This window comes from Triticum urartu, chromosome 1A, assembly GCF_056163025.1.
Source record: "Triticum urartu cultivar PI428250 chromosome 1A, HENAU_Tu73, whole genome shotgun sequence".
Lineage (NCBI taxonomy): Eukaryota > Viridiplantae > Streptophyta > Magnoliopsida > Poales > Poaceae > Triticum > Triticum urartu.
The window spans coordinates 271,278,224-271,350,312 of record NC_141873.1 but is presented as its reverse complement, the minus strand read 5'-3'; positions in this window follow the sequence as shown (position 1 = coordinate 271,350,312).

Here is a 72,089-nt window from a genome sequence, read left to right as displayed (position 1 = left end):
CATCTATTACAATAACAACGGAAGGCTTGGAAGATAAAGTGAGTCCATCAACTCCAACGGCATAGCTGAGCTGCACGGCAACGACCTAACGAACCTTACTCCTCGTTTGAAAAGTCTGCAACATAATACTTTGCAGCTCGAAAATGGGTCAGCACATGGAATATGCTGGCAATATAACACAGTAGAGCAAGAACAGAATAATGCTATCACTACATGCCTATTTGGCTGGTGGAAAGCTCTATGGTTATAGTTTTTGCGAAAAGCCAATTTTTCCCTACAACAAAGGAATATATTTTATTTTAACTATCATGGTGGTTGAAACATCATTGAGAAGGTTCCTCCAACTCAATCCCAATTAAAGTAATTATCAGCCCAACAATATTAATTTAGAGTGATGAGATACTTAGGATACTCCAAGTACTAGATACTCAAGATTTGTCCATAACCGGGGACACGACTAACCATGATTAGTTTGTACACTCTGCAGAGGTTTGCGCACTTTTCCCCACAAGACTCGATCGCCTCCTTTGGATTTCTCGCACTACATGGTGTTTGAGAAATGGATGACCAAGACACGGTCTTTCAGAAACATTAACTCTTTACTCCGGGTAGACCATACCAAACCTACATCCCTCTACCTGCGGATCCGCTTCTTCAAGAGCTCATGTAACTTACTCAACTATGCTAGATCCCATAATAGCTTGTGGCTGCACATGGAAGTTTCTAGCATGAAAATATCTCAGTTCCCTTTGAGCCTGGGTGGCGGACCTTAGGATGATCACACGGGTACTCCGGGATATCCTAGGGCAACAGTGGATTCTCCAAGTGCCCGAAAAGCAATCCACCCAGATGTGTATTTAAGTTGCCACCTTAAGTTGAACCATTAATTAACAATCTCACATCTGTCATGGATACACTCAAACCCAATCCACGTCTACGAGCATAGCATAGCAATATAAGCAATACGTAGAAGTAACTCCCAGGGTTTGAATATAACAGGGCAATAGGTTCTACCTCATCAACTACTTCCCAACCCACATGTTAATCACATCCTAATCATGCAATGTTTGAGGATTGAACTAATGCATAAAATTGGGTATGAAAAGAGTATGATCAATGTGTTACTTGCCGTGCTGATGATCCGTGAAACCTAGAGACTCGATGTAGCACGCTTCGCACTCGGGGTACTCTATCGCAATCAAACAATCATACAATAAGCAATCAAACAAAGAAACACGGGTAAATCTCAAGTAAGAAGATCTAACCAGAAAGTTCAACTTAAGAACGCCGGTTTGCAAAAAGAATCAAATCAAACGGAGCAACGAAACTCAAACTGCAAAAGAAACAAGATCCGTTTACTAATCTGGACTAAAGTCAAATTTTACAGTACCAAAATCATGTTCAAGTTGGTTAAACATAAAGAAGGTTTCGAGACGACGATCTAGGCGCTTGAATCGCCTGATTCTGATAAACGAGCGAAAAGATAAACTGAAACGAAAATCGGATCAGAAATCGCGATCGAAAATAATCGCGGAAAATCTGAGAAAAAGAAAAGTGATGAACAGGCTAACGAACGAACGTTCGTTGTCTGTAACTAATGAGTGAAAACCGTTCGTTAAAACGAACGTATGGACGAACATCCGCTAAATAAACTAAACCAAGAAAACCGGCGAACCGATCTAAAAAATGAACTAGGGTTTCTAAAAAAACCGAATCAGTTTTAAAAAACCGAACGACGGCGAGGCGTATACCTCCGGCGAGGCTCCGGCGAGGCAGGGCGGCTCCGGCGAGGTGGGGATGCGGCGGCGGGGTGCGCGTGGCGGTGGCGGCGGCGCTGCAGAGGCGGCGGCGCGGTAAAGGCGGCAGCGGCGCTGCGGTCGGGGCGGGGCAGGCGGCGGGGTTGGTGGCGGTGGGGTTCCGGTGGCGGGGTATTTAAGGAGGGGGCAGCTTGGGGGAAGGGGGCAAGCGGTGCGGGGAGGCGGAGTCCCGGCCGGACTCGGGGTCAGGCGGCGGCGGCCACCCGGTCTCCTGGAGGGAGACGGCGGCGCGGGGCTAGCGGGCCGGCTCGGCTGGGCTTCGGCCCAGTCGGGCGCTGAGATAATTTTTTTTTTAAAATAATTTCGCCAGAACTTAAATAAATCCTATAAAATAAAATAAAAATCTAAAAATGCCAAAACAAATGTTCACCATCTAAATAAAATATTTAGAACGAGATGAACATTTTCTTGGCCCTAAAATGCAATTTTGAAAAACGTGCAATTTTTTCTAATGCAAATAACATAGCAATAAAATCCGAATAAAATCAAATATTTGATTTTAATATTTTCCTTCAATATTTCAATTATTTTGAAGAATTCATATTATCTCCTCTCATATATTTTAATATGAAATATTTTCGGAGAGAAAAATAAATAAAAACAATAATCCTTGTTTCAATATTTCATAAAATTCAAATATGAAAATAATGAAATCCCCAACTCTCTCTGAGGGTCCTTGAGTTGCTTAGAATTTCAAGGATCGCGCAACGAAATGCAATAAAATATGATATGCATGAATGATCTATGTATAACTTTCCAAATTGAAAATTTGGGATGTTACAGACTATTACATGATCGATCGCATCCGGCATAATTCTCTATCACCGATCCATTGCCTACGAGCTTTTCATATATTGTTCTTCGCTTATTTACTTTTCCGTTGCTATTGCCATCATCACTATAAAACACCAAAAATATTACTTTTGCTACCGTTACCTTTTACTACCGTTACCACTACTATCATATTACTTTGCTACTAAACACCTTGCTACAGATATTAAGTTTCCAAGTGTGGTTGAATTGACAACTCAACTGCTAATACTTGAGAATATTCTTTGGCTCCCCTTGTGTCGAATCAATAAATTTGGGTTGAATACTCTACCCTCGAAAACTGTTGCGATCCCCTATACTTGTGGGTTATCAGCGGGTTATTCTCAAGAGGAGTGGACTCCGCTCCTCACTCACGAGAAAATGGCTGGTCACCGGGATGCCCAGTCCCATGCTCAAATCAAATCAAAATAATTGCAAACAAAACTCCCCCAAGATTGTTGTTAGTTAGAGGCACCCGTTGTTTCGGGCAAGCCATGGATTGATGCTTGTTGGTGGTGGGGGAGTATAAACTTTACCATTCTTCTTGGGAACCGCCTATAATATGTGTAGCATGGAAGATATCGAGATCTCTCGGTTGTTATGTTGACAATGAAAGTATACCTCTCAAAATATTATTCACCTCTATTTCAAAACCGAGCTCTGGCACCTCTAAAAATCCCTGCTTCCCTCTGCGAAGGGCCTATCTATTTACTTTTATGTTGTGTCATCATCCTCTTTTTAAAAAGCACCAGTTGGAGAGCACCGCTATCATTTGCATGAATTATTATTAGTTTACATTGAGTATGACTTGACTGGATCTCTTTTACCATGAATTACAATTTCTAGGCAGCCCTTCATCTTCAGGGGTGCTCTGCATTTATGTTTTGCGGTCTCAGAAAGGGCTAGCGAGATACCATCTTGTTATATCATATTATTATTGTTTTGAGAAAGTGTTGTCATCCGAGATTTATTATTATTGCTCGTTGATACGTCTCCAACGTATCTATAATTTTTTATTGTCCCATGCTATTATATTATCAACCTTGGATGTTTTATATGCATTTATATGCTATTTTATATGATTTTTTGGACTAACCTATTAACCTAGAGCCCAGTGCCAGTTTCTGTTTTTTCCTTGTTTTAGAGTATCGCAGAAAAGGAAAATCAAACGGAGTCAAATTGAACTGAAACTTCATGGAACTTATTTTTGGACCAGAAGAAGCCCACGGAGTATCAGAGATGGACCAGAAGAGTCCCGGGCTGCCCACGAGGGTGGGGGCACGCCCACCCCCTGGGCGCGCCCCCCTGCCTCGTGGATAGCCCGGAGATCCACTGACGTACTTCTTCCTCCCATATATACCGATATACCCTAAAAAAACTTTGGGGAGCAGAATAGATCGGGAGTTCCGCCACTAGAAGCCTCCGTAGCCACCGAAAACCAATCTAGACCCGTTTCGGCACCCTGCCGGAGGGGGGATCCTTCTCCGGTGGCCATCTTTATCTTCCTGGTGCTCTCCATGACGAGGAGGGAGTAGTCCACCCTCGGGGCTGAGGGTATGTACCAGTAGCTATGTGTTTGATCTCTCTCTCTCTCATGTTCTTGAGGTGGTACGATCTTGATGTATCGTGAGCTTTGCTATTATATTTGGATCTTATAATGTTTCTCCCCCTCTACTCTCTTGTGATGAACTGAGTTTTCCCTTTGAAGTTATCTTATCGGATTGATTCTTTAAGGATTTGAGAACACTTGTTGTATGTCTTGCGTGGGATACCCGTGGTGACAATGGGGTATTCTATTGATCCACTTGATGTATGTTTTGGTGATCAACTTGCGGGTTCCGCCCATGAACCTATGCATAGGGGTTGGCACACATTTTCGTCTTGACTCTCCGGTAGAAACTTTGGGGCACTCTTTGAAGTACTTTGTGTTGGTTGAATAGATGAATCTAAGATTGTGTGATGCATATCGTATAATCATACCCACGGATACTTGAGGTGACATTGGAGTATCTAGGTGATATTAGGGTTTGGGTTGATTTGTGTCTTAAGGTGTTATTCTAGTACGAACTCTATGATAGATTGAACGGAAAGAATAGCTTCATGTTATTTTACTACAGACTCTTGAATAGATCGATCAGAAAGGATAAATTTGATGTGGTTTCGTACCCTACCATAATCTCTTCGTTTGTTCTCCACTATTAGTGACTTTGGAGTGACTCTTTGTTGCATGTTGAGGGATAGTTATATGATTCAATTATGTTATTATTGTTGAGAGAACTTACACTAGTGAAAGTATGAACCCTAGGCCTTGTTTCCTAGCATTGCAATACCGTTTGTGCTCACTTTTATCATTAGTTACCCTGCTGTTTTTATATTTTCAGATTACAAAAACCTTTATCTACTATCCATATTGCACTTGTATCACCATCTCTTTGCCGAACTAGTGCACCTATACAATTTACCATTGTATTGGGTGTGTTGGGGACACAAGAGACTCTTTGTTATTTGGTTGCAGGGTTGTTTGAGAGAGACCATCTTCATCCTATGCCTCCCACGGATTGATAAACCTTAGGTCGTCCACTTGAGGGAAATTTTCTACTGTCCTACAAACCTCTGCACTTGGAGACCCAACAACGTCTACAAGAAGAAGGTTGTGTAGTAGACATCAAGCTCTTTTCTGGCGCCGTTGCGGGGGAGGTTAGCGCTTGAAGGTATATCTTTAGATCTTGCAATCGAATCTTGTTGTTTCTTGTTTTAGCACTAGTTTAGTTTATAAAAGAAAACTACAAAAAATGGAATTAAGGATGCCTCATATGCTTCGTCTTTTTAATGTCTTTCGTGAGAATAAGGGTTCCGATAATTGTGCTCAAGTGCTAGAAGAAGAATGCATTAGAATGTTTGGCACTAAATATTTGAATGATGAGCATGATTGCAATGTTGTTACTATGAATTCCTTGAATATCTAGGATGCTAATTATATGCAAAGCCACAAGCTTGGGGAAGCTATGTTTGATGAAGATGATATTTTTTGTCCCCCAAGTTTTTATGAGAAAATTTATTATGATGAAAGCATGCCTCCTATTTATGATGATTATATTGATGAAAGTGGATTTGACGAGGTCGTGACTTTATTTTGTGATGAATCCACTATTTCAGAAGAGGTTCCAATTGATTATGAGAACAAAGTTGCTATCTATGATGATTATTGTGATGACTTGTATGCTATAAATAATAATGATATCCATGAAACTTGTCATCATGATTTTAGTTTTCAATTGGATTATGCCTCACATGATAATTATTTTGTTGAGTTTGCTCCCACTATTATTCATGAGAAGAATTTTGCTTGTGTGGAGAGTAATAAAATTTCTATGCTTGTAGATCATGAAAAGAATGCTTTAGGTGCTGGTTATATTGTTGAATTCATTCATGATGCTACTGAAAATTATTATGAGGGAGGAACATATGCTTGTAGGAATTGCAATAATATCAAGTTTCCCCTCTATGTGCTTAAAATTTTGGAGTTATGCTTGTTTTACCTTCCTATGCAAGTTGATTCTTGTTCCCACAAGTTGTTTGCTCACAAGATCCCTATGCATAGGAAGTGGGTTAGACTTAAATGTTCTAGTCATATTCTTCATGATGCTCTCTTTATGTTTCAATTCTTATCTTTCATGTGAGCATCATTGAAATCATCATGCCTAGCTAGGGGCATTAAACGATAGCGCTTGTTGGGAGGCAACCCAATTTTATTTTAGCTCCTTGCTTTCTGTTCCTGTTTAGTAATAAATAATTCATCTAGCCTCTGTTTAGATGTAGTTTTATGTTTTAATTAGTGTTTGTGCCAAGTAGAACCTTTGGGAAGACTTGGGGAAAGTCTTTGCGATCTTGCTGTAAAAAACAGAAACTTTAGTGCTCACGAGATTAGCTACCATTTTTTACTGGAGAGTGCTATTAAGTTGATTCTTTTTGCAGACGATTAATAGACAAATTCCTCAGGTCCACCAATTTATTTTAGAATTTTATGATTTACAGAAGTATACGTTTTATCCAGATTACTACATACGGTTCTGTTTTTTGACAGATTCTGTTTTCTATGTGTTGTTTGCTTATTTTGATGAATCTATGAGTAGTATCGGAGGGTATGAACCATAGATGAGTTGGAATATAGTAGATATTACACCAATATGAATTTAGAATGAGTTCACAACAGTACCTAAGTGGTGATTTATTTTCTTATACTAACGGAGCTTACGAGTTTTCTGTTAAATTTTGTGTTGTGAAGTTTTCAAGTTTTGGGTAAAGATTCGATGGATTATGGAACAAGGAGTGGCAAGAGGCTAATCTTGGGGATACCCAAGGCACCTCAAGGCAATATTCAAGGACAACCAAGAGCCTAATCTTGGGGATGCCCCGGAAGGCATCCCCTCTTTCGTCTTCGTTCATCGGTAACTTTACTTGAAGCTATATTTTTATTCACCACATGATATGTGTTTTTCTTGGAGCGTCAATTTATTTTGTTAGGATTTGCTTGCTGTTATTTAAAACAATGTTCTTCATCTTTTATTTCAATAAAAGTGGCATTGATAGCCTTTACTATGCCTATTTTACTAGTCCTCATGTTGCTGTTTGAAAACAGAAAGTTTACCGCTGTTGCAAAAATTCCCTAGAAAAGACAGAATGTGATAAAATCTTGAAACCTTTCGCATAATAAGCTCTGATAAATTTAATATAGGGGTAATTTTCTTTCATAATTTTTGGAGGTAGGGAAGTATGGATCTTGCTGCACTCTTTACAGACTGTCCTGTTTAGGCAGATTGCTGTTATGTTTGCATTGTTTGCATATGTTTGCTTCTTCAATGATTCTATTTGAGGATAAGACTACTAAATATGCAGAGACATTTAGTATGCAATGTTTAATAATAATTTTAGTGATTTTCTACAGTAGAATATGATAAGGTTTTTGCATTCATTTATACTAACTTATCTCACGAGTCCTTGTTGAGTTTTGTGTGGATGAAGTTTTCGAGATTTAGGGAGACCGTGATATGAGAGGAATTAAGGAGACACAAAAGCTCAAGATTGGGGATGCCCAAGGCATCCCAAGATAATATTTCAAGAATTCTCAAGCGTCTAAGCTTGGGGATGCCCCGGTTGGCATCCCACCTTTCTTCTTCAACAACTATCGCTTAGTTTCGGTTGATCCTAAGTTTTTGCTTCTTCACATGATGTGTGCCATTCTTAGAATGTCATTTTACCTTTTTTTGCTTGCTGTTTGAAAAAAATATCAAGATCCAAAATTATTAAATGGGAGAGTCTTCATATAGTTGCACAATTATTCGACTACTCATTGATCTTCACTTATATCTTTCGGAGTAGTTTGTTGTTGCTCTAGTGCTTCACTTACATCTTTTGAGAGCAAGGTGGTGGTTTTATTTTATAGAAATAGATGAACCCTCATGCTTCACTTATATTATTTTGAGAGTCCTAAATAGCATGGTAATTTTCTTTGGTTACGAATTTAGTCCTAATATGTGGGCATCCAAGAGGGGTATAATAAAAACTTTCATATAAAGTGCATTCAATACTATGAGAAGTTCGATACTTGATGATTGTTTTGAGATATGAGGATGGTAATATTATATTCATGCTAGTGAGTAGTTGTGAATTTGAGAAATACTTGTGTTAAAGTTTGTGATTCCCGTAGCATGCACGTATGGTGAACCGTTATGTGATGAAGTCGGAGCATGATTTATTTATTGATTGTCTTCCTTATGAGTGGCGGTCGGGGACGAGCGATGGTCTTTTCCTACCAATCTATCCCCATAGGAGCATGCGCGTAGTACTTTGTTTCGATAACTAATAGATTTTTGCAATAAGTATGTGAGTTCTTTATGACTAATGTTAAGTTCATGGATTATACGCACTCTCACCCTTCCATCATTGCTAGTGAAAGGATCGATATGGTTGACTAGAGGGGGGGTGAATAGGCAACTAACAATTTTTAGCTTTTCTTTAGCAATTTAAACTTTGCATCAAAATAGGTTGTCTAGACATGCAACTAGATGAGCAACCTATATGATGCAACACGAATAGGAACACAAGCAAGCAAGATATATGAAACAAATAAGCTACACAAGTAAAGGAACGAGATAACCAAAAGTGGAGACGGTGGAGATGAGGATGTGTTGCCGAAGTTCCTTCCCTTTGAGAGGAGGTATGTCTCTGTTGGAGCGGTGTGGAGGCACAATGCTCCCCAAGAAGCCACTAGGGCCACCGTAATCTCCTCACGCCCTCACACAATGCGAGATGCCGTGATTCCACTATTGGTGCCCTTGGAGGCGGCGACCGAACCTTCACAAACGAGGTTGGGGCAATCTCCACAACTCAATTGGAGGCTCCCAACGACACCACGAAGCTTCACCACAATGTACTATGGCTTCGCGGTGACCTCAACCGTCTAGGATGCTCAAACACCCAAGAGTAACAAGATCCGCAAGGGATTAGTAGGGGGAATCAAATATCTCTCGGTGGAAGTGTAGATCGGGGCCTTCTCAACCACTCCCGAGCAAATCAACAAGTTTGGTTGGCTAGGGAGTGAGATCGGGCGAAAATGGAGCTTGGGGCAATAATGGAGCTTTAATGGTGGAAGAGGTGAGTCAACGGGGAAGAAAGTGACCCTTTATATAGTGTGTGGAAAAGATCCAACCGTTACCCACCTACCAGCCCGCGGCCAGCGGTACTACCGCGCATGGCCAGCGGTACTACCGCAAGGCCGCGCGGTAGTACTGCTTGCAACCAAGCGGTACTACCGCACGGTAGTGCGGTACTACCGTACCACCCTACGGTACTGCCGCGACCCCTAGCCAGGGAAACAGACGCAAGCTGGGGCGGTACTTCCGCCCGCGCGGTACTACCGCGCCATCAGGGCGGTACTACCGTGAGGCAAAAAGTCCCGATAGGGGGGAGGGGAACTTCCGTGCATACTTCCGCAAAAGAACGGAAGTAGAAAAAACTCGACACAGTAGTACTGCCGAGGGGCAGTACTACTGCCTGACCGCCTAGCGCGGTACTACCGCACGGCGAAAGCAGTACTACCGCGGCAGGTGCGGATGTAAAAAATTACATCCGCTCCTACTACCGCAACCGGGCGGCACTAGCCGGGTGGGGCAGCGGTAGTAAGGCTCCGGGGGAGCGGTACTACCGTGAGCACCAGCGGTACTACCATGCCACTACGCGGTACTACCGTGGATGCCCACGGTACTACCATTAATCCTGGAGCGGTACTACCGCAACCACATAAGCAGTCAGTCAACTATGGCAGGAAAACGGAGGAAGCTCTAAGGAAGAAGGAGGGGATAAAAGGAGATGTGTACGTGATGATTCCACCCAAACCTTTCCAACGCGGACCCCCTCTTAATAGTACGGCTTTCCTACGACTCAAATCCACTAAAAAGAAACGTAGAAAAGACGCCGTCTTCGTCAGTCTTCGAGGGGCATCCAATCGTCTTGTGCCTAGCAGAGAAGAGTCTGGAAAGCTCATGGCACACGATTAGTCCACAAATGCATTGTCATCAATCACCAAAACACTTAGGGATAAATATGACCTTACAATCTCCCCCTTTTTGGTGGATTGATGACAATACGGGATTTGCACAAAGAAAATAATATTAAGTAAATGCAAACCCCTCCTCTCTATAATATAGACGGGCTCCCCCTAGATGAGTGCTTTGAACTGCACGGCACACGAATACTAGGATCAAAGCTCCCCCTATATTATAGAGACAAGGCATATCTATCACTAGACGAGATATACCATACATAAGTTAACTACGATAGATAAAGTGCATATGTCTTACACCATATGGAGGAAAGGTCTCGGAAGCACAAACCGAACTAAAGCAAACGAGGTCCAAACGACAAAGCAAACAAAGCAAACAAACACACCAAACACAACGCAAATCCCTACACTCTCTCCCCCTTTGGCATCGAGACACCAAAAAGGCAGAGAGGACACCTACAGACACGGGGTGGCTCAGGCAGAGAAGTCATCCCACTGCTCCTCGTGCTCCTCGTCAGACTCAGCGGCGGGGATAGTCTCCTCCATGTCATCCTATGAACTGGTCCACTTGTAGCCCTGCTTAGACATCCAGGCAGCCTCAGGAGTGATGACGTCCTCAGACCCGCCAGACACATCCTCTCCATAGAGCCTCATCACCTTCTTGTCACGGCGGCGACTCTCCTTGTCAGACACGTGAGCCCTGTACTGTCCCTTCGCCTGCATGCAGAAGAGAGTCTTCATCTTGTTCTTCAGCTTCTTGGCCCATGATGGCTCAGAGGAAGAAGTGGTGGACCTGGCAGCACGGTCCTCAGCATGGTCCTCAGTAGCCTCCCCCTGACCAGCAGCCCTCCTAGCAGAAGATGCCTCAGCACGAGTAGTGGTGTTGGCCCAGTTGGGCTTGACGCGGAGGCTGATGGACTCATGGCGAATCCAGCCTGGAGCAAGGAACTCATCACCTGGATACGTCTTCTCCCAAGTGGAGGAGAGTAGCAGAAACAGGTACGGTCCATAGATAGGTACCTTGCGAGTGAACACCGCAAACCGAAGCTCACACCACATGATGTGAGAGACATCAAGCGGCTGAGTCTGAGAAGAGCGTGCCTCTGCACACAAGAGCAACATGTCCACTAGATATGCATGAACCTTGTCCTTGTCGCCAATGCGTGGGAACAGAGTGTTGCGGAAGATGCGATGCATGATATCCAGAAAGGAGTTCAACACCCAAGATGACTTCCCATTGGGGAGTACCTTCTCAACAAGGAAGGGCTGAAGCTGGTTCTTGTTGGCAGACTCAGAGTTGGCATGGGGGCGGACGCCAACGGGGGTGTGAAGCCCGTCATCAGGAATGTGCAGCAGATCCATGAACTCTTTCCATGTAGCAGACAGCTGACGCACATTGGTCATCCAAGTCATCCTCCGCTCCTCCCCGGGATGAAAGTACACTGAGGCAAAGAACTGACAGATAAGCTCAGGGTCATAGTCAAGGTGAAAGGAGATCACCGGCTCAATAGCAAACTGCTCCACCAAGTCCAGAGCCTCTCCAAAATAGTCACGAAACTTGTCTTTCCGCAGGTGATGCATGTCTATCCACTTAACATCCACGTAGGTATTCTGCTTGTTCTTGATCACATCCAGATAGATGAGAGCCTGTTGCTTGGTCTAGAACAACTCGGTGCCTCTGAGGATAGCCCGAGGATTCACATAGGGATTGATCTTTCGGCGCTCGACATACTCAGTGGTTGAAATATCGTCCATGCCCTTAGCCGGTTCCTTGTGCTTGCTGGCAGTGGTCTTGACATTGTGCTTGGGGGCATTGGAGCCCTCTGGAGCTTCATCTTGGGGGTTGCGCAGACGCTTGGAGCCAGTGTCATGACTGGGATTGGAATGGCGAGAGCCACCACCTGAGACACTGAACGCAAAAACACCCACAACGGCTAAGAGAGATTAATGCAAAGACCACAACAAAGAAAGTGAAACAAGTAGAAGGCACACATGATACATGCCTAGAGAGAGATTTGATCCCTACGGTAGTACTGCCAAGAGCTGCGAAGCTAAGAGAGTAGTACGGCTCTTAGATGCGGTAGTACCGTGCAAGATCACGGTAGTACCGGGTGTAGGAGCGGTAGTACGACCTTAGCGCCGCGGCCGGCGTGGTAGTACCGCGTCTGCAGAGCGGTAGTACCGCACCTGACGGGCGGTAGTACCGCAAGAGTGGTAGTACCGCACATCGGGCACGGTAGTACCGCACCGCGTTAGATCTGAACTGGTTCAAATATGAGAAAGCCCGCGAAAACACGGCAGTACTATGGTTGGACAAAACTACCACAAGACAGCATATCAAGTATGTTTCCTACGCATCACGACTCTCCTACATCCTACTCTTGCATAGATTTGACCTAAAATCTCAAGAACAACAATTTTCTCCCCAAAAGCCTAGAAGCAAGAAACAGCCAAGAAAGAGAGGGATTTGGGAAAAAACCTTGGTCCATGGCAAGAGGAAGTGGTGGGGAACGATCCCACCGGTCGGAATCCGAGGAGAGTGGCCGGAGACGGAGATCCGGCAAGGGCCTCCGGCACCGTTCTTGAGAGGGAGAGACGTGGAGAGAGAGACAATGAATGGGTATGGGGAGTTGGAACTCCCCTTCCCGAGTCATAACCCCCCACGCGCCCTTGACGGCGCGGTAGTACCGTGCCCAGACACGGTAGTACCGCGTGATGCGGTAGTACCATGCTGTGGCGCGGTAGTACCATGCCTCCCAAGCGGTAGTACCGCACCTAGACGCGGTAGTACCATGGGCTCAAGAAGATGCACATATCGAGCCCGAAAAACTGGATCTTTGCACAAAATAACTCCGGGCCAACACAACACCACAAGACCACGCAACACACAAAACCAGAAAGGCACACGACAAACGAACCAACCACGAGACACCACCTCTCCAAAAGAGAGGGCGGTGGCCGTAGCCATCTATGTTTCAGTCAATTGGTATGGCACCGCAAAGAATTATCCTTGGGTCCATGACCAAAACTCGTCTTTGAAGCACAAGTACCATCAAAAATGGCTAATGTGAAAGACTTGATTGATTTATGCATAATGGGGGGAGGGAGAGTTCATTGAAAGAACATCACTCCCCCTATGTCCATGCCTACATCTAAATAGAACAACACGTTGAGTATGGTGGGGTGTGCAAGGGTTCACGCAACATTGCTCGAATCGATGCTATTTAGCTCATGCCTTAACTCGCGAAATCTTGCTTCATCCAAGGGCTTCATGAAGATATCTGCAAGGTTATCATGAGTGTTGACGTAGTTGAGCTCGATCTCTCCTCGCCTAATGTGATCCCGGATGAAGTGATACCGGATCTCAATATGCTTCGTCTTGAAGTGTTGCACCGGGTTGAGAGAGATCTTGATGGCACTTTCATTGTCACACCAAAGAGGCACTTTGTCACAAGTGACACCATAATCCTTTAGAGTTTGTCTCATCCATAAGAGTTGTGCACAACAACTACCGGCCGCAACATACTCCGCTTCGGTGGACGAGAGAGACACACAACTTTGCTTTTTGGAAGACCAACTTACCAAAGAGCAACCAAGGAATTGGCACCCTCCGGAAGTGGACTTCCTATCCACTTTTTCTCCCGCCCAATCAGAATCCGAGTACCCTACAAGCTTGAAGTTTGATCCTCTTGGGTACCATAAGCCAAAGTTTGGGGTATGAGCCAAATATCGAAAGATTCGTTTGACCGCCACACAGTGACTTTCCTTAGGTGCGGCTTGAAACCATGCACAAATTCCCACACTCAACATGATGTCCGGTCCAGATGCACAAAGGTAAAGCAAGATCCAATCATGGAATGATATACCTTTTGATCCACCACTTTACCATTGGGATCTAGGTCAAGTTGGCACTTGGTGGGCATTGGAGTGGAAGCCGGCTTGACGTCACTTAGCTTGAATCTCTTGAGCATGTCTTGAGTGTATTTGGATTGATTAATGGTGGTTCCTTCTCTTCTTTGCTTCACTTCGAACCCTAGAAAGAACTTCAACTCTCCCATGGAGGACATCTCGAACTTTGAGGTCATGAGAGCGGCAAATTCCTCATTGAAAGCTTTGTTAGGAGAACCAAAGATAATATCATCAACATATAATTGGCACACAAACAACTCCCCTTTGACCTTCTTAGTAAAAAGAGTGGGGTCGATTATCCCAACTTCAAAGCCACGGTCTTGTAACAACTCGGTAAGGTGGTCATACCACGCACGTGGGGCTTGTTTAAGGCCATAGAGTGCCTTATCGAGTTGATACACATGATCGGGAAAGTAGGGATCCTCGAACCCGGGGGGTTGCTTGACGTACACCAATTCATTAATGGGACCATTAAGAAAAGCACTCTTCACATCCATTTGATGTAACTTAAAGTTATGATGAGAGGCATATGCAATCAACATGCGAATGGATTCAAGACGAGCAACGGGAGCAAAGGTTTCACCGTAGTCGATACCCTCGACTTGGGAGTAGCCTTGTGCTACCAAACGAGCCTTGTTGCGAATGATAATCCCATGGGCATCTTGCTTGTTCTTGAATATCCACTTGGTTCTAATGACATTGTGGTTCCCCGTTGGCCTTGGTACCAATCTCCACACTTTGTTGCGCTCGAAGTTGTTGAGTTCTTCTTGCATGGCATTGAGCCAATCCGGATCTTCTAGCGCCTCATAGACCTTGTGGGGTTCCACACAAGAAACAAACGCGTGATGCTCACAATAATTTGCTAATTGTCTACGAGTGCTTACCCCCTTTCTTAAGCTTCCAAGCACATTCGTCATGAGATGATCCTTGGTGGAGAGCTTGGAAGCAACCTTGGCGGCACGACGCTCTAATTCCTCCTCGGTGGTGAGTTGAGGAGCGGTTACTTGATCATCTTGAGCACCGTCATGAACTTGTTCTTGATCTTGAACTTGCTCGGGGGAGAGAACTTGACCTTGGGCATCACTTGGTGTGTCCACACCGTCTTGAGTATGATCTAGCCCTTGGTCTTGTTCATGGGGTTGAGGGCCTTCACTTTGTTCTTCGGAAGCGTGTGGGCCTTGGGTTGGTGATGGCTCCACTTGAGTGGAGCATTGTCCTTCTCCTTCGGCCACAAGGGGTTCCTCAATGGGTAGGATGAAACCAACACCCATTCTTCTTATGGCTTGAGGAGGAATTTCATCACCTACATCACAAGTGCCACTTTGCTCCACTTGGGAGCCGTTATTCTCATCAAACTCCACGTTACACGTCTCCTCAATAAGTCCCGTGGATTTATTGAGGACACGGTAAGCATGAGAGTTTGTAGCATAACCAACAAATATGCCCTCATAAGCTCTAGCCTCGAATTTAGACAACCGAACACCTTTCTTGAGAATGAAACACTTACACCCGAATACCCGGAAGTACTTGAGGTTGGGCTTGTTACCGGTGAGTATTTCATATGGAGTCTTGTTCAAGCCCTTGTGGAGGTAGAGCCAATTGGATGCATGACACGTGGTGTTGATGGCTTCGGCCCAAAAGTTGTACGGAGACTTGAACTCCGCCATCATGGTCCTTGCCGCATCCATCAACGTCCGGTTCTTCCTCTCTGCAACACCGTTTTGTTGAGGGGTGTATGGTGCGGAATATTGATGCTTGATTCCCTCATCACTAAGAAATTCATCCAAGGTGTAGTTCTTGAACTCGGTGCCGTTGTCACTTCTTATTGTCAAGATCTTTGCATTGTGTTGACGTTGTGCTTCATTTGCAAAGTCAATGACGGTTTGTTGGGTCTCACTCTTCCTCTTGAAGAAATACACCCACGTGTACCTTGAGTAGTCATCCACAATCACCAAGCAATACTTCCTACCTTCAAGACTATCGAAGGATGGAGGCCCAAAGAGATCCATGTGAAGGAGCTCCAAAGGCCTCTTTGAATAAATGGTAGTCATGGGAGGGTGAGCCTTCTCATGTAGCTTTCCTTCGATACAGGCACTGCAAGCACGGTCTTTAGCAAAACTAACATTCGTTAGTCCACGGACATGGTCCCCCTTTAGGAGACTTTGCAAAGATCTCATATTGACATGGGCTAAACGGCGATGCCAAAGCCATCCCACATCAACTTTAGCCATTAGGCATGTCGCGGTCTTAGTGGGTCGCTCCGAAAAGTTAATCACATATAGACCGTTCTCGACATGCCCAACAAAGGCTACTTTAAGAGTCTTGCTCCACAAGAGGGCCACAGTATCGATATCAAAGAAAGTGGCAAAGCCCATGATTGCAAGTTGACGAACGGAAAGTAAATTGTATGCAAGGGACTCAACAAGCATGACCTTCTCGATCGTGAGATCATGAGAGATGACAACCTTGCCAAGTCCCAATACCTTAGAAGATGAGGCGTCACCCCACTCGACATTGGTGGGCATAGATGGAACCTTGTGCACGTCCACCACCAAGTCCTTGCTTCCGGTCATATGATTTGTAGCTCCGCTATCAAGCAACCATGATTCACCACCGGAAGCAAACACCTACAAGAGATCAATGCTTGGTTTTAGGTACCCATTTTGTAATGGGTCCTTTGATGTTAGTAACAAGGGTCTTAGGAACCCAAATAGACCATTCAATGTACTCATGAAGAGAACCAACAAATTTGGCATAAACATGCCCATCACTAGCACGGCACAACACATAAGAAGGATTAAAATCGCCGGCTTTGTTGGATGAGGTGACATTGCCCTTCTTGACTTTGTTCTTCTTCTTCTACTCGGGAACACTCTCTCCCGCCCTCACAAAGGTTTGCATGAGGGGAGGAGGTCGTTTGGTCTTGTCATTCTTCTTCTTGTTCTTGGAGTCGGGGACGTACCCAACCCCTTCCTTCGCCACACCTCCCTTTTGGTTGATCAAGATATCATTGAGGTTCTTCTTGCCTTGTATGCAGGTCGCAAGGCCTCTCTCAAGTTGCTCCTTCAACTTAGCATTTTCCTCAACAAGATGTGTATGCTCACAACATGGGTTAGTAGCATTTGCATTATCAATTAAAACCATATGAGGAAAAGTTGCTTTCTCCTTAGTTAGCTTCACTTGGAGTTGATCATGAGACTCCTTGAGACTAGCGTGAATACCCTTCAAGGCCTTGTGGGCCTTGTCAAGTATATCAAACTCCTCTTTGAGTCTAGCAAGATCAACCCCGAGTTTGGCCTTCTCGGAATTTAGCACACGAGAAACAACGAGGGCATGATCATAATCTTTCTCTGACTTAGCATGATCAACGTTGTATGACTCCTCAAGAGCCAAACGAAGACCACGCTCTTCCTCAAGAGCATTGGAAAGATCCGAAATCTCATCGGCATAGTCACAACTATGCCCTTCCATCTTCGAGATGGTGTCTTCGTGAGCCTCGATCATGTCATTGGCCTCACCAAGTTGTTCCAAGAGAGCAACAAAGTGCTTCTTGGATTTTCCCTTGAGTTTACCATAAAGTCCTCAAACTCGTTAGCCTCCACATTAGCTCCCTCAACTTCATTAATGCTATCCTTCGGGGAAGGATGATTAATGATGGTAGTTTTGATGTTGGAGGTTACCTTGTTGGTGGCTTTAGCCATGAGGCACTTGGCGGTGATGCTCTCGTTGGGTGAGTCGAACAGAGACACTCGTGACGTTGTTGCAATGACGACGGAGGCCATGGCAACCGACTCATCATCTTCATCATTGTCATCATCCTCATTGTACTCTTCTTGCACAACCAAGGCCTTGGGAGGAGTCTTCTTGGTGAAGTTGTTCTTGTTGGGGAACGACTTGGCCTTGTCCTTTCGGATGAGTTTGCCACCATTGTCTTCTCTCTTTTCATATGGGCATTCCGCAATGAAATGACTTACGTTGCCGCAATTGTAGCAAGTCCTTACACGTTGCTTGCCCCTTGTGCCACTCGAGTTGTTTTTGCTAAAGTTGGGCCTCTAGTTTTTCTTGCCCCAAAATTGCCTTGAAGCAAGTGCCATATGTTCATGATATGCATACTTCGTATCTTCGGGGTTGCTCTCCTCTTCTTCCTCTTCTTCTTCTTCCACGGTGAGCTTGGCCTTCAATGCAAGGTTAGGCTTCTTTGCCCGTTGAGAACGGAGCACCGCATTGTCGGCGGTCTTGTCCAAAATGTTCATGGCCACAAACTCATCCAACACTTCGCTTGAGGTCAAAGTGTGGAAGTACGGTCTTTGACGAATGACGGAGAACATGGCCTTGTGGTAGGGCATCATCGCCTTGAGGAATTTGCGCTTGATCCAATTGTCATCCGTGTCCTTGCTCCCGTGATCTCGTAGTGAGACCGCGAGTTTGGTGACTCTACGATAGAGCTCATGAGGTTCTTCATCTTCCTTCATTGCAAACTCATCGGCCTCATCTTGTACCAGTTCATAGTTGGAGCGTTGAATGCTTGCGCTTCCCCGGTAGAGAGACATGACACGATGCCATGCATCTTTGGCCAAGGCGAAGGGACGAAGATGAGGTAGGTCTTCGGGTGGGATTGCATCTTGAATGATGAAGAGAGCATTCTCATTGAATTGATTGTCCGCGGCTTCTCGAGGAGTGAAGTTGCTTGGATCATGTGGATAGAAACCTTCTTCAATGATTCTCCAAAGGTTAGTGTTCACATGATTTAAATGACGTTTAAAGCGGTAAACCCAAGAATCAAAATCCTCATTTTTCACAATCTTAGGGGGAGGACCGGCATGATTCAAATGAGTGGAAGGAACCGGTCCACCATAAACAAGTGGTGGTTCCACATGGGCAAAGATGCCGGTGCCATTCTTGCCACTAGAAGAAGGAGCCTTTTCACTACCAGCTTCCCCCTTTTCGGGGATAGCATCCGACACCTTGTTGGCAGGATCCCCCACTTTCAACGGTGCGGTTGATAGTTTAAGCCCCTCAAGAAATTTTGTAAACATGCTTTCAACTTCGGTCGTCATGGAGGTTTTCAATGTCTTCAAGGCTACATTGAACTCCTCACGAGAGACCGAAGTTCCCCCATCGCCCGTAGACGAGATAGGATTCACACCGGAGTGTTCCTCCGCTCCATCTACGGTGTCAACCATACTCTTCGAACGGTAAAGTCCTTAATAAAGAGACGAGGCTCTGATACCAATTGAAAGGATTGATATGGTTGACTAGAGGGGGGGGTGAATAGGCAACTAACAATTTTTTAGCTTTTCTTTAGCAATTTAAACTTTGCATCAAAATAGGTTGTCTAGACATGCAACTAGATGAGCAACCTATATGATGCAACACGAATAGGAACACAAGCAAGCAAGATATATGAAACAAATAAGCTACACAAGTAAAGGCACGAGATAACCAAAAGTGGAGACGGTGGATACGACGATGTGTTGCCGAAGTTCCTTCCCTTTGAGAGGAAGTACGTCTCCGTTGGAGCGGTGTGGAGGCACAATGCTCCCCAAGAAGCCATTAGGGCCACCGTAATCTCCTCACACCCTCACACAATGCGAGATGCCGTGATTCCACTATTGGTGCCCTTGGAGGCGGCGACCGAACCTTTACAAATGAGGTTGGGGCAATCTCCACAACTCAATTGGAGGCTCCCAATGACACCACGAAGCTTCACCACAATGTACTATGGCTTCGCGGTGACCTCAACCGTCTAGGATGCTCAAACACCCAAGAGTAACAAGATCCGCAAGGGATTAGTAGGGGGAATCAAATATCTCTCGGTGGAAGTGTAGATCGGGGCCTTCTCAACCACTCCCGAGCAAATCAACAAGTTTGGTTGGCTAGGGAGTGAGATCGGGCGAAAATGGAGCTTGGGGCAATAATGGAGCTTTAATGGTGGAAGAGGTGAGTCAACGGGGAAGAAAGAGACCCTTTATATAGTGTGTGGAAAAGATCCAACCGTTACCCACCTACCAGCCCGCGGCCAGCGGTACTACCGCGCATGGCCAGTGGTACTACCGCAAGGCCGCGCGGTAGTACTGCTTGCAACCAAGCGGTACTACCGCACGGTAGTGCGGTACTACCGTACCACCCTACGGTACTGCCGCGACCTCCAGCCAGGGAAACAGACGCAAGCTAGGGCGGTACTTCCGCGCCATCAGGGCGGTACTACCGTGAGGCAAAAAGTCCCGATAGGGGGGAGGGGGACTTCCGTGCATACTTCCGCAAAAGAACGGAAGTAGCAAAAACTCGACACAGTAGTACTGCCGAGGGGCGGTACTACTGCCTGACCGCCTAGCGCGGTACTACCGCACGGCGAAAGTGGTACTACCGCGGCAGGTGCAGATGTAAAAAATTACATCCGCTCCTACTACCGCAACCGGGCGGCACTAGCCGGGTGGGGCAGCGGTAGTAAGGCTCCGGGGGAGCGGTACTACCGTGAGCACCAGCGGTACTATCGTGCCACTGCGCGGTACTACCATGGATGCCCACGGTACTACCGTTTATCCTGGAGCGGTACTACCACAACCACAAAAGCAGTCAGTCAACTATGGCAGGAAAACGGAGGAAGCTCCAAGGAAGAAGGAGGGGATAAAAGGAGACGTGTATGTGATGATTCCACCCAAACCTTTCCAACGCGGACCCCCTCTTAATAGTACGGCTTTCCTACGACTCAAATCCACCAAAAAGAAACGTAGAAAAGACGCCGTCTTCGTCAGTCTTCGAGGGGCATCCAATCATCTTGTGCCTAGCAGAGAAGAGTCTGGAAAGCTCATGGCACACGATTAGTCCGCAAATGCATTGTCATCAATCACCAAAACACTTAGGGATAAATATGACCTTACAGCTAGCCTCTCTAGTATAGCGCAAATTTCGCCGGTACCTTAAACCCACCATATACCTTCCTCAAAACAGCCACCATACCTACCTATCATGACATTTCCATAGCCATTCCGAGATATATTGCCATACAACTTACCACCGTTCCATTTATCATGACACGCTCCATCATTGTCATATTGCTTTGCATGATCATGTAGTTGACATCGTATTTGTGGCAAAGCCACCGTTCATAATTCTTCCATACATGTCACTCTTGATTCATTACACATCCCGGTACACCGCCGGAGGCATTCATATAGAGTCATATCTTGTTCTAAGTATCGAGTTGTAATTCTTGAGTTGTAAGTAAATAAAAGTGTGATGATCATCATTATTAGAGCATTGTCCCAGTGAGGAAAGGATGATGGAGACTATGATTCCCCCACGAGTCGGGATGAGACTCCGGACAAAAAAAAGAGAAAGGCCATAAAAAGAGAAGGCCCCAAAAAAACAAAAAAAATGAGAGAAAAAGAGAGAAGGGGCAATGCTACTATCCTTTTACCACACTTGTGCTTCAAAGTAGCACCATGATCTTCATGATAAAGAGTCTCCTATGTTGTCACTTCAATATACTAGTGGGAATATTTCATTATAGAACTTGGCTTCTATATTCCAATGATGGGCTTCCTCAAAATGCCCTAGGTCTTCGTGAGCAAGCAAGTTGGATGCACACCCACTTAGTTTCTTTTGTTGAGCTTTCATACATTTATAGCTCTAGTGCATCCTTTGCATGGCAATCCCTACTCACTCACATTAATATCTATTAATGGGCATCTCCATAGCCCGTTGATACGCCTAGTTGATGTGAGACTATCTTCTCCCTTTTTGTCTTATCCACAATCACCATTCTATTCCACGTATAGCGCTATGTCCATGGCTCATGCTCATGTATTGCGTGAAGATTGAAAAAGTTTGAGAACATCAAAAGTATGAAACAATTGCTTGGCTTGTCATCGGGGTTGTGCATGATTTAAATACGTTGTGTGGTGAAGATGGGGCATAGCCAGACAATATGATTTTGTAGGGATAGATTTCTTTGGCCATGTTATTTTGAGAAGACATGATTACTTTGTTAGTATGCTTGAAGTATTATTATTTTTATGTCAATATTAAACTTTTGTCTTGAATCTCATGGATCTGAACATTCATGCCAAAATGAAGAGAATTACTTAGAGAAATATGTCAGGTAGCATTCCACATCAAAAATTCTGGTTTTATCATTTACCTACTTGAGGACGAGCATGAATTAAGCTTGGAGATGCTGATACGTCTCCAATGTATCTATAATTTTTGATTGTTCCATGCTATTATATTATCAACCTTGGATGTTTTATATGCATTATATGCTATTTTATATGATTTTTGGGACTAACCTATTAACCTAGAGCCCAGTGCCAGTTTTTGTTTTTTCCTTGTTTTGGAGTATCACAGAAAAGGAAAATCAAACGGAGTCCAATTGACCTGAAACTTCACGGAACTTATTTTTGGACCAGAAGAAGCCCACGAAGTATCGGAGATGGGCCAGAAGAGTCTCGGCTGCCCACGAGGGTGGGGGCGCGCCCACCCCCCTGGGCGCGCCCCCTGCCTCGTGGACAGTCTGGAGATCCACCGACTTACTTCTTCCTCCCATATATACCCATATACCCTAAAAAAACTTCGGGGAGCAGAATAGATCGGGAGTTCCGCCGCCAGAAGCCTCCGTAGCTACCGAAACCAATCTAGACCCGTTCTGGCACCCTGCCGGAGGGGGAATCCTTCTCCGGTGGCCATCTTCATCATCCTGGTGCTCTCCATGACGAGGAGGGAGTAGTCCACCCTCGGGGCTGAGGGTATGTACCAGTAGCTATGTGTTTGATCTCTCTCTCTTGTGTTCTTGAGGTGGTACGATCTTGATGTATCGCGAGCTTTGCTATTATATATGGATCTTATGATGTTTCTCCCCCTCTACTCTCTTGTGATGAACTGAGTTTTCCCTTTGAAGTTATCTTATCGGATTGATTCTTTAAGGATTTGAGAACACTTGTTGTATGTCTTGCGTGGGATACCCGTGGTGACAATGGGGTATTCTATTGATCCACTTGATGTATGTTTTGGTGATCAACTTGCAGGTTCCGCGCATGAACCTATGCATAGGGGTTGGCACAAGTTTTTGTCTTGACTCTCCGGTAGAAATTTTGGGGCACTCTTTGAAGTACTTTGTGTTGGTTGAATAGATGAATCTGAGATTGTGTGATGCATATCGTATAATCATACCCACGGATACTTGATGTGATATTGGAGTATCTAGGTGACATTAGGGTTTTGGTTGATTTGTGTCTTAAGGTGTTATTCTAGTACTAACTCTATGATAGATTGAATGGAACGAATAGCTTCATGTTATTTTACTACGGACTCTTGAATAGATCGATCAGAAAGGATAACTTTGAGGTGGTTTCATACCCTACCATAATCTGTTCGTTTGTTCTCCTCTATTAGTGACTTTGGACTGACTCTTTGTTGCATGTTGAGGGATAGTTATATGATCCAATTATGTTATTATTGTTGAGAGAACTTGCACTAGTGAAAGTATGAACCCTAGGCCTTGTTTCCTAGCATTGCAATACCGTTTGTGCTCACTTTTATCATTAGTTACCTTGCTGTTTTTATATTTTCAGATTACAAAAACCTTTATCTACTATCCATATTGCACTTGTATCACCATCTCTTCGCCGAACTAGTGCACCTATACAATTTACCATTGTATTGGATGTGTTGGGGACAGAAGAGACTCTTTGTTATTTGGTTGCAGGGTTGTTTGAGAGATACCATCTTCATCCTACGCCGACCACGGTTTGATAAACCTTAGGTCATCCACTTGAGGGAAATTTGCTACTGTCCTACAAACCTCTTCACTTGGAGGCCCAACAACGTCTACAAGAAGAAGGTTGTGTAGTAGACATCACTCGCTACTTGATTATGCCATTGATATGAGTAAACATGAGACCTAAATGTTATTGTGAATATGGTTAGTTCATAATCTTTGCTAAAAACTTGAATGCTGGCTTTATATATTTATAAAAATAAGAGCAAACAGAGTTTGTAAAAGTTTTTCTTTATCACTTTCAGTTTTTCAACTGAATTGCTTGAGGACAAGCAAAGGTTTAAGCTTGGGGGAGTTGATACGTCTCCGTCGTTTCTACTTTTCCAAACACTTTTGCCCTTGTTTTGGACTCTAACTTGCATGATTTGAATGGAACTAACCCGGACAGACGTTGTTTTCAGCAGAATTGCCATGGTGTTATTTTTGTGCAGAAATAAAAGTTCTTGGAATGACCTAAAAATTAACGGAGATTATTTTTGGAATATATAAAAAATACTGGCGAAAGAATTAAGGACAGGGGGCCCACACCCTATCCATGAGGGTGGGGTCGCGCCCCCTGCCTCGTGGGCCCCCTGGTGCTCCTCCGACCTCAACTTCTACTCTATATATTCGTGTTCGGGGTGAAAAAATAGGAGAGAAGGATTCATCATGTTTTACAATACGGAGCCGCCGCCAAGCCCTAAACTCTCTCAGCAGGGCTGATCTGGAGTCCGTTTGGGGCTCTAGAGAGGGGAATCCGTCGCCATCGTCATCATCAACCTTCCTCCATCACCAATTTCAAGATGCTCACCGCCGTGCATGAGTAATTCCATCGTAGGCTTGCTGGACGGTGATGGGTTGGATGAGATTTATCATGTAATCGAGTTAGTTTTGTTAGGGTTTGATCCCTAGTATCCACTATGTTCTGAGATCGATGTTGCTATGACTTTGCTATGCTTAATGCTTGTCACTAGGGCCCGAGTGCCATGATTTCAGATCTGAACCTATTATGTTTTCATGAATATATGTGAGTTCTTGATCCTATCTTGCAAGTCTATAGTCACCTATTATGTGTTATGATCCGTTAACCCCGAAGTGACAATAATCGGGATACTTACCGGTGATGACCGTAGTTTGAGGAGTTCATGCATTCACTATGTGTTAATTCTTTGGTCCGGTACTCTATTAAAATTAGGCCTTAATATCCCTTAGTTTCCAATAGGACCCCGCTGCCACGGGAGGTTAGGACAAAAGATGTCATGCAAGTTCTTTTCCGTAAGCACGTTTGACTATATTCGGAATACATGCCTACATTACATTGATGAACTGGAGCTAGTTCTGTGTCACCCTATGTTATAACTGTTGCATGATTGATCGCATCCGACATAATTATCCATCACTGATCAATTGCCTACAAGCTTTTCACATATTGTTCTTCGCTTATTTACTTTTCCGTTGCTACTGTTACAATCACTATAAAACCAAAACTACTACTTTTGCTACTGTTACGGCTACTATCGTATTACTTTGCTACTAAATACCTTGCTGCAGATATTAAGTTTCCAGGTGTGGCTGAATTGACAACTCAGCTGTTAATACTTGAGAATATTCTTTGGCTCCCCTTGTGTCGAATCAATAAATTTGGGTTGAATACTCTACCCTCGAAATCTGTTGCGATCCCCTATACTTGTGGGTTATCAATCGTCACCTCGTCATTAGCCAATCTTCTTTTAGTCTGTAGCCCCTGTTTCGAGTTGCAAATATAAGAAACAAAACCAGTTTCAAATACCCAGGCGCTACTACGAGCATTAGTAAGGTACACATCAATAACATGTATATCAAATATACCTTTTACTTTGCCATCCTTCTTATCCGCCAAATACCTGGGGCGGTTCCGCTTCCAGTGACCAGTCCCTTTGCAGTAGAAGCACTTAGTTTTAGGCTTAGGTCCAGACTTGTGCTTCTTCCCTTGAGCAGCAACTTGCTTGCTATTCTTCTTGAAGTTCCCCTTCTTCCCTTTGCCATTTTTCTTGAAACTAGTGGTCTTGTTAACCATCAACACTTGATGCTCCTTCTTGATTTCTACCTCTGCAGCCTTTAGCATTACGAAGAGCTCGGGAATTGTCTTTTCCATCCCTTGCATATTATAGTTCATCACAAAGCCTTTATAGCTTGGTGGTAGTGATTGAAGAACTCTGTCAATGACACTATCATCGGGAAGATTAACTCCCAGCTGAGTCAAGTTGTTATGGTACCCAGACATTTTGAGTATGTGTTCACTGACAGAACTATTCTCCTCCGTCTTGCAGCTATAGAACTTGTTGGAGACTTCATATCTCTCAACTCGGGCATTTGCTTGAAATATTAACTTCAACTCCTAGAACATCTCATATGCTCCATGATGTTCAAAACGTCTTTGCAGTCCCGATTCTAAGCCGTAAAGCATGGAACACTGAACTATCGAGTAGTCATCAACTTTGCTCTGCCAGACGTTCATAACGTATGGAGTTGCTCCTGCAGCGGGTCTTGCACCTAGCGGTGCTTCTAGGATGTAATTCTTCTGTGCAGCAATGGGGATAATCCTCAATTTATGGACTCGGTCCGTGTAGTTGCTACCATCATCTTTTGACTTAGCTTTCTCTAGGAATGCATTAAAATTCAAGGGAACGGTAGCACGGGCCATTGATCTACAATAACATAGATATGCAAAAACTATCAGGACTAAGTTCATGATAAATTAAAGTTCAATTAATCATATTACTAAAGAACTCCCACATAGATAGACATCCCTCTAGTCATCTAAATGATCACGTAATCCATATCAACTAAACCATGTCCGATCATCACATGAGATGGAGTAGTTTTCAATGGTGAACATCACTATGTTGATCATATCTACTATATAATTCATGTTCGACCTTTCGGTCTTTGTGTTCCGAGGCCATATCTGCATATGCTCGTCAAGTTTAACCCGATTATTCTGCACATGCAAAACTGACTTGCGCCCATTGTATGTGAACGTAGAGCTTATCACACCCGATCATCATGTGGTGTCTTGTCACGACGAACTGTAGCAATGGTGCATACTCAGGGAGAACACTTGTACCTTGAAATTTAGTGAGGGATCATCTTATAATGCTACCGTGGTACTAAGCAAAATAAGATGCATAAAGGATAAACATCACATGCAATCAAAATATGTGACATGATATGGCCATCATCATCTTGTGCCTTTGATATCCATCTCCAAAGCACCGTCATGATCTCCATCGTCACCGGCTAGACACCTTGATCTCCATCGTAGCATCGTTGTCATCTCACCAGCTATTGCTTCTACGAATATCGCTACCGCTTAGTGATAAAGTAAAAGCAATTACATGGAGATTGCATTTCATACAATAAAGCGACAACCATAAGCCCCAACCAGTTGTCGATAACTTTTACAAAACATGATCATCTCATACAAAAATTTATATCTCATCACGTCTTGACCATATCACTTCACAACATGCCCTGCAAAGACATGTTAGACGTTGGCTACCTTGTTGTTGCAAGTTTTACGTGGCTGCTATGGGCTTCTAGCAAGAACCGTTCTTACCTACGCATCAAAACCACAACGATTTTTCATCAAGTATGTTGTTTTAACCATCAACAAGGACCGGTCATAGTCAAACTCGATTCAACTAAAGTTGGAGAAATAGACACCAGCCAGCCACCTATGTGCAAAACACGTCGGTAGAACCAGTCTCATGAACGCGGTCATGTAATGTTGGTCCGGGCCGCTTCATCCAACAATACCTCCGAATCAAAGTAATACGTTGGTGGTAAGCAGTATGACTATTATTGCCCACAACTCTTTGTGTTTTACTCGTGCATATCATCTACGCATAAACATGGCTCGGAAGCCACTGTTGGGGAATGTAGCATGCAATTTCAAAAACTTTCCTACAATCACGCAAGATCTATCTAGGAGATGCATAGCAACGAGAGGGGGAGAGTGTGTCCACGTACCCTCGTAGGCCGAAAGCGGAAGCAGTATGTTAACGCGGTTGATGTAGTCGAACGTCTTCACGATCCAACCGATCCAAGTACCAAACGTACGGCACCTCTGTGTTCAGCACACGTTCAGCTCAATGACGTCCCTCGAGCTCTTTATCCAGTAGAGGGTTGAGGGAGAGTTTCGACAACACGATGGCGTGGTGATGGTGATGTGATCCGCACAGGGCTTCGCCTAAGCACTACGACGCTATGACCGGCGAAGTAAACTGTGGAGGGGGGCACGCACACGGCTCAGAGAAATCTTGGTCTCCCTTTGGGGTGCCCCCCGCCCTCGTATATAAAGGAGAGGGGGGAGGGGCTGGCCAGGGAGAGGCACGCCTAGGGGGGAATCCTACTCCTAGTAGGATTCGCCCCCCCTTCCTTCCAACAGAGATGGGAAAGAGGAAAGGGGGAGAGGGAGAAGTAAAGGGGGGTCGCGCCCCCTCCCCTTGTCCAATTCGTATTGGGCAAGGGAGGCGCCCGCCACCTCTCGTGGCCTACCTCCTCTCCTCCACTATGGCCCATTAGGCCCATTAACTTTCCCGGGGGGTTCCGGTAACCTCCCGATACTCCGAAAAATCCCCGAACCTCTTCAAAACCATTCTGGTGTCCGTATATAACCTTCCAATATATGAATCTTTACCTCTCGACCATTTCGAGACTCCTCGTCATGTTCGTGATCTCATCTGGGACTCCGAACAAACTTCGGACACCAAAACACATAACTCGTAATACAAATCATCATCGAACGTTAAGCGTGTGGACCCTATGGGTTCGAGAACTATGTAGACATGACCGAGACACATCTCCAGTCAATAACCAATAGCGGAACCTGGATGCTCATATTGGTTCCTACATATTCTATGAAGATCTTTATCGATCAAACCGCATAACAACATACGTCATTCCCTTTATCATCGGTATATTACTTGCTCGAGATTTGATCGTCGGTATCCTCATACCTAGTTCAATATCATTACCGGCATGTCTCTTTACTCATTCTGCAATGCTTCATCTCGCAACTAACTCATTAGTCACATTGCTTGCAAGGCTTATAGTGATGTGCATTACCGAGAGGCCCCAGAGATACCTCTCTGATACACAGAGTGACAAATCCGAATCTTGATCTATGCCAACTCAACAAACACCTTTGGAAACACCTGTAGAGCATCTTTATAATCACCCAGTTATGTTGTGACATTTGATAGCACACAAGGTGTTCCTCCGGTATTCGGGAGTTGCATAATCTCATAGTTAGAGGTATATGTATAAGTCATGAAGAAAGCAATAGCAATAAAACTAAACGACCATAATGCTAAGCTAACGGATGGGTCTTGTCCATCACATCATTCTCTAATGATGTGATCCCATTCATCAAATGACAACACATGTCTATGGTCAGGAAACTTAACCATCTTTGATTAACGAGCTAGTCTAGTAGAGGCTTACTAGGGACACTGTGTTTTGTCTATGTATCCACACATGTATCAAGTTTCCGGTTAATACAATTCTAGCCTAAATAATAAATATTTATCATGATATGAGGAAATATAAATAACAACTTTATTATTGCCTCTAAGGCATATTTCCTTCAATATCTTCCTCAAAACAGCCACCGTACCTACCTATTATGGCCTTTCCATAGCCATTTCGAGATATATTGCCATGCAACTTCCACCGCTTACGTTTTGATGACTTGAGCATTCATTGTCATATTGAGTTGTAAGTAAATAGAAGTGTGATGATCATCAATTTTCATTATTAGAGCATGTCCCAGTGAGTAAAGGATAATGGTGACTATGATTCCCCCACAAGTCGGTATGAGACTCCGGAAAAAGACAGAGAGAAATAAAAAAAGGGAAAAAGGAAACAAAAGAAAAAAAACAAAGAGAGAAGGGGCATGCTAATTCCACACTTGTGCTTCAAAGTAGCACCATGTTTTTCATATAGAGACTCCTATGTTGTCACTTTCATATACTAGTGGGAATCTTTCATTATAGGATTAGATGCACACCCACTTAGTTTCCATTTTTGAGCTTTCATACACTTATAGCTCTTAGTGCATTCGTTGCATGGCAATCCCCACTCCTAGCATTGATATCAATTGATGGGCATCTCCATAGCCCGTTGGTTAGCCGCGTCGATGTGAGACTTTCTTACTTTTTGTCTTCTCTATATTTACCCCTATCATCATACTCTATTCCACCCATAGTGTTATATCCATGGCTTGCGCTCATGTATTTCGTGAGGGTTGAAAAAGCTAAAGAGCGTTAAAAAGTATGAACCAATTGCTCGGCTTGTCATTGGGGTTGTGCATGATAAATACTTTGTGTTAAGAAGATAGAGCATTACAAGACTATGATTTTGTAGGGATAACTTTCTTCAGCGTTGATATTTTGAAAGACACGATTATTTGTTGGGATGCCTGAGTATTGATGTCTTTATGTCAAATTATAGACTATTGCTTTGAATCACTCGTGGCTTAATATTCATGCCATGATTAGACATATGATCAAGTTTATGCTAGGCAGCATTCCACATCAAAATTATCTTTTTTATCATTTACCTACTTGAGGACGAGTAGGAATTAAGCTTGGGGATGCTGATATGTATCCAGCGTATCTATAATTTTTTATTGTTTCATACCAATATTATACAACTTTCACATACTTTTGGCAACATTTTATATGATTTATTGGACTAACATATTGATCCAATTCCCAGTGGCAGTTCCTATTTTCTGCATGTTTTTTGTTTCGCAGAATATCCATATCAAACAAAGTCCAAACACGATAAAAATGTACGAAGAATTATTTTGGAATATATGTGATTTTTGGGACTTGGAATCAAGGCAAACGGGGGCCCACAGCCCCCACAAGACACCAGGCCGCGCCCTGGTGGGTTGTGCCATCCTTGGATGTTGGTTGGGTCTCTACTTCGGGTGCAAGGAAGCTTATATCTGGAAAAAAATCATGTTAAAATTTCAGCGCGATCAGAGTTACGGATCTCCCGGAATATAAGAAACGGTTTTCGGCCAGAAAACAGGAATGAGAAACAAAAGAGAACGACGAGGGAGATCCAATCTCGGAGGGGCTCCCGCCCCTCTACTGCCATGGAGGCCATGGACCAGACAGGGAACTATCCTCCCATCTAGGGGAGGCCAAGGAAGAAGAAGGAGGAGGGGGCTCTCTCCCCCCCCTCTCTCCCGGTGGCGCCAAAACGCTGCCGGGGCAAGGATCGTGACGACGATCTAAATCAACAATCTTGCTACCATCAACACCAACTTTCTCCTCCTCTATGCAGCGGTGTAACACCTCTTCTCCCCGCTATAATATCTACTTAAACATGGTGCTCAACTCCATATATTATTTCCCAATGATCTAAGGTTATCCTATGATGTTTTAGTATATCTGTTTTGTCCTATGGGTTGATAGATGATCATGATTGGTTTGAGTTTTATATTTTATTTTGGTGTCGTCCTGCGGTGCCCTCTATGTCACGCAAACAGAGGGATCCCTACTGTAGGGTGTTGCAATACATTAATGGTTCGCTTGTGGTGGGTGGCGTGAGTGACAGAATACACATACCCGAGTTTGGGGGTCATTGCATATGGGATAAAGAGGAGTTGATACTTAATGCTATGGTTGGGTGTCATGACCTTAATGATCTTTAGTAGTTGCGGATATTTGCTAGAGTTTCAATCATAAGTGCGTATGATCCAAGTAGAGAAAGTATGCTAGCTCATGCCTCTCCCTCATAAAAAATTGCAACAATGATCATCGGTTTAGTTATCGATCACCTAGGGACAAATGACTTTCTTGTCGGCAAAAGTTATATACTTTTATTACCTCGCAATTTATTCATAGTTTTATTTTTGCAAAGTACTCGTAGTTTTATTCTTGCAAAATAGTTTCATACTTGTTCTAGGTAAAGCAAACGTCAAGTGTGCATAGAGTTGTATCGGTGGTCGATAGAACTTGAGGAATATTGTTCTACCGTTAGCTCCCCGTTGGGTTCGACACTTATTTATCGAAGAAGGCTACTGATATGTCCATTTTGCATCATGCTTTTATATCGATATTTATTGCATTATGGGCTGTTATTTCACTTTATGTCACAATACTTATGGCTATTCTCTCTTATTTTACAAGGTTAACATGAAGAGGGAGAATGCCGACAGCTGGAATTCTGGGCTGGAAAAGGAGCAAATATTAGAGACCTATTCTGCGCAACTCCAAAAGTCCTGAAACTCCACGGAACATCTTAAAATAAATAAAGAAAAATCCTCGCCAAAGATGAAGGCCAGGGGGCCCACACCCTGCTCACGAGGGTGGGGGGCGCCCCCCCCCCTGTGACACCCCCGATTCAATCGTACACTAATCATACACGCAAACGTGTACGATCAAGATCAAGGACTCACGGGAAGATATCACAACACAACTCTTCAAATAAAATAAGTCATACAAGCATCATATTACAAGCCAGGGGCCTCGAGGGCTCGAATACAAGAGCTCGATCATAGACGAGTCAGCGGAAGCAACAATATCTGAGTACAGACATAAGTTAAACAAGTTTGCCTTAAGAAGGCTAGCAAAAACTGGGATACAGATCGAAAGAGGCGCAGGCCTCCTGCATGGGATCCACCTAAACTATTCCTAGTCGTCGTCAGCGGGCTGCACGTAGTAGTAGGCACCTCCCGAGTAGTAGTAGTCGTCGTTGACGGTGGCGTTTGGCTCCTGGACTCCAACGTCTGGTTGCAGCAATCGGATATAGGAAAGGGAAAAGGGGGAGAAAAGAAACCGTGAGTACTCATCCAAAGTACTCGCAAGCAAGGGGCTACACTACATATGTATGCATTGGTATCAAATGAAAAAGGGGGTATCTTATGTGGACTGAACTGCAGAATGCCGGAATAAGAAGGGGGATAGCTAGTCCTGTCGAAGACTACGCTTCTAGCAGCCCCCGCCTTGCAGCATGTAGAAGAGAGTAGACTGAAGTCCTCCAAGTATCATCGCATAGCATAATCCTAACCGATGATCCTCCCCTCGTCGCCCTGTGAGAGAGCGATCACCGGTTGTATCTGGCACTTGGAAGGGTGTGTTTTATTAAGTATCCCATTCTAGTTGTCATAAGGTCAAGGTACAACTCCAAGTCGTCCTGTTACCGAAGATCACGGCTATTCGAATAGATTAACTTCCCTGCAGGGGTGCACCACATAACCCAACACGCTCGATCCCATTTGGCTGGACACACTTTTCTGGGTCATGCCCGGCCTCGGAAGATCAACACGTTGCAGCCCTACCTAGGCACAACAGAGAGGTCAGCACGCCGGTCTAAATCCTATGGCGCAGGGGTCTGGGTCCATCGCCCATTGCACACCTGCACGTTGTGAACGCGGCTGGTGAGCAGACCTAGCAACCTCCATTACAAAGGAAGTTGCGTTAGGCGGTCCAACCCGGCACGCGCCGCTCAGCCGCTGACGTCACGAAGGCTTCGGTTGATACCACGACGTCGAGTGCCCATAACTGTCCCTGCGTAGATGGTTAGTGCGTATAGGCCAGTAGCCAGACTCAGATCAAATACCAAGATCTCGTTTAACGTGTTATCTTGAAGACACCGCGAACGTCGACCAGGGCCAGGCCCACCTCTCTCCTAGGTGGTCTCAACCTGCCCTGTCGCTCCGCCACAAAGATCCACCTAGAGGGCCGTTGGGACAAAGGTCCTTTCAACCCCCAATCCGTGAATCATTCGCGGGTACTCCTCGAGCCAACCCAACTTTAGTCATCACATGTATCATGTATAAAGTATAGGTATATACCCGTGATCAACTCCCGAGTGATCACGGCCCGATAGTATAGCATGGCAGACGAACAAGAATGTATGGCCACTGATGATAAACTAGCATCCTATACTAAGAATTTAGGATTGTAGGTAAGGTATCAACATTTGTAGTAACAATGACAGGCTATGCATCAGGATAGGATTAACGGAAAGCAGTAGCATGCTACACTACTCTAATGCAAGCAGTATAGAGGAGAGTAGGCGATATCTGGTGATCAAGGGGGGGGGCTTGCCTGGTTGCCCTGGCAAGGAGGGGACGTCGTCGACGTAGTCGATCACAAGGGCAGCATCGGTCTCGGGGTCTACCGGAGAGAAGAGGGGGAAGAAACAGTAAATATAAAGCAAACATAGCACCACAAAGCATAACATGGCAATAAGATGTGCCGGGTGTGACCTAACGCGGTAGGAGGTGATACCAGCGAAGGGGGGAAACATCCGGGAAAGTATCCCTGGTGTTTCGCCTTTTCGGATAGATGAACCAGAGGGGAAAAGTTGCGTGTTCGCTATGCTAGCGATGCATGGCGGACGAACGGGCAGCGTATCCGGATTCGTCTCGTCGTTCTGAGCAACTTTCATGTACAAAGTTTTTCCATCCGAACTATGGTTTATCTTTTAATGATTTTTCAAAGTTTAATTGAATTCTTGGGATTATTATATTTAGCTTAAACCGAATTGCCTAAGTTAATTTTGACTAGTCAAAGGGCAGATGTGGCCCACATGTCATAGACTATTTACCTAAACAATTAAACAAATCTAACTTATTTAAAAGGGCCTACACGTCATCTACTACTAGACTAACTTAACACTAATTAAACCTAGTAGTACTAATCTAAGCTAGGGCCGGCCACTAATGGGCATAGCCCAACCGGCCACACGCATGATGCACACATACACACACAGGAGCACACGGCCATGGCCAACTGTACGCACACACACTATGCAGAACACACACTCACCCACACATAGCTCTGTTTTCTGCTAACAAAAGATAGCATTTTGTGATTTTCATCGAATTTAATCTATGCACTAAAAGGATTTGGTCCAATGAAAACATTTGAGCATTGTCAAGTGCACTACCTCCCCATAATTTTTTTAGTCCTGTTAGTAGTTGTTTAGCCTGAGTTTAGGGGTTGTTTAGGGGCTTAGTCAACGTAGAAAACCAAAAGCTAACTAGTAGCAGCAACAGTAGGTAGTAGTAGTACAATAGAGCAGCGAGCAGCGTGGGCAGTGGCATGGCTCGGGCGCCATACGCGGGCGGGCGCGGCAGCCGCAACGGCAGGCGAGGCCATACTCGGGCGGGCGCGGGGTGCGGCTCAATGGGCGCGGTGAGGCTGGCCGACAGCAGCAGGCACGGCCGTGGGCGAGCAGGCGGCGGCACGCAGTGCCATCAGGGGCGAGCAGCGAGGACGCAACAGCAGCAAAGCATCAGCAGCATCAGTAGCTAGCGGCGGCGGCGGCGCAGTCGCTGTGGCGCAAACAGCAGCAGCAAGTAGGCAAGGGGAGGCAACAACTAGAGCAATACAGTATGCAGAGCAGCAAGTAGAGTAGCAGCAGCATGGCGGAAGCAGCGGTGGCAGCAGAAACAGAGTAGCAGCGAACGGACGCGACGCCATGGCAGTACGCAAAAGCAACAGTAGTATAGGGAGCAGCAACACAACGGCAAGGCCGCGGGCGACTGCGGTGCGGCACGCGTGAGCGTGCGGCCGAGCGAGCGGGCGGACGGCCGGGCAAGCCAGCGCACCGGGGCGTAGTGGACACGGGACTGGGCGCGGTGCACGAGGTCACGCATGGGGCTGCTGGGAGCAGACGATGGTGGACGAGCTAGCGGTAGTCGGAGATGAGGCCCGGGCGGGCGCACGCGACAGGGCGTAGGAGGCAGCATCAACCGTACGCACGTACGCGTACGCGAGGTTCGGGCACGACGAAGACGGCGGCCTACAGCATTCGGGGTGAGGGGAACAGAGGGGGTTTTCGTGAGGGAGCTCACAACAGAGACGAAGAGCAGCTCAGCGTGCTCGGGGACAGCTCGACGCTGCCTAAATCGACGGGGATGATCGTCGGGGCCGAGGAAGAAGAAGACGGGGGCGAAGATGACGAGCTGCAACCTCCTGGCTCCGATCCAGAAGTTGAGTCGATGAAGATGACTCCCGCGGAGCTCCTGGACAGGGTGGGGCTTCGAGAGATGGGCTGCGGCCACGGGATCGATGGTGGCTCGACGTTGATGGCGCTCGGCTATGCGGGGGAGCGAGCAATGGCGGGAGGGAGGAAGAAGTGGTGGATAGGGTTTGACCTGTGAAGAGAGAGGGGGGCTCGGGGTTTCCCTTGTAGTCATTGGGGAGGCAGGAGATGGCCGCCACGCATGGCATGGCCGGCGGATGGGCGCCACGATTCTCTGGTCTCGCTGTAGCAAGTTGAAGGAGAGGGGAGGTGGGCTGGGCCGATCATTTGGCTAGTTGGACCAAAGTGCCCAGTAGAATAGGCCCTTCTCCTTTTTTTGGCTATTTCTTTTTTGTTTGCAAATTGTTTGGCTGCCAAAACATTTGTGAAAAATGTCCAACCAGGCCAAATAATTGTGATGCAATTTACTGCACCGCTACAAAAAGTTTGGGAGCAATATAATCTCATTTGAATTTTGCATTGCATTAAAAGAGTCTAAAAAGGGGGTTGTTGGCTCTGTTTTCAAGATGTTAGAGTCATGTAGGGACTTTAGATGATGTTGGTGCCCTCAACATAATTCATAATGGAATATTTTCAAATTATGAACTTTTTAGATCCTGGATCAGGACAACTTTTATTTTCACCTCATATTTGAATTTCAATTGGAGCTGGAATTTGAAAAGAGATCTTATTTCAATGGGATCAAGAACTGTTTAGCAACATGATTAGCTTAATCACAGAGGGTTACTGTAGCTTAATTATCCGGGCGTCACAATTCTCCTCCACTACAAGAAATCTCGTCCCGAGATTTAAGGGGTGGAGTAAGGGGGAAAGACTTGAGAAGGATGGACTCAAAACAAGATAGGTACCTGGGGGCTATCTCAGGGAGCGTGGCATAGAGGCATCTTTCGAGTTGAAAATTAATAAAGTCATCGAGAGTAAGGCTAGAAGGTGCAATAAGAAGCTTCAAGCGGATGGACAATCGTTCGATGTCTGAAACAGAGTGTGAAAAGGGGTTCAGAGCATCGAGAATAAGTATTGCATCTGATAGCAGAACACATCACTAGGAAGGTGGCTCATGAATTACATACGAAGGCAAGTTAAAAAGGATACTTCAGAATCAAGGATGTACAGGAGTCAGGTTTCGATCCTGTGGAACTGGGGGTTATGGGCCCACCATGTGGTTCAAAAGTAGGATGAACGTTGACATATTGCACGGTCATGGTAGTAAGGCATGTCAGAGGATAGCATGTCAGTTATGTTGGCAACAACGTTGGTACCAAGGGCGAGGGACGAAGAGAACCATTTTCCTGCTTGTTGAAACGAGGCGGACCAAAAGGCAAAGTTCTCGTCCATCGGTGGTTACCGGAATGTCATCAACAATAATAACAGGGTCACACTGACAAAGTTGTAGGCCGAGGTGTTTTCATAGGAAGAGAATTAATATTGCTTAGGTCATATAGACCACAAGAAAGGTTAAACAACCAATGAAAAGGAAAAGGAAATTATCGGATTAAATAGACCAACGGAAAGGAAAATGTGTCTATCAAACTTAACAGACCAATGGAAAGGAAAATGTGTTTTACACAAGAATTGGGAGTATATCCTTCCCAAAGAAAAGCGGAGCATGATATTCATGATAGGACATTAAGTGCAAAAGCATTTAGATAAAGGGGCGAGCGAAGAATTAGGATATTACCCATACAATGGTGGCTGGATAATAGATCAAGAAGCAATTAGCATTTCGCTTCAAATGTTCGTGTTGATATTCGGAATACCACAGTCATACTTCGAGATAGCACTGATATGGTGTTTCAATTAAGGATTGGGTCTGTAGATCTCAAGAGATACCGAGAAACAATTCCAAGATATCTCAGAATGTAAGGAATAACAAAGCACAACCAGGTCTGTGTTGGTAGAAATTCAAGATGTCATCGATGATATCACAAATCATCGAGGGGCCGGGATGGTATTTCTAGCCATGAATTCAATTGACATCTATGAAGAAGCCAAAGTGTAGACGGTGATCATGACAGATTTTGTCGAGAGACTCTATGAAGATGCCATCGAGCAGAAAAGGAAGGATGAAGTGAAAGGCTATGAGAACCATGGATTCGACACAAGCTCGAAGGCAAGCGTGTTGTTCGAGGTGAAATGATAAGATGAGGAAGATCGACGTAAGCTTAGCTCATCGTAGAAAGTTGCTTCAGGCATAAGGACTAGGTAGCACAGTTAAAAGTTAACACAATAAAAATATAGCCGATCAGGCTAGGAATGATGTGATGGGGTATAAAACTTCCCAATATCAGGTACTAGGTGTAATGCCGGAAGGTAAATCGGAGTAGAGGTTGGACGGGGGTAATGATTTGCAAAGGATAAGTATTTTAACTTATCTGGTAAATGGAATAAAGGAGGAAATATGGTCGGAACCACAATTGCAAAGGATCAATTCATGGATACAAGATGAGCTTGTACCAAAGAAATAATTTTTTTATGAGCAGTTTTCATGATAAGTTCTACATCGGGTCCATGGGCATGAACACAAGGGTTCAAGGTCGACTCCCACTTCTTCAATGCATAACCTTTCATTCACTCCTCTTTTTCGAAGAAATTGTAGTGCAAAAGATTTATCTGGTGAAGTACCAGAAGAGTAAGACTCATGAGAACTCTCAGGTTCACAGGGATTATGGAAGGCATAAGTTCAATCCATCGGGGAATTTTTACAAATCTATACAACCATCAACCAAGCAAAAGATACGAGTTCGAAAACAGAGTATCGAAGTCAAAGCAAATGATACAATACACCGAAGGTATTATGTATTAGGGAAAAACTGATAAGATCTTGGATGTGAAGGACATTGTCGGATAACAACCCAGCAATGGATCTGGCGATTCACGACAGAGTTGATGTGAGTATCGATAATCAATCAGATGAAGAAGGGGATGCAAAGGCACCAGCTTATAAAAACGTCTGAATGATTTGATGCTTGGGTACACAGGAATTATGAATTCAAGACAAAGGATCAGAAGCAGAGGCTCTGATCAAAAGATGAGTAAGTTGAATAGACTTAGAGGTGCACCTGATCAAAACTTGATTGGGCAAGAACCAGCTCATATTCGGAACAATGTCTGAGCCGGAAAGAAAATTTCCAAGGATTAATTAATGATCGTGTGCATTCACACACATGCTGAATCAATAGGATTAGAAGGTTAATCCCAAAGGATTTTAACGAATATTGCTAGACAAATGGAATTAACCAGAAAGAAAGTATGCAAGAACTCCAAGAGCAATAGGTTGTAAAGGATTTTCAGAAGATCAGATAGTATTTTCAGGTATTTTGGAAAGCATATGAACAACTGGGGACGAACGAACCCCGATTAAGTGAATTATCCGTAGTGCGAAAAGAAGCTGCAAAGCAAAAGGCACAAAGGATTCTCGGAACAACGGAGAGTACTATAGGTATCTTGTAATGACAAGAGCAGCTGGGGATGAAGGTACAAGCGGCAAGGATGTCATTCACGGGGATTATCGGTGGTCAGGAATTGCAAAGCAGTTGGCACAGTGTCTCGAGAAATGTCGAGGGGTATCTGCAGAAACTTCTGGCGAAGCAAGCGATCATCGATAATGTCGGGGCTGTCCGGGAGGAAGTGGGTACGAGAACCTAATGTCAGAGTTAGTAAAATGTTTAACCCGAATAGACAAGAGATCAGAGTCCCAGAGTATAGACGAGGAATAAAAGATCCTAATACCACCCAATTGTGATGTGGGCCCGTAAGCCACACAACAATGTTAGTAAATAGTTTTTTCAAAGTCTAGACTCAACTTCGGCCAAGGAGTTGGAAAGGGGGCTACCTACAGGCAGTCGGCTCTGATACCAACTTATGACGCCCCCAATTCAATCGTACACTAATCATACACGCAAACGTGTACGATCAAGATCAGGGACTCACGGGAAGATATCACAACACAACTCTACAAATAAAATAAGTCATACAAGCATCATATTACAAGCCAGGGGCCTCGAGGGCTCGAATACAAGAGCTCGATCATAGACAAGTCAACGGAAGCAACAAAATTTCTAAGTACAGACATAAGTTAAACAAGTTTGCCTTAAGAAGGCTAGCACAAACTGGGATATAGATTGAAAGAGGCGCATGCCTCCTGCCTGGGATCCACCTAAACTACTCCTGGTCGTCGTCAGCGGGCTGCACGTAGTAGTAGGCACCTCCCGAGTAGTAGTAGTAGTAGTAGTCGTCAACAGTGGCGTCTGGCTCCTAGACTCCAACGTCTGGTTGCAGCAATCAGATATAGGAAAGGGAAAAAGGGGGAGAAAAGCAAACGTGAGTACTCATCCAAAGTACTCGCAAGCAAGGGGCTACACTACATATGTATGCATTGGTATCAAATGAAAAAGGGGGTATCTTATGTGGACTGAACTGTAGAATGCCGGAATAAGAAGGGGGATAGCTAGTCCCGTCGAAGACTACGCTTCTGACAGCCCCCGCCTTGCAACATGTAGAAGAGAGTAGACTGAAGTCCTCCAAGTATCATCGCATAGCATAATCCTAACCGATGATCCTCCCCTCGTCGCCCTATGAGAGAGCGATCACCGGTTGTATCTGGCACTTGGAAGGGTGTGTTTTATTAACTATCCAGTTCTAGTTGTCATAAGGTCAAGGTACAACTCCAAGTCGTCCTGTTACCGAAGATCACGGCTATTCGAATAGATTAACTTCCTTGCAGGGGTGCACCACATAACCCAACACGCTCGATCCCATTTGGCCGGACACACTTTTCTGGGTCATGCCCGGCCTTGGAAGATCAACACGACGCAACCCTACCTAGGCACAACAGAGAGGTCAGCACGCCGGTCTAAATCCTATGGCGCAGGGGTCTGGGCCCATCGCCCATTGCACACCTGCACGTTGCGAACGCGGCCGGTGAGCAGACCTAGCAACCTCCATTACAAAGGAAGTTGCGTTACGCGGTCCAACCCGGCGCGCGCCGCTCAGTCGCTGACGTCACAAAGGCTTTGGCTGATACCACGACGTCGAGTGCCCATAACTGTCCCCGCGTAAATGGTTAGTGCGTATAGGCCAGTAGCCAGACTCAGATCAAATACCAAGATCTCGTTTAACATTATATCTTGAAGACACCGCGAACGCCGACCAGGCCAGGCCCACCTCTCCCCTAGGTGGTCTCAACCTGCCCTGTCGCTCCGCCATAAAGATCCACCCAGAGGGCCGTCGGTACAAAGGTCCTTTCAGCCCCCAATCCGTGAATCACTCGCGGGTACTCCTCGAGCCAACCCAACTTTAGTCATCACATATATCATGTATAAAGTATAGGTATATACCCGTGATCAACTCCCGAGTGATCACGGCCCGATAGTATAGCATGGCAGACGAATAAGAATGTATGGCCACTGATGATAAACTAGTATCCTATACTAAGCATTTAGGATTGCAGGTAAGGTATCAACAGTTGTAGCAACAATGACAGGCTATGCATCAAGATAGGAGTATAGAGGAGAGTAGGCGATATCTGGTGATCAAGGGGGGAGCTTGCCTGGTTGCCCTGGCAAGGAGGGGTCGTCGTCGACATAGTCGATAACAAGGGCAACATCGGTCTCGGGGTCTAGCGGAGAGAAGAGGGGGAAGAAACAGTAAATATAAAGCAAATATAGCACCACAAAGCATAACATGGCAATAAGATGTGCTGGGTGTGACCTAACGCGGTAGGAGGTGATACCGGCGAAGGGGGGGAAACATCCGGGAAAGTATCCCTGGTGTTTCGCGTTTTCGGACAGATGAACCGGAGGGGAAAAGTTGCGTGTTCGCTATGCTAGCGATGCGAGGCGGACGAACGGGCTGCGTATCCGGGTTCGTCTCGTCGTTCTGAGAAACTTTCATGTACAAAGTTTTTCCATCCGAACTACGGTTTATCTTTTAATGATTTTTCAAAGTTTAATTGAATTCTTGGGATTATTATATTTAGCTTAAACCGAATTGCCTAAGTTAATTTTGACTAGTCAAAGGGCAGATGTGGCCCACATGTCATAGACTATTTACCTAAACAATTAAACAAATCTAACTTATTTAAAAGGGCCTACACGTCATCTACTACTAGACTAACTTAACACTAATTAAACCTAGTAGTACTAATCTAAGCTAGGGCCGGCCACTAATGGGCATAGCCCAACCGGCCACACGCATGATGCACACATACAAACACAGGAGCACACGGCCATGGCCAACTGTACGCACACACACTATGCAGAACACACACTCACCCACACATAGCTCTGTTTTCTGCTAACAAAAGATAGCATTTTGTGATTTTCATCGAATTTAATCTATGCACTAAAAGGATTTGGTCCAATGAAAACATTTGAGCATTGTCAAGTGCACTACCTCCCCATAATTTTTTTAGTCCTGTTAGTAGTTGTTTAGCCTGAGTTTAGGGGATGTTTAGGGGCTTAGTCAACGTAGAAAACCAAAAGCTAACTAGTAGCAGCAACAGTAGGTAGTAGTAGTACAATAGAGCAGCGAGCAGCGTGGGCAGTGGCATGGCTCGGGCGCCATACGCGGGCCGGCGCGGCAGCCGCAACGGCAGGCGAGGCCATACTCGGACGGGCGCGGGGTGCGGCTCAATGGGCGCGGTGAGGCTGGCCGACAGCAGCAGGCACGGCCGTGGGCGAGCAGGCGGCGGCACGCAGTGCCATCAGGGGCGAGCAGCGAGGACGCAACAGCAGCAAAGCATCAGCAGCATCAGTAGCTAGCGGCGGCGGCGGCGCAGTCGCTGTGGCGCAAACAGCAGCAGCAAGTAGGCAAGGGGAGGCAACAACAAGAGCAATACAGTATGCAGAGCAGCAAGTAGAGTAGCAGCAGCATGGCGGAAGCAGCGGTGGCAGCAGAAACAGAGTAGCAGCGAACGGACGCGACGCCATGGCAGTACGCAAAAGCAACAGTAGTATAGGGAGCAGCAACACAACGGCAAGGCCGCGGGCGACTGTGGCGCGGCACGCGTGAGCGTGCGGCCGAGCGAGCGGGCGGACGGCCGGGCAAGCCAGCGCACCGGGGCGTAGTGGACACGGGACTGGGCGCGGTGCATGAGGTCGCGCATGGGGCTGCTGGGAGCAGACGACGGTGGACGAGCTAGCGGTAGTCGGAGATGAGGCCCGGGCGGGCGCACGCGACAGGGCGCAGGAGGCAGCATCAACCGTACGCACGTACGCGTACGCGAGGTTCGGGCACGACGAAGACGGCGGCCTACAGCATTCGGGGCGAGGGGAACAGAGGGGGTTTTCGTGAGGGAGCTCACAACAGAGACGAAGAGAAGCTCAGCGTGCTCGGGGACGGCTCGACCTGGGAAGAAGTGGCGGCTAGGGTTTGACCTGGGAAGAGAGGGGGGCTCGGGGTTGCCCTGGTAGTCATTGGGGAGGGAGGGGATGGCCGCCACGCACGGCATGGCCGGCGGATGGGCGCCACGATTCCCTGGTCTCGTTGTAGCAAGTTGAAGGAGAGGGGAGGTGTAACGCCCTCGATGCGGCTATATCTCCCACGTGTCGAAGCACGCCTTAGAGGCATAACCGCATTGAAAGCAATGTCGCAAGTGAGGTAATCTTCACACAACCCATGTAATACATAAGGGAAAGAGATACATAGTTGGCTTACAATCGCCACTTCACACAATTACATGAATAAAGCATTACAACATCCAAATACAGTCAAGGTCCGGCTACGGAACCAAAATAAAAGAAGAACCCCAAATGCGACAAGGTCCCTGATCGACCCCAACTGGGCTCCACTACTAATCAATTAGAACGAAACAACACAAAGGACAAGATCTTCGTCGAGCTCCTCCTGAGCTTGGTTGCGTCATCTGCACGGACTCATCGGCATGATGCACAACATGTATGATGCATGTCCGGTTTATTGAAGCATGGCATGGCAAGGAGCACAAGCAATTCTACAAATTTAAGTGGAGGTCAATATGCAACTCCGTTGCATATCGAGGAAACACCACATTCAAGTTATTTAGTTCGATCTCGTTTATGTACCCAACAAGATTAAATGTTGATTAACATGGCAAGAGGTGAAGCATGATGAAACTATCTAATATAGGCAAGTTTAAATGAGGCCGGAACAACAAAACAACAAGTCTGGAAACTCCTCATGTGCATATAATAGGTTTGGTACTGTTCTGCCCTAAGCCATATTTTAGAGTTGTTAAACATGCAAGATGATGCCACCATGTTAAACTAGGCAAAATTCTACCCCATTTACATATAAAGTTTATTAAAATCCGAGTTACGGCTATTTAGATATGAATTAAAGCATTTTAACATGGCATAATAGTAAATCTACACCAACAACAATTTAAACATTTTAAACATGGGTGAAAGTGACAAATTATTAAACTAGACAAAATTCTAGACATTTTACATATAAAGTTTGTTTTAATCCGATGCACGGTTTGTGAGATATTAAATGCATGAAGTTTAGGGGCTAATGTGCAAAACTGCAAATCCTAGAGTAAATAGGAAAATCGCTGGATGAAAAAAAACACGTAACGGGCCGTATCTAGCTGGCCCGATAGGAGCAAAGGAGAGGGGCTGTTGGCCTGCTCGCCCATGGGCCCAACATGCCGGCGGATCTGGCGGGCTGAAACAGGGCGCCGAGCGGCTGGCGATGCGTGCGTTGACCACGCGGGATCGATGCGGACTGACCCGCCTCGCCCGGTGCAGAGGAACATGCAACAGAGGCCGGCCTTGACGAGACGGCGAGGTCAACGGAGTGCAGGGGAACTTGGCGCATGGCTCTCGAGCGGCAGAGCGGCGACCTGGAGGCAGAGACGAGACCGGGGCGCAGGAACTTGGCGCTGCTCGTCCTCGCTCGCAGAAGAAGCAGACAGAGGGGCGACTTCAGACGGGAAGCGGCGGTTCAACGAGGAGGTCCTGGAGATGACCGCCGGCGGCGACTGGCACAGGCAAGCGGAACGAGGCGGAGGGGCTCTGGCGAAGGAGAAGCAGAGGAGGGCTCCCACGGCGACACGCAGCAAGGCACAGAATCCGCGCGGGGGCGAGGACGACGGAGGACGCTGACGAGCTTGCTTGGGGACGAGGCGGCCATGGCGCTCCTGCTCAGATGAAGACGGCGGTGCCCAGCAGGATTAGTCCCTCAAGGTCGAGCCGCACCAGGAGACACAGGAACTCCTCGACATGGTTCCTCGGGCGCGGCGGCGCTGCTGGCCCGGTGTTGCTCCGACGAAGATGGAGGCGGCGAGGTCACGAACTTGACGAATCCGGCCGCGGGACACCGGATCCCGACAGCAGCGAGGTGAACTGGAGCTCAGGGAGGCATCCATGTCGTACTCGAGAAGAAACAGAGGAGGCGGGTGAGCTCTGCTAGCTCTCGGAGAGAACAAGAGGAGGCGCGGGAGCTTGGCTCCGTGGAGGTGCTCGAAGCAGAGGATCCAGGGAGGCGTTTCCATTTGAGCTCGAGTGGCACTCGGGGTTGGCTGCGGCTTGTTGAGAATTTGGGCAGTGCGGGAAACACGGGAGGTGGTCGGAGGCTGCGATTGGAGGGAGGGTGGATCTGAGAAGGATAGTGGTTGGCTAGGTGGGGAAAACGAGGAGGAAGAAGATTGCGGCGGCGGCGATGGGATGGAATGGATAGTCTACCTAAAACCTAGGGTTAGACTGTTTATATAGGTAGGTTGGTTAGGTTAGGGGCTACTCGGTCCCTCTGATCAGAATCGGACGGACGAAAAAAAATATGTTAGGAAGTCCAATTAACAAAACAGAGACGTTTTGTAGATGTTTGGGGTTGATCCGGACACAGCGGTAACGACTGTCCGGGTCCGGTCCAGGACAGATTTCGGACGCATGCGGGAGGAGGTCCGCGGGCTGACAAGAGAGGTTAGGTCGGGCTTGGCGGTGAGTGGACTGTGTAGACGGTCTTGAGCTGAGAGAAGAGAAGAGAGAGAGAGGCCCGGCGACTGTTTCCGGAGACCGAAAACGTCCGACGTTAGACCGGCTACTATTGCCGCTATATTATCCGTTGGGCTATCAAACGAACTCCGAATGCGATGAAACTTGGCAGGCGGCCTACCTACAACATAACAACACCACATGCCAACTTTCAACCCATTCCGAGAACATTTCCCGGCCACTTATAAAATACTATTCCGGACATGCCGCGGGCGCGTGCAAGTGTGTCTGGGCTCAGAACGGACAACGGACGGAACTGGGGGAACCGGGACGGATGCAAGTTTTGAAAACATGATAATGCAATGCACATGATGACATGATGAAATGCAACACGCAAGCAAAAGACATGGCAACAACAGCGAATAACTGGAGGACACCTGGCACATCGGTCTCGGGGCGTTACAATTGTCTAGAGTCTTGCTAGCATAGTGAATAACATTTAATTTCTTATCAACTCTTTGCCCTAGGACAGCACCTATAGCATAATCACTAGCATCACACATAATTTCAAAGGGTAGATTCCAATCAGGTGGCTGAACAACAGGTGCAGAGACTAATGCTTTCTTAAGTATTTCAAATGCTTCTACACAATCATCATCAAAGACAAATGGTATATCTTTTTGTAATAAATTAGTCAGAGGCCGAGAAATTTTTGAGAAGTCCTTAATGAACCTCCTATAAAATCCAGCGTGATGAAGGAAACTTCTTATACCTTTGATGTCCTTGGGACATGGCATCTTTTCAATAGCATCAACCTTGGCTTTATCAACTTCAATACCTCTTTCAGAAACTTTGTGCCCCAAGACAATACCTTCATTAACCTTAAAGTGGCACTTTTCCCAATTCAAGATAAGATTAGTTTCTTCACATCTCTGCAAAACTTGATCAAGATTGCTCAAGCAATCATCAAAAGAGGAACCATAGATGGAAAAGTCGTCCACGAAAACCTCACAAATCTTTTCACATAAGTCAGAGAATATAGCCATCATGCATCTTTGAAAGGTAGCAGGTGCATTACATAAACCAAAAGGCATACATCCATAAGCAAAAGTACCAAAAGGGCATGTAAAAGTAGTCTTTGATTGATCTTTAGACGACACAGGTATTTGAGAGAAACCAGAATAACCATCTAGAAAGTAGTAATGTGTATGTTTGCATAATCTTTCTAGCATTTGATCAATAAAAGGTAAAGGGTAATGATCTTTCTTAGTAGCCTTATTTAATTTGCGGAAATCAATTACCATCCTATAACCTGTGATAATTCTTTGTGGAATCAATTCATCTGTATCATTAGGAACAACAGTAATACCTCCCTTCTTAGGGACACAATGGACAAGACTTACCCACTGACTATCAGCAACGGGATAGATTATACCTGCCTCCAGAAGCTTGAGTATTTCTTTTCTTACCACTTCTTTCATTTTAGGATTCAGACGTCGTTGAGGATCACGAACTAGTTTGGCGTCCGCCTCCAAAATTATTTTATGTTGACATAGAGTGGGACTAATGCCCTTAAGATCATCAAGAGTATATCCAATAGCAGCACGGTGCTTCTTCAGAGTTTTCAACAATCTTTCTTCTTCATGCTCTGAAAGGTTAGCACTAATAATAACAGGATATATCTTCTTTTCATCAAGATAAGCATATTTAAGATTATCAGGCAACGGTTTAAGCTCAAACACGGGATCACCCTTGCGTGGAGGAGGATCCCCTAAAATTTCAACAAGCAAATTGTGTTGCAGAATAGGTTCCTGTTTAAAGAATACTTCATCTATTTCCCTTCTTTCATTCATGAACATATCATTTTCATGGTCTAGCAAATAGTGTTCTAAAGGATCACTAGGAGGTATGACAATAGAAGCAAGACCAATAATTTCATCCTTACTAGGTAATTCTTCCTCACGATGTTGTTTACTAAATTTAGAGAAATTAAACTCATGAACCATATCATCCAAGCCAATAGTAACAACATTCTTTTCGCAATCTATCCGAGCATTAACAGTGTTCAGGAAGGGTCTACCAAATATAATGGGACAAAAGCTATCTTGCGGAGAAGTAAGAACAAGAAAATCAGCAAGATATTTAGTTTTCGCACACAAGACTTCAACATCTCTAACAATTCCCATCGCTGAAATAGTATCTCTATTGGCAAGTTTAATTGTGACATCAATATCTTCTAACTTAGCAGGTGCAATTTCATGCTTGATTTCTTTATACAAGTCATAAGGTATAACACTAGCACTAGCACCCATATCACATAAGCCATGATAACAATGATCTCCTATTTTAATAGAAATAACAGGGACGCCTACCACAGGTCTATGTTTATCTTTATCACAAGGCTTAGCAATTCTAGCAGTTTCACCATCGAACTAAATAACATGCCCATCAATATTATCAGACAAGAGATCTTTCACAATATCAATATTAGGTTCTACTTTAACTTGCTCAGGAGGTGTATAAGTTCTAATATTGCTTTTACGAACAACGGTTGAAGCTTTAGCATGATCCTTTACTCTAACAGGGAAAGGTGGTTTCTCAACATAAGAAGTAGGAACAATAGGATCATTATAAGTGACAGTCTTTTCTTCAACTTTAATAGGTGCAGCTACTTTTACTTCTATGGGAGGATGGTATTTAAACCACTTCTCCTTAGGGAGATTAACATAAGTAGCAAAAGATTCATAGAAAAAAGCTACTATCTCAGAGTCAAGTCCATATTTAGTGCTAAACTTACGGAAAATATCAGTGTCCATAAAAGATTTAACACAATCAAACTTAGGTGTCATACCTGACTCCTTACCATCGTCGAGGTCCCAATCTTCAGAGTTGCGTTTAATTCTATCCAATAAATTCCATTTAAATTCAATAGTCTTCATCATAAAAGAGCCAGCACAAGAAGTATCGAGCATGGTGCGATTGTTTTTAGAAAGCCGAGCATAAAAACTTTGCATAATTATTTCTCTCGAGAGCTCATGATTGGGGCATGAATATAACATTGATTTAAGCCTCCCCCAAGCTTGAGCGATGCTTTCTCCTTCGCGAGGCCAGAAATTATATATATAATTGCGATCACGATGAACAAGATGCATAGGGTAATACTTTTGATGAAATTCCAACTTCAATCTTTTATAGTTCCATGATCTCATATCATCACATAGCCTATACCATATCAATGCGTCTCCCTTCAAAGAAAAAGGGAAGACCTTCTTCTTAGCAACATCATCGGGTATACCTGCAAGCTTAAATAATCCACAAACTTCATCCACATATATTAAGTGCTCATTAGGATGCTTTGTTCCATCTCTTGTAAAAGGGTTAGCTAGCAGTTTTTCCATCATACCCGAAGGAAATTCAAAAGGAGTTTCATTTTCAATAGGTTCAGTAGGTTGAGGAGCAACTCTTTGCTCTACTGGACGGGGTGAAGATACCCCGAACAAGTCCCTCAGAGAATTACTTTCCATAGTAACAAGTGACAGTAAATTTCAGCACACTATATAAATTTTTCCTTACAAAATTCCACCTACCAAAGGCGCTACACTCCCCGGCATCAGCGCCAGAAAAGAGTTTTGATGACCCACAAGTATAGGGGATATATCGTAGTCCTTTCGATAAGTAAGAGTGTCGAACCCAACGAGGAGCAGAAGGAAATGATAAGCGGTTTTCAACAAGGTATTCTCTGCAAGTACTGAAATAAGTGGTAACAGATAGTTTTGTGACAAGATAAATGGTAACGAGCAACAAGTAACAAAAGTAAATAAAGTGTAGCAAGATGGCCCAATCCTTTTGTAGCAAAGGACAAGCCGGAACAAACTCTGATAATAGGAAAAGCGCTCCCGAGGACACATGGGAATATCGTCAAGCTAGTTTTCATCACGCTCATATGATTCGCGTTCGGTACTTTGATAATTTGATATGTGGGTGGACCAGTGCTTGGGTGCTGTTCGTACTTGAACAAGCATCCAACTTATGATTAACCTCTATTGCAAGCATCCGCAACTACAACAAAAGTATTAAGGTAAACCTAACCATAGCATGAAACATGTGGATCCAAATCAGCCCCTTACGAAGCAACGCATAAACTAGGGTTTAAGCTTCTGTCACTCTAGCAACCCATCATCTAATTATTACTTCCCAATGACTTCCTCTAGGCCCAAATAATGGTGAAGTGTTATGTAGTCGACGTTCACATAACACCACTAGAGGCTAGACAACATACATCTTATCAAAATATCAAACGAATACCAAATTCACATGACTACTAATAGCAAGACTTCTCCCTTGTCCTCAGGAACAAACGTAATTACTCACAAAGCATATTCATGTTCATAATCAGAGGTGTAATAATATGCATATAGGATCTGAACATATGATCTTCCACCAAATAAACCAACTAGCATCAACTACAAGGAGTAATCAACACTACTAGCAACCTACTAGCACCAATCCCGGGCTTTGAGACAAGAATTGGATACAAGAGATGAACTAGGGTTCGGAGATGAGATGGTGCTGGTGAAGATGTTGATGGAGATTGCCCTCTCCCGATGAGAGGAGTGTTGGTGATGATGATGGTGATGATTTCCCCCTCCCGGAGGGAAGTATCCCCAGGAGAACAGCAATGCCGGAGCTCTAGATTGGTTCCGCCAAGGTTCCGCCTCGTGGCGGCGGAGTCTCGTCCCGAAAGGTTTTTTTCTTATTTTTTTCTCATCGAAAGACTTCATATAGGAGAAGATGGACGACGAAGAGCCACCAGGGGGCCCACGAGGTAGGGGGGGCGCGCCCTAGGAGGGGGTGTGACGCCCGGATAATTAAGCTACAGTAACCCTCTGTGATTAAGCTAATCATGTTGCTAAACAGTTCTTGATCCCATTGAAATAGGATCTCTTTTCAAATTCCAGCTCCAATTGAAATTCAAATATGAGGTGAAAATAAAAGTTGTCCCGATCCAGGATCTAAAAAGTTCATAATTTGAAAATATTCCATTATGAATTATGTTGAGGGTACCAACATCATCTAAAGTCCATAGATGACTCTAACATCTTGAAAACAGAGACAACAACCCCCTTTTTAGACTCTTTTAATGCAATGCAAAATTCAAATGAGATTATATTACTCCCAAACTTTTTGTAGCGGTGCAGTAAATTGCATCGCAATTATTTGGCCTGGTTGGACATTTTTCACAAATGTTTTGGCAGCCAAACAATTTGCAAACAAAACAGAAATAGCCAAAAAAGGAGAAGGTCCTATTCTACTGGGCACTTTGGCCCAACTAGCCAAATGATCGGCCCAGCCCACCTCCTGTAACGCCCCGAGACCGATGTGCCAGGTGTCCTCCAGTTATTCGCTGTTGTTGCCATGTCTTTTGCTTGCGTGTTGCATTTCATCATGTCATCATGTGCATTGCATTATCATGTTTTCAAAACTTGCATCCGTCCCGGTTCCCCCAGTTCCGTCCGTTGTCCGTTCTGAGCCCAGACACACTTGCACGCACCCGCGGCATGTCCGAAATAGTATTTTATAAGTGGCCGGGAAATGTTCTCGGAATGGGTTGAAAGTTGGAATGTGGAATTGTTATGTTTTAGGTAGGCCGCCTGCCAAGTTTCATCGCATTTGGAGTTCGTTTGATAGCCCAACGGATAGTATAGTGGCAATAGTAGCCGGTCTAACGTCGAACGTTTTCGGTCTCTGGAAACAGTCGCCGGGCCTCTCTCTCTTCTCTTCTCTCAGCTCGAGACCGTCTACACAGTCCACTCACAGCCAAGCCCGACCTAACCTCTCTCGTCAGCCCGCGGACCTCCTCCCACACGCGTCCGAAATCTGTCCCGGACCCGACCCGGACAGTCGTTACCGCTGTGTCCGGATCAACCCCAAACATCTACAAAATGTCTCCGTTTTGTTAATTGGACTTCCTAACATATTTTTTTCCGTCCGTCCAATTCTGATCAGAGGGACCGAGTAACCCCTAACCTAACCAACCTACCTATATAAACAGTCTAACCCTAGGTTTTAGGCAGACTATCCATTCCATCCCATCGCCGCCGCCGCAATCTTCTTCCTCCTTGTTTTCCCCACCTAGCCAACCACTATCCTTCTCAGATCCACCCTCCCTCCAATCGCAGCCTCCGACCACCTCCCGTGTTTTCCGCGCTGCCCAAATCCTCAACAAGCCGCAGCCAACCCCGAGTGCCACTCAAGCTCAAATGGAAATGCCTCCCTGGATCCTCTGCTTCGAGCACCTCCACGGAGCCAAGCTCCCGCGCCTCCTCTTGTTCTCTCCGAGAGCTAGCAGAGCTCACCCGCCTCCTCTGTTTCTTCTCGAGTACGACATGGATGCCTCCCTGAGCTCTAGTTCACCTCGCTGCTGTCGGGATCCGGTGTCCCGCGGCCGGATTCGTCAAGTTCGTGACCTCGCCGCCTCCATCTTCGTCGGAGCAACACCGGGCCAGCAGCGCCGCCGCGCCCGAGGAACCATGTCGAGGAGTTCCTGTGTCTCCTGGTGCGGCTCGACCTTGAGGGACTAATCCTGCTGGGCACCGTCGTCTTCATCTGAGCAGGAGCGCCATGGCCGCCTCGTCCCCAAGCAAGCTCGTCAGCGTCCTCCGTCGTCCTCGCCCCCGCGCGGATTCTGTGCCTTGCTGCGCGTCGCCGCGGGAGCCCTCCTCTGCTTCTCCTTAGCCGGAGCCCCTCCGCCTCGTTCCGCTTGCCTGTGCCAGTCGCCGCCAGCGGTCATCTCCAGGACCTCCTCGCTGAACCGCCGCTTCTCGTCTGAAGTCACCCCTCTGTTTGCTTCTTCTGGGAGCGAGGACGAGCAGCACCAAGTTCCTGCGCCCGGTCTCGTCTCTGCCTCCAGGTCGTCGCTCTGCCGCTCGAGAGCCATGCGCCAAGTTCCCCTGCGCTCCGTTGACCTTGCCGTCTCGTCAAGGCCGGCCTCTGTCGCCTATTCCTCTGCACCGGGCGAGGCGGGTCAGTCCGCATCGATCCCGCGCGGTTAACGCACGCATCGCCAGCCGCTCGGCGCCCTATTTTAGCCCGCCAGATCCGCCGGCCTGTTGGGCCCATGGGTGAGCAGGCCAACAGCCCCTCTCCTTTGCTCCTATCGGGCCAGCTAGATACGGCCCGTTACGTGTTTCTTTTCCATCCAGCGATTTTCCTATTTACTCTAGGATTTGCAGTTTTGCAGATTAGCCCGTAAACTTCATGCATTTAATATCTCACAAACCGTGCATCAGATTAAAACAAACTTTATATGTAAAATGTCTAGAATTTTGTCTAGTTTAATAATTTGTCACTTTCACCCATGTTTAAAATGTTTAAATTGTTTTTGGTGTAGATTTACGATTATGCCATGTTAAAATGCTTTAATTCATATCTAAATAACCGTAACTCAGATTTTAATAAACTTTATATGTAAATGGGGTAGAATTTTGCCTAGTTTAACATGGTGTCATGATCTTGCATGTTTAACAACTCTAAAATATGGCTTAGGGCAGAACAGTACCAAACCTAATATATGCATATGAGGAGTTTCCAGACTTGTTGTTTTGTTGTTCCGGCCTCATTTAAACTTGCCTAGATTAGATAGTTTCATCATGCTTCACCTCTTGCCATGTTAATCAACATTTAATCTTGTTGGGTACATAAACGAGATCGAACTAAATAACTTGATTGTGGTGTTTCATCGATATGCAACGGAGTTGCATATTGACCTCCACTTAAATTTGTAGAATTGCTTGTGCTCATTGGCATGCCATGCTTCATTAAACCGGACATGCATCACACTTGTTGTGCATCATGCCATGTTCGTGTGAGGTTTGTTTACTATGTTGTGTGCTTCTTTCCGGTGTTTGCTTCTTCGGGTTGGATTCGATAACGTCGCGTTTTTGAGGACCCGTTCGTCTATGTTCGTTTGTCTTCTTCATGGACTCGTTCTTCTTCCTTACGGGATTTCAGGCAAGATGATCATACCCTCGAAATCACTTCTATCTTTGCTTTGCTAGTTGCTCGCTCTTTTGCTATGCCTATGCTGCGATACCTACCACTTTCTTATCATGCCTCCCATATTGTTGAACCAAGCCTCTAACCCACCTTGTCCTAGGAAACCGTTGTTTGGCTATGTTACCGCTTTGCTCAGCCCCTCTTATAGCGTTGTTAGTTGCAGGTGAAGATTGAAGTTTGTTCCTTGTTGGAACATGGAGATGTTGTTCCTTGTTGGAACATGTTTACTTGTTGGGATATCACAATATATCTTATTTAATTAATGCATCTATATACTTGGTAAAGGGTGGAAGGCTCGGCCTTATGCCTGGTGTTTTGTTCCACTCTTGCCACCCTAGTTTCCGTCATATCGGTGTTATGTTCCCGGATTTTGCGTTCCTTACGTGGTTGGGTAATAATGGGAACCCCTTGACAGTTCGCCTTGAATAAAACTCCTCCAGCAATGCCTAACATTGGTTTTACCATTCGCCACCTAGCCTTTTTTCCCTTGGGTTCTGCAGACTCAAGGGTCATCTTTATTTTAACCCCCTCGGGCCAGTGCTCCTCTGAGTGTTGGTCCAACCTGTCAGCTACTGGTGGCCACCAGGGGCAACTCTGGGCTGGCCTACCCATACCTAAGATAATCTGAGTGTGCCTTGAGAAAGAGATATGTGCAGCTCCTATCGGGATTTGTTAGCACATTTGGGCGGTGTTGCTGGTTTAGTTTTACCTTGTCGAAATGTCTTGTAACCGGATTCCGTGTCTGATCGGGTCTTCCCGCTAGAAGGAATATCCTTCATTGACCGTGAGAGCTTGTGATGGGCTAAGTTGGGACACCCCTGCAGGGATTTGAACTTTCGAAAGTCGTGCCCGCGGTTATGGGCAGATGGGAATTTGTTAATGTCTGGTTGTAGAAAACCTGAAGTTGACCTTAATTAAAATACATCAACCGCGTGTGTAACCGTGATGGTCTCTTCTCGGCGGGGTCCGGGAAGTGAACACGGTGTTGGAGTTATGCTTGACGTAGGTTGTTCTAGGATCACTTCTTGATCATAGTTTTCTCGATCGTGCTTTGCCTTCTCTTCTCGCTCTCATTTGCGTATGTTAGCCACCATATATGCTAGTCGCTTGCTGCAGATCCACCTCATACCTTTACCTTACCCATAAGCTTAAATAGTCTTGATCGCGAGGGTCCGAGATTGCTGAGTCCCCGTGGCTCACAAATACTTCCAAAACTAGCTTGCAGGTGCCGATGAGTCCGTGCAGATGACGCAACCAAGCTTAGGAGGAGCTCGACGAAGATCTTGTCCTTTGTGTTGTTTCGTTCTAGTTGATCAGTAGTGGAGCCCAGTTGGGGTCGATCGGGGACCTTGTCGCATTTGGGGTTCTTCTTTTATTTTGGTTCCGTAGCCGGACCTTGATTGTATTTGGATGTTCTAATGCTTTATTCATGTAATTGTGTGAAGTGGCGATTGTAAGCCAACTATGTATCTCTTTCCCTTATGTATTACATGGGTTGTGTGAAGATTACCTCACTTGCGACATTGCTTTCAATGCTATGCCTCTAAGTCGTGCTTCGACACGTGGAAGATATAGCCGCATCGAGGGCGTTACAACAATGCTCAAAGAAATTATGCTACTACTGAAAAAGAACTCTTAGCAGTTGTTTTCGCTTGTGATAAGTTCAGACCTTATATTGTTGATTCTAAAGTAACTATTCACACTGATCATGCTGCTATTAAATATCTTATGGAAAAGAAATATGCTAAACCTAGACTCATCAGATGGGTTCTCCTGCTACAAGAATTTGATTTGCATATTGTTGATAGAAAGGGAGCTGAGAACCCCGTTACAGACAACTTGTCTAGGTTAAGAATGTTCTTGATGACCCACTACCTATTAATGATAGCTTTCCTGATGAACAATTAAATGTTATAAGTACTTCTCGTAGTACTCCATGGTATGCTGATTATGCTAATTATATTGTTGCTAAGTTTATACCACCTAGCTTCACATACCAGCAAAAGAACAAGTTTTTCTATGATTTGAGACATTACTTTTGGGATGACCCACATCTTTATAAAGAAGGAGTAGATGGTGTTATTAGACGTTGTGTACCTCAGCATGAACAGGAACAGATCCTACGCAAGTGTCAGTCCGAGGCTTATGGAGGACACCACGCTGGAGATAGAACTGCACATAAGGTATTGCAATCTGGTTTTTATTGGCCTACTCTCTTCAAGGATGCCCATAAGTTTGTCTTGTTTTGTGATGAATGTCAAAGAATTGGTAATATTAGTAGACATTAAGAAATGCCTATGAATTATTCACTTGTTATTGAACCATTTGATGTTTGGGGCTTTGATTATATGGGACCTTTTCCTGCCTCTAATGGATATGCACATATTTTAGTTGCTGTTGATTACATTACTAAGTGGGTAGAAGCTATTCCAACTAGTAGTGCTGATTATAACACTTCTATTAAAATGCTTAAGGAAGTTATTTTCCCGAGGTTTGGAGTCCCTAGATATTTAATGACTGATGGTGGTTCACACTTTATTCCTGGTGCTTTCCGTAAAATGCTTGCTAAATATGATGCTAATCATAGAACTGCATCTCCTTATCACCCTCAGTCTAGTGGTCAAGTAGACTTGAGCAATAGAGAGCTCAAATTAATTTTGCAAAAGACTGTTAATAGGTCTAGAAAGAATTGGTCCAAGAAACTTGATGATGCATTATGGGCCTATAGAACTGCATATAAAAATCCTATGGGTATGTCTTCGTATAAAATGGTTTATGGAAAAGCATGTCACTTACCTCTCGAACTAGAACATAAGGCGTATTGGGCTATTAAAGAGCTCAACTATGATTTTAAACTTGCCGGTGAGAAGAGGTTATTTGATATTAGCTCACTTGATGAATGGAGAACCCAAGCTTATGAAAATGCCAAGTTGTTTAAAGAAAAAGTTAAAAGATGGCATGACAAAAGGATACAAAAGCATGAGTTTAATGTAGGTGATTATGTATTGCTATACAACTCTCGTTTAAGATTTTTTGTAGGAAAACTTCTCTCTAAATGGGAAGGCCCCTACGTTATCGAGGAGGTCTATCGTTCTGGTGCCATAAAAATCAACAACTTTGAAGGCACAAATCCGAAGGTGGTAAACGGTCAAAGAATTAAACATTATATCTCAGGTAATCCCATAAATGTTGAAACCAATATTATTGAAACCGTAACCCCGGAGGAATACATAAGGGACACTTTCCGGAACGTTTCAAACTCTGAAAAGGAATAGGTATGTGGTACGGTAAGTAAACCGACTCCAAAATAATTTTTAAGGCAATATTTCTCCATTTTGGAATATTTAGAAAAATAGAAAAATAAGTAGCAGTCTGGGAAGGACACGAGGGCCCCACGAGGGTGGTGGGCGCGCCCTACCTCGTGAGCACCTCGTGTGCCTTCCGGACTCTGTTTTCTTGCACGATATGTATTTTGGTCGGTAAAAATTCATTATATAACCTCCCGAAGGTTTTGACTCCCGTATCACGCAAATCTCCTATGTTCTTGTTTCGAGCTGTTTTTCTGACAGATCTAGGTTATCATGACTGCCCCAAGTGCTTCCAAGGACAAGTTCTTTGAGAAGGTCATCAACCCTTACCTTGCGAAGGTGCAGCGACACCCTCAAACCATTGAGTTGCGTGATGGGTTGCTGCACATTTGTGATGAAGAGGGACCAAAGGGGACCGGAAGCATGGAGACGAGGCTCGAAGCAGTGGAGCAACAAGTTTTCAAGTGCCAAGAGATGGTGGAACGTGGACTCAACTCCAACCACATGATGATCGCGGAGTTCGCTAGCAACCACAAGTTGGATGTTGACAACATCGGGGAGGCCATCTTCAAGCTTCATGAGAAGATCGAGCACCTCCAAGCCCAAATCTATGACCTGCAAAACCAAAACTTTGAGTATGAATATAGGTTCAAAAGGATGAGTTGGGCTGCAGATTGGAGGATCCTGGAGACTCGATCATCCTTCTATGATGGTGAGCCTATGCCTTGGAAGATGGACGACAAGCCTGCATCATCAACAACACCTCCACCTTCTTCACCAACCAAGGAGACATAATCACACTGGTATGGGCACTCCCCTTGGAAACTGCCAAGCTTGGGGGAGGTGCCCCGATATCGTATCACAATCACAACTCCTATCTTTACCGTTTTTCTTAGTTGGATCCTATTAGTAGTATCTTGATCTAGTATAATAAAGTTTATGGCATGATCTAGTTTCGAGTTTTGCTTTATGATCTCTCTTTGTAATCGAGTCCATGAGCTATATATAATAAAGATTAGTGTTGAGTCAAGGGCTTGATGATTTTGCCATGATCTTGGGTGAATAAAAGAAAAGAGAAAAAGAATAAAAAGAAACAAACAGTTCATAATGATCTTATTGAGAGTAATGACTTCACATAGAAAGAGTATGATGATTAAAAGTTGTTGGGAGTTGGTAGATGTCCGTGTCAAAACCGGCGGATCTCGGGTAGGGGGTCCCGAACTGTGCGTCTAGGGCAGATGGTAACAGGAGGCAAGAGACACGAAGTTTTACCCATGTTCGGGCCCTCTCGATGGAGGTAAAACCCTATGTCCTGCTTGATTAATATTGATGATATGGGTAGTACAAGAGTAGATCTACCACGAGATCAGAGAGGCTAAACCCTAGAAGCTAGCCCATGGTATGATTGTTGTTGTGTATGTTATCCTATGGACTAAAACCCTCCGGTTTATATAGACACCGGAGAGGGTTAGGGTTACACAAAGTCGGTTACAATGGTAGGAGATCTACATATCCGTATCGCCAAGCTTGCCTTCCACACCAAGGAAAGTCCCTTCCGGACACGGGACGAAGTCTTCAATCTCGTATCTTCATAGCCCAGGAGTCCGGCTGAAGGTATAGTCCGGCCATCCGGACACCCCCTAATCCAAGACTCCCACAGTAGCCCCTGAACTAGGCTTCAATGACGATGAGTCCGGCGCGCAGATTGTCTTCGGTATTGCAAGGCGGGTTCCTCCTCCAAGTACTTCATAGAAGATTTTGAACACAAAGATAGTGTCCGGCTCTCCAAAATAAGTTTCCACATATTGCCATAGAGAGAATAACATTTACACAAATCTAATCTGCTGACGTATTCCGTAGTGTGACACACCACGGCCAAGCCTTTATCCGAGTCGTTTTATTATCCCACCTCAGCGCGTCATGCGAGGCGGTTTCCTTGGCACGTCTTGTTAAAGCAGAGATCGTGTCCCCTTATTCCGGGATTCTCATCAATACGGGCGTGGGTAACCCAACCGCTTCTAGGACTCCTAGATTATAGGCAAGTCCAAACAAACATGGAGAGGACACTTGATATTCACCCTCTTTATAAAGGGACAAGGCTTTTACTTTTCGCTCCCGTGCTCAATCGAATCCTTCCCCCACCTCAAGCTCAAACGCCCAAAGTTCAGGTCAGGTGCTCCGAACCTTCAGTCATGTTCGGATCTAGCCTTCAAGGCCGATGGGTGCCCTCCTCCGTCACGAAAGAAGACATCAAAAAGTTGAGGGAGGCCAGATATCTGACCGCCGAGATTTTGCATCGGCTGCCTCCCCGAGGGCAGGCCGTCCCCACCCCGAACCCAACGAGAACATCGTGTTCGTCTCCCACTTCCTCCGAGGTCTAGGCCTTGCTCTGGATCCTTTCGTCAAGGGTTTGATGTTTTATTACGGGCTAGACTTCCATGATCTAGCTCCGGACTCCTTTCTTCATATCACAACATTTATAGTCGTGTGCGAGGCCTTCCTCCGGGTTACCACTCACTTTGGCCTATGGCTCAAGACCTTTGAAGTAAAGCCGAAGATGATCGAGGGGCAACATGCAGCGTGTGGAGGTGCCTCAATACGCAAGATGACGGGAGCTCCATGGCCCAAAGGTGTCTGAATTGTGGCAACAGGAGTGGTTCTACATCACGGCTCCTAGAAGTGCCAAGTGGGTCGCCGCCCCTGTTTTCCGCTCGGGCCCTCCACCATGACTGATGTCATGGACCAGCAGAGGTGTGAGCTGGGGTCCAGCCAAGGACGTGCCTATACTGCAAAGCCGCATCCGAGATCTCTTCGATGGAGATTTCAGTTTGGTTGCGGTAATACAAGTTATGCTAGTTCGTCAAGTCCAGCCTTGCAAACACCGGCCTCTTCACCTGTGGGAGTTCAATCCCGAGGGACCGCGTGTCATTCAAAATTTTCTCGGCCTAACGCACGAGGAGATGTACAAGTCATTATTCGGACCTCAGGTGGAGCGTCCGAAAATCACCGAGGACGTGGGCCTGAGTAGTAACCGTGCCGCCGAACAGGTAAGGCATCTTCCGGCCGAACATACTATCTCTCCTTTGTTACGAAGTTTTTTCTGAGGGTTCGCTTTTTGACCAGGACTGGCTAACAAAGGCGAAGTTGATTCGGTGTTCGGCGCCCCTCCCTGAGGGTTTGGAAAATCCGGTATTGGAAAAGATGCTCCAGACCGCACCTTGCCCGGAGCCCTTGGAGGAAGATACTGTGGAGTATAATACGGGCGGACGCGGGCCCCCAACGCTGCCCAGTCTAACTGAGGGAGCGAGCGTCTCCATGAAGGAAGACGACCAGAAGAGGAAAAGGACTACACTCGGGGATTCGGAAGCCGAAGCTTCCAAACGGGAGAAGAAGTCTCCCACAGAGGGTCCTGCCTTAGGGGGTGCTGTTGCCGCACAAAGTCCGCGGGGGGATCAATTCTCCCGTGAGTCGTAAGTGACCCGAAATACTTTAATAGTACAGATATGCCATCTTTTTCTTCTGAGAAAATAACCACCGCATATATCTTTGCAGTTCGGGCCTTAGCCCCTCTCAAATGAGCTCGTCCTCGGGGGATCTTCTTCCAGAGATGATGGAGAGAAAAACGCCTCCTCCAGACTCCTCCGCTCCGGAAGCGGGCGACCCTGAAGTGTCGTCGCGGAGGGCCTCTCCGAGTCCGGTGAGGCCAGAAGATAATCCCATTGCCCCCCGAAGCTCCCAGTGTCCGGCTCCCGAAGAGAGCAGACAAAAGAGTCCGGCACCGTCTAGTGTGCGGTCGGATATTTTGAGTGAGTTGGTGGGGCGAGCGGCCATCTCAAATGAACACCGTGTGCTGATGAATACGGTGATGGAGAGAATATCGTCCGCCGAAAGCGGATTGCATGAAGCTTTTATGAGTCTACTGACAGGCTTTGAGGTACGTAAAAGAATGTATGATAGTCCTGCACATGCTAGGTGTGCCCTGTGTAGATAGTAGCCCCTGAGACTCTGGTTGTCGTCGGAAACAATGACGAACAGAGGATCATATTCCCAGGTAATAACCATACTGCCTCTATGTGCAGGTGATGGAAGCTCCGATGGCTAGCCAGACTAGCGAGTTTGCCCATTTAGAACGGCAGTTGGATGCGGCAGACGCCGACATCGAGCTTGTTAACAAAAGTCTTGACGAGGCACATGGTAAGTGTCATTATCTGGTAAATGCCACATAGGAAGAGCAATATGATGCCAGTATCTTTAATATGTTGTGACTGGAGATGGAGCTACCACTGTTGAAGCCTTGCGGGCAGAACTTGCCCGAGCCAAGGAACAAGCGAGGTTGGGTAATGTGGCTGCTTTGAAGGCGGCCGAAGAGTTGCAAGCCGAGAAGGCCGCGCATGGCGAGAGCCGAGACAAGATGGCCATAGAATTAAAAGCCTCCGCCTACCATTGCCGGGTTCTTGAAAAGGAAAACCAAGCGAAGGCATCGGACCTTGAGAAGGCTGCTGCGACGAGAAAGGACCTCCGGTCTGCTATGAGGGCAAAGAAGGAGGAGCTGCAGGAAGCCAGGGATATTGTAGCTGGGAAATCCTTTATGTTGCGGAGGAAGTTCGGAGATCCACGGTATGCCCCTCTGGATCAGCTGTGGAGTTCGGAGGATGTGTATATGGATTTGGCGGCGAGCGCTGCCGATGCGGCCAAGTACTTCCAGGGTCAGACGGACCGTGAAGTAGACCGGCTGTTTTGGAAACAATTCCATTCTCCTGAGCGTCCACTTTCATTGACTGACCAATTAGCCGAATGGGCGGAACTATATAGGTTGTCCGGACTCTCCATGAGGTCTGTTGTGGATCAGCTATGGCCGGAAAGGTCAAAACCGAACAGCTATTTTAGCTTGGTGCAGCAGTTCCTTGACGTGGTGCCGCGCATTAATGCGATGAAGAGGTCGGCGTGCATAGAGGGCGCACGGATGGCCTTTGCCCATGTTAAGGCATACTGGGCAGAGATGGATGCTACCAATGTTGCAGCGTGGGATTCGGCCATAGGTCGAAAGGCTGCTGAGCACTACTTTGAAGAAGTTCTTGAGGGTGCCCGTTTGATAGAGACCTAGTGCTCAAAAAATATTATGTTTGAGTGATATGTAATCTCATTGTAAGAGAAACGCTTTTATAAATTTTTATAAGGCTGTTTTTATACTTTTGCCTGAAAGTAATATGATGCCTCCTGGGCGGCCGTTTATGTATACATGTGTATAACCTGAAAGATTGCAGTCGTGGGTTTCAACCCCCACGCATATAATGCGGAGGTGCTCGCAAAAACATGCGTTCACACTTAACCCAACGTCTTGGTCCTATTAAGGAGGTGATAGCGGAGCGAGCGAGGCAACCGGACTATAATGCTTTAGCACTTTCACTTAGCCATAGGAGTTTGACAGTGGGGCTACTAGATAGCCCCTGGTGGCCCCGCACTCTCCCGCTTCCGGGGTGCGTACATGCCTGGCCGGAAAACGGCCCTTCGTTAAGGCGGAGGAATTCTAACATTCCCACAGGTCATCGAGTGGTTGACCAGTCTCACGCTATATCATGACAGTCAGTTTTCGGCTTTCTCTACTGAGGTGCTCGTCCGGATGAACCAGGGCACAATCGCAGTAGTTCTCCTGGTGCTACCTTAGCCGGTAAAGCGGAACGTAAGGCACCAAAACACAGGAGCCGGGCAAACCCAACATTTGACCAATGACAATGATTCAGAGCTGATGCATATAGGGCCAAACTCGCGACGCCGAACACTCCCTAAGGCATTCGGTCTTTGTGGTATAAACCGGGCCTAAATAATGGCCTTTGTAAGAAGCCCCTTGTGTCCAAGTACGTGCATTGTTCTGGCGTGGCCACATGCCAAGACGTCAGCATCCTTCTCAACGGTGGATATGTATCAACAAGAGACAGTAAAAAAGGTTTACGCAGGGTCTTAATCTAAAAAGAATCCTTGGAGCGGGTCCCTGCTGCACGTCTGCGCCTGTGTCTCCGTTGTGCCGTATCCTGGACGGGTGTAGCACGATGATCGTCTGTAAAAGAGAGGAAGTTAAGTGAAAAAGTTGTCGTGCAAAAAGATAGTTTTTAAAGAAACCATGTATAATTCAAGATGATAAGAAATTGCCACTTGTCTGCGCGCGTTGAGCCCCTTGTATTGACAAATAGGGGTGTGACCACTTATTCGGTATAAATAGCGGCGCCGGACTTGATTAGTTGTGTCTGAGGTCTTGACGACCTATTTGGATGCTTTAACTGGTCCGGGCGCCTTTAGTGTGTGGCTGCCAAGGCAGCCGCACTCTCTTCGACGCGCAGAGATCGCTTGATATTTCCGTTCACTGAAATGATGCCACGTGGACCGGGCATCTTGAGTGTGAGGGAGGCGTAGTGTGGTATTGCATTAAAGCAAGCGAAAGCTTCGCGTCCGAGCAGTGCTTGATAGCCACTTTGAAACGGGGCGATGTGGAAGGTTAAATGCTCGCGACGGAAGTTATCTGGGGAGCCGAATATAACCTGTAGTAGGAGGGAGCCCGTACACCGAGCCCCTGGGCCTGGCGTTACTCCTTTAAAGGAAGTATTGCTATGGCGAATTTGTGTTGGGTCTAACCCCATCCTGCGGATTGTATCCTGATATATTAAGTTTAAGCTGCTACCGCCGTCCATCAAGACTCGTGTGAAGTGATATCCGCCAATTACTGGGTCTAATACCAGGGCAGCCCATCCTGTGTGTCGGATACTTGCTGAGTAATCGCAATGATCGGAAGTGATCGGTTGAGACAACCAGTGGCAGGAATTCTCGGTGACAGGCACTTGGGTATATTTTCCTGGGAGTGCCGTGTTGTTTTTTCCCTTGATCACGTGTAACACGTTTACTGTTTTGACTTCTGGTGGAAATTTCTTTTGTTCCGCCGTGTCTTGCTTGGGAGGCTCATCCTCGTCTTCACTTGGTGTATCCTCCCCCTTATGTACGGCGTTGAGCTTGCCGGACTGCTTGAAGACCCAATATTCTCTGTGGGTATGATTAGCAGGTTTACCAGGGGTACTATGGATCTAACATACTTGGTCTAGAATTTTGTTGAGGCTGGACAGTTCATCCCTGGTGCCTTTAGGGGGCGGCTTTTGACCTGGCCGAGAGCTTTTGAATCCGGCATTTACTGTCGTGCCCTTCGTGCTATCTTCTTTATTCCGGTGGTTGTTATTGCTGTTGCGCTATGATTTCCCGTTTCCATCTCTAACTTCAGATGTACTGGGTCGCTGGTGCTGCATCTGGCTAGCCAGCTGTCCTCACCCGCGCAAAAGCGGGTCATGAGGTCTGTTAATGCGGCCATCGTTCTCGGCTTATTTTGGCCGAGGTGTTTGGCGAGCCATTCGTCGCAGACGCTATGCTTGAAAGCTGCCAAGGCTTCGGCGTATGGACAGTCGACAATCTGGTTCTTTTTAGTAAGAAACATGTTCCAAAGCTTTCGGGCTGACTCTCCGGGCTGTTGAGTTATATGACTCAAATCGTCCGCGTCCGGAGGTCGGACATAAGTCCCTTGCAAATTTGCCCGAAAGGCATCTTCAAGATCTTCCCAACTTCCAATGGAGCTTTCGGGGAGGCCTTTGAGCCAGTGACGAGCTGGCCCTTTGAGCTTGAGGGGTAAGTACTTGATGGCGTGGAGATCATCTCCTCGAGCCATATGTATATGAAGGATATAGTCCTCAATCCAGACCCCAGGGTCTGTTGTTCCGTCGTATGCCTCTATGTTTAGGGGCTTGAATCCCTCTGGAAATTCATGGTCTAGCACCTCATCGGTGAAACATAGGGGGTGTGCGGCACCCCTATAGCTGGGTGTACCGCGTTGTTCGGATGTTTGTTGTGTTGCATTGTATGCTGGGGCACGCTTGCGTGGTCCATAGATGGATCTTGTTGCGCCGTCCTTTGGGTGCGAGCCCTCGCATGGGTCCCGTGTTGTATTGTGAGTGGCGTTATATGCCGCTCTGTGTTGATAGAGGGGTCGTCTATCCGACCAGGTGGCTGCTTTGATATTTGGTTGTGGGGGGTCTGAAGCCTCCTCATCGAATTCAGGTAGCAGCTTCCGCTTTGGGTAGCTCTTGGAGGGGCGATTGTCGCCGTACATTGCTGCTGTGTTGAGTATTTTACTCCATCTGATGTGGAGTGTGTCTTGTGCAGCCTTGAGCCTTTCCTTCTGCTTTTTCAGACTCCTCGCGGTGGAAACAAGCCTTTTACGTGCAGTCTGCTGCTCCGGGTGCCTGTCCGGCGTTATGTCGTCCGGACCATTATCCTTGATAGAATTTGTTTGTTCGGTTTGATTATTCGGATTGCCGTTGTCCGGCAGCGGTTCGCCCTGCTCCCGCGCTGGGTCTGTGTGATCGCTATTTTTGTCGAGGCGGGATTTGGGGCGGCGCTTGCATCGCCGCTTTGACTGCTTTTCGAGGGAACAAGCCTTCGGTGCGTCCTTCCGCTCCTCGTCGTCACCTTTTGGTGCGTCCAACATGTATACGTCATATGACGAGGTGGCGTTCCAGGGCCCAATAGGAGCTGGTTCTTCATTGTCTCCTTCATCGGCGTCCATACCGTCGATGTCTTTGGAGTCGAAGTCGAGCAAGTCGGTCAAATCGTCGACAGTGGCTACAAAGTGGGTGGGGGTGGGCTTTGAATTTCTTCATCGTCCATATCCCAATCTCGCTGACCGTAGTCTGGCCAGGGCTCTCCTGATAAAGAGAGAGACTTTAATGATTTCATAATATCGCCAAAGGGCGAGTGTTGAAAGATGTCCGCGGCAGTAAACTCCATGATCGGCGCCCAATCAGATTCGATCGGCAGAGGCGCGAATGGTTCGGAGTCCGAAGAGGAGTTCGGCTCCTTGGAATCACGAGTCTCGCGGAGTGCAGGGCTGGTGTTCGGCTCGATCGCCGTTAGGATCGCAGCCCCCGAGGCGGCGTCCATCCACCCATCCTCGATCGGCGTAGTTGGCTCCGAATTAAGGGTCGAAGCCGATGCGGGTGCAGCCTTCAGGGCACTGTTAGGCGGCAAAGCTAGATCATGCTCGTCGTGGTAGTGCGGCGCGCTCAGCAGTGGCTCGAATCCGTCGAAGATCAAGTCCCCGCGGATGTCAGCCGTGTAGTTTAAACTTCCAAATCTCACCTGACGGCCAGGGGCATAGCTTTCGATCTGCTCCAGATGGCCAAGTGAATTGGCTCGTAGTGCAAAGCCGCCGAGGACAGAGATCTGTCCGGGGAGACAAGTTTCACCCTGGGCTGCATCACTATCGATGATCGTAGGAGCCATCAAGCCTGACGGCGACGACACAGAGGAACTCTCAATGAAAGCACCAATGTCGGTGTCAAAACCGGCGGATCTCGGGTAGGGGGTCCCGAACTGTGCGTCTAGGCCGGATGGTAACAGGTGGCTAGGGACACGAAGTTTTACCCAGGTTCGGGCCCTCTCGATGGAGGTAAAACCCTACGTCCTGCTTGATTAATATTGATGATATGGGTAGTACAAGAGTAGATCTACCATGAGATCAGAGAGGCTAAACCCTAGAAGCTAGCCTATGGTATGATTGTTGTTGTGTATGTTGTCCTACGGACTAAAACCCTCCGGTTTATATAGACACCGGAGAGGGTTAGGGTTACACAAAGTCGGTTACAATGGTAGGAGATCTACATATCCGTATCGCCAAGCTTGCCTTCCACGCTAAGGAAAGTCCCTTCCGGACACGGGACGAAGTCTTCAATCTCGTATCTTCATAGCCCAGGAGTCCGGCTGAAGGTATAGTCCGGCCATCCGGACACCCCCTAATCCAAGACTCCCTCAGTAGACATAGCCTTGGTCACCGTTGCAATTAATAGGAAGTAATAAGGAAAGAGAGGTTTCACATATAGATATATTATCATTGACATCTTTTATGATTGGGAGCACTCATAAAAATATGACATCCTAAAGAGTTGATGTTGGACAAGGAAGACAACGTAATGAGTTATGTCTTTCTTATATCTGAGATAAAGTATGTTGTCATGGATCCTCTAACTTGTTGAGCTTGCCTTTCCCCTTCAAGCTAGCCAAATTCTCAGCACCAAGTAGAAATACTACTTGTGCTTCCAAATACCCTTAAACCAGTTTTGCCATGAGAGTCCACCATATCTACCTATGGATTGAGTAAGATCCTTCAAGTAAGTTGTCATCGGTGCAAAGCAATAAAAATTGCTCTAAATATGTATGATTGATTGGTGTGGGAGAAATAAGCTTTATACGATCTTGTGATGTGGAAGTAATAAAAGCGACGGACTGCATAATAAAGGTTCATATCACAAGGGGCAATATAAAGTGATGTTCTTTCGCATTGAGATTTTGTGCATCCAACCATAAAAGCGCATGGCAACCTCTGCTTCCCTCTGCGAAGGGCCTACCTTTTATTATTATCTTCTACCTTATGCAAGAGTCATGGTGATCTTCACCTTTTCTTTTTCATTTTATCCTTTGGCAAGCTCAGCATGTTGGAAAGAACATGATATATATATATATCTAATTGGATGTAGGGGAGCATGAACCATTATTGTTGACATTACCCTTGAGGTAAAAGGTTGTGGGGCAAAACTATAAGCCCCTATCTTTCTCTGTGTCCGATTAAAACTCTGTAACCACAAGTATTGCGTGAATGTTAGCAATTATGAAGGACTAAATGATAGTTGAGTATGTGGACTTGCTTTTAAGCTCTGACATAGACTCTTTCCGATGTTATGATAAATTGCAATTTCTTCAATGACTGAGATTATAGTTTGTTGGAGCCCAATAAGGTTTATGATTTATACTCTTTGTAAGTGCATCTAGTGCCACCCCTAGCTGGTTTTGGAGTATTGACGACAAACCTAGTTGAGGGACTAATGTGTTTGTGAGAATTGCAAGATAACACAGGTAGAAGTCCCTCATTGATTCGGTTTTCCTACCAGAGATGACCCCTAAAAATGTATGAAGACATTGAAGTCAAAGGTGGTATATGAAGATATTCACATTGAAGACTATGACAAGAGAAGACACCACATGAAGCCTATGGAGCTCGAAGACTTAGATCTTTCGTAGTTCTCTTTCTTCTATGTTGAGTCATAGGAACCACTGTACTGTTAAGTGGGGTCCAAGAGAACCAGTCAGAATGACTGAAGTGATGCTTAAACAAAACCTATGTCTTCGAGTGAAGACTTTGAGAGCGAATCTTGTCCAGAGTCGGGCAAGTCAGCTTTGCTTGAAGCCCAAGTAAAGTTGTCGTGTGAGTTTGAAATCTGACAGTTGGAACACGTGTTAGTTCCTTAGTGACCCAGGGTCATTTCGGACAAATCAGGTCGGGTTGCCAAGTGGCTATAAATAGCCCACCCCCTACAACCATAAACGGTTGGCTGCTCAGATTCAGAGTACGGCTTTTGTCGTTTGAGAGCAACCCACCTCGAAGCCTTTGAGAGAGAATTCCTTGCGAGGATAAAGCCCTAACCACCCAGATCCAAAGAGAATTAGGCATCACTTAAGTCTTCTTGTCTGTGTGATCTGAAGACTTATTACACTTGAGGACTGTGCATCCTCCAGCCGGTTAGGCGTCGTGTTCTGAGCATCCAAGAGACATTGTGGATTGCCGGTGAACGAATTCTATGAAGGTTTGGGAGTCTACCTTGAAGACTTACCAGAGTGATTGGGTGAGGTCTGTGTGACCTTAGATCAAGGGGAATACGGTGAGGACTGGGTGTCCTGAGCTGCGTGTTCAGGACTGGGTGTCCGGGACTGTGTGTCCTAAGGTTTAAATACCTAGCCGCCCTAACCAGACGTACAGTTGTCACAGCAACTAGAACTGGTCCAACAAATCATTGTCTTCAGCGAGTCACTGGTTTCATCTTCCCTTCCCTTTACTTACTGTTACTCCTTGTGAAGTCATTGTATGTTCGCACTATCTTTTGTCTTCACGGAGTGACTGCGTGTTCTGTGTGGCTTCACAATATCTTCCTACCTGATCCTTACTACATTGCTGCTATTAGTCATTGTGCTTTCACTCTATTGAATACTTGACTATGGCTTGCCTAGTGTAGTCTACCTTCCGCTGTAGGGTAATAGGTTTATTTCTATCGTTTGTCTTCATAACTTCCACGTTTTGAAGACTTTCATAAAAATCGCCTATTCACCCCCCCCCCCTCTAGTCGATATAACGCACTTTCAATTGGTATCAGAGCAAGGTGCTCCCTTGTTCTGTGTGATTCGGTTTAACCACCTGGAGTTTTAGCTATGTCGACTGCAGGGATAATTAAAGTCTCCGCTGCGTGCCCCGTCTTCGATGGAACTGAATATCCCTACTGGAAGAATAAGATGCGCATGCATCTTGAAGCCATTGACGTTGACCTATGGTATGTCGTCAAGAACGGCGTTCCCAAGGCTGGAGAAGGTGTCACTGCTGCTGATGTCAAGAAGTTCATTCAACTGGACTCTACTGCCAAGAACATCATCTGTGGTCATCTGACCAAAGGACAGTATGGCCGTGTGAGTGCTTTGGAAACATCTAAGCTGGTCTGGGACTGGCTCTCCAAGGTCAATGAAGGTGTCTCAACCCAGAGAGATCAGAGAATCAGTGTCCTTCACAACCTCTTCAACTGCTTCAAGCGAAATGACAATGAGAATGTCCAGCTCACATTTGACCGACTCACTGATATCACAAATGAGCTTCAAGCCCTCGGCGCTACTAAGATCACCAAACATGAAGTCGTCAAGACACTACTGAGATCACTTGATAGTTCGTTTGACACCCTAGCCCTGATGATTCAAGAACGTCCTGATTTCAAGACACTCGATCCGTCTGACATACTTGAGAGGCTCAACACACATGAGTTTCAGCTTTTTGAGAAAAGAGATATCTACGGTCCAAACTATGGGCGAACTCGTGCCTTGAAGGCAAAAGCTGTCTCCTCATCTGAAGAAGAATCTGACAGCAGTTCGGATGATCCTTAAGACATTGGAAGGGAACTTGCTATGCTTGTGAAGAAGTTCCAAAAATTCACCAAGAAGAAAGGTTTCAGAAAGTCTTCCCGATCAAGCTCAAGGAATGATGAAGCTTCTGCTCACGACTACAAGAAGAAAACATGTCACAAGTGCAAGAAACCTGGCCACTTCATCTCTGAGTGTCCACAGTGGGACAATGAGAACAAAAAGAAGAAGAAGAGCAAGGAATATGACTCTGACGACAAGAAGAAGAAGAAATACTCAAAGTCTTCTTCCAAGTCTTCCTCAAAGTCTTCATCACACAAGAAGAGCTCATCTGGCAAGGCACGTGCGTTTGTTGGCAAGGAAATGGATTCAGAGGAGGAGTCCGCTTCTAAGGAGGCGGAGGTGGAGTCTGAGGAGGAGTCCGATTCAGGCGTCGCAAGTCTGGCTACAGCATACGCTGCCAAGTCCATCTTCAACACTGAAGACAATGACTTCATCACCGACACTGATGCAAATGACAAGGACTACTCCGCTTCTACCTACTGCTTCATGGCACGCGGTGCCAAGGTAAACACACGCACTACTCACTATCAAACATCTAGTGACAATGACTCTGATTGTGGTTCAAAACCCAGCTACAAAACACTTGCTAAAATTACAACTGAACAACAGAAAGCTATGGAACATATTCAAAAACTGTTAGACAGAAGCGATGATCTGTTAGGTGCTGAAATGACTCGATCTGAATCCTTAATTGAAGACATAAAAAATCTTCATGTTAAGTATGAGGAACTTGAAAGTCGTCATGAAACTCTCTCAACAACTCATGAAAAGCTTTCCTATGATTATCTTCAAAGGAACCAAGATCTTGAGAAATTGAGAGCGGCTCATGAAGATCTTCAAAAGGAAAACGAGTCACTTCGCGCCAAACAGATCAGTTCCACTCAGGAAGGATTTGAAACACCATGTCTTAAATGCATTGAGCGTGATAATGCTACTTCTGTTGCTGAATGTTCTACTGCTACTACTGTTGCAATATCTTCAACTGTTGATGTGGTAACTAACCCCTCTGCTGAGGATACCACTGCTATTGCTGATGAGAATGCTAGGTTGAAGACATTGCTTGAAACAGGGATGTACAAAAGTCTTAAAGGGCATCAGACACTATGTGATGTCCTCAAAAAGCAGATTCTGAACCGAAACCCGAGGAAAGAGGGTGTTGGGTTCGTAAGGAAAATGAATGCTGATGGCTCTTACTGGAAACCTGAGCAGTACCCCAAAACCACGTGGGTTGCTGCAAAGGAACCTTCAGCAGATCCATCCAATCTATCTGGCTTCACTTGTGCTAACCCCATTATCATTGATGAATCCCTTGATGCAAACTATAAACTGTTTAAGAATCAGAATGGTGAAGTGTTTGCCAGGTACATTGGTACTAACTGCAGGAATGGACCGCCTATGAAGAAGATCTGGGTTCCGAAAAGGTGTCTGGAGAATCTTCCTGTGAATTTCATCATGACACCTCACGTGAAGAAGACAAACCTCAGACCAAAGGCTTCATACGGTCCAAAGGCTTCATACAGATAGAGGACTCACCTGAGTCGCACTAATGCAAATGTTTTGCAGGGAAACCATACTCAGGCATATGAATATGAGAGCGGTTCATCAAACCGCCATGTTCATAAGACCAAGAACTATTCTGCTTATTCTTATGAGTACTATTGTCCGCTTGCAAGACTGTTTGCTAGGGCTCCAAAGCCAAGGTTCTCAGATGCTGCACTTAGACTTATTGCTTCTGAGCCACCCTTGAAGATGTGGGTGGCTAAGAAAGCTTAACTCTCTTTTGCAGGGAAAGGTCTCCAGCAGAAAACCAAAATCGTCTGACGCTATTGCTGGGGACCTTAAACATCTTGTAGGGCGCAA